Genomic DNA, 57,287 nt, shown 5'->3' with positions numbered 1-57,287 from the left:
ATATTCACACACATTCTTCCTACAAAGCGTTTGAGAGAGAGAGATTGAATGTCTGGAGCTTCTCCTACTCTTCTCTCACAGTTCTGGCAGCATCACATATTTGCCTGCCAGGACAGACTAGTGAGCTGGATTAAGTCAGTGAGGAGTGTGTGTGAAGAGAGAGAGTAGACATGAGTGAGGCTAGCAGTGGTCTGCTTTGTGTACTAATTAAATGTGGCTTTCACTCTTTCCAAACTAGTGGCGTGTGGTATATTACTGAAAAGAGGAAGCATAGACACTCCTTGGGTTTAAGAAATAGTGATGTTTACAGGTTAAAGGTAAATGGAACATTGACCATTTACTATTTTGTTTGTAATTGTATTTTTAATATACACATTTTATTACTTATTAAAAGTTTCAAGTTCACACATTTTTAACATAATAACGCAACATCTCTGTAACATATTGTTTACTGGCAGATATTAAAGATTTTGTTTTTACAATAAAATACTTATCTAATATTCCACATACTTATCTAAATCATTTTAAAAGTTTTTAAGTTCCTTGTTTTATTGTTGTGATTATTTTACTTCCTTTTATGCAAAGAACTTTGAATTACGATTGTGTATGAAATGTGCTATATAAATAAACTTGCCTTGCCTTGCTTAAAGTATATATTGAAAACACTTTAATAACACTGTAGATGTAATTTTGACCACATCTCAAAATGAAAATCCATTTTACATACTGTTTCATACTTGTTGGGATGCCTAAATAAAATTTTTAAATTACAGGTTTTATATATATATATATATATATATATATATATATATATTGTCACGAATCTGGTTCGTGGCCTTCCGTCCGACTGCCAAAAGAGGTCGCCTCACCATCATATTGACTCTCACACCACACTGGACTGCATTTCCCATCATCCGTTGCACTGACGACACACAGCTGATTCCACTAATCACGCTCACACCTGAAAATTATCACACACTATCTCACACTCTTTATAAGCCTTGGATTTCTCTCCCTGACTGCCGAGTATTGTTCTGCTTTCTACTGCCTAACTATTATTATAAGTAACATTTTATAATAATCAAAATATTTTCACCCTATTAATCAACAAATCCTCTGATAACAATGAGCTTAAAGGGAAACAAAAGAGACCGTGCCTTACTGTGAAACATTATCCGCTGATGTCGCTTTTGGACAGTATAACTTCAAAAAGATGAGTGGTTTACACACCCAATTTGATCTCCGATTTATTTTTGCTTTTTTGTACTAGCTATTAATTATATCATTTTCATTTTCCAATGTTGTGTGGTGTGCTTCCCTTGCCTCCTCTGAGAAAATGCATCCCTTAACCGCTTTGTGTAGTTTTAACCTCTTTTGTATTTGAATTAGAATGTATTTGACTTCTCTTACTGCAGCTCCCTCCCTTTGCCTTCCTCCACTTTTATGATTTTCTGATTCTCCACACACGTTTTGTCTCTTTCTCCATTGCTCCAATCCTTTAAACTGCTGGAATCCTCCCCAGGGGATTCAAACAGCTGGTAACATTTAGCCAATCACACAGATGCCTTAGATTCACTGTCCAATGACAGACATGAAAGTCTACATTGATGCCCACCTGTCCATTGGCAAAATCAGCCATGCTGTAAACAAATACCACAGCACAAAACAAGATTATCTGTTGACTCATCCTGCAACAAGACCGAATGCTCAGAATGGTATTTATTTTAGATCTCACGAAATTTCAACCAATCACAGCCTAAATGACGAGCAGAAAGCCAATTACATCAGACATACAGGGGAAATAAATCATAAGCAGCATGAAAACAATAGAACATTATATAAAAAAATAAATATACATCCTAAACATAATGCAAGTGATCTTGTTCTCCTCAGAACTATATGAAATTGATTATAGCATATAGGTACAACAAAACCTGAATGATGCAGTGATTGTAAGTACTCCAAAAACACTTTGAAACACGGACACATGCTCAAACACACCCATGCATTGTCTGGTCTGTATCTCACATCCAACTTTTTTTTTGAGTGTGATGTGCAAGTAAGTTTGCACAAGTATTTGTGTTGGAATGTGTGTCTGTTTACAGAAGTGCAAAAGATTGCTTGTGCGTGCGTGCGTGTGTGTGTGTGTGTGTGTTTACACAAGTGTGTCTGTGTGTCAGTGGGTGTGTTAGGGAAAAGCACTCACTCAGTTCAAATGAGAGTGCAGTTGTTGCTAAGATACAGGCAGCAGCCCCGACAGTGTGTGAGGGCGAGTGACAGAGAAAGAGAGAGAGAGAAACAGAGAAAGTTACAGCAACACAGGGTAAGAGAGAATGTAGGAGAAAGCTTAGAGTGGGGAGGGAGAGAAAGAAAGAGGGGGGTGGAAGGAAAAGGCAATGGAGAAGAGGGGAATGAGAGACAGAGGAGAGAGAGAGAGAGAGAGAGAGAGAGAGAGAGAGTAAGGGAGAGGTAGAAGTGGGTCATAAGATCCACAGAGACACTCCAGTGACACTCTGCAGAAACACAGCTGTCATCACACACACACACACACACACACACACACACACACAATAGCTCTGTTCCTAAACCTAGTAGTGCCTACATAGTCAGCATCCTAACTGGAACCTCATAAGTCAGGGGTTTACTAACTTTTTAGTGCCACGGACCACAAAACATGATGATTCCCTGTGTTATTTTATTATTCCCTAAAATACAGCTATATATTTTCATGTATGTACTCCTTTTTGTTGAGTTTGAGCAAAAACAATAATATTGATATATTATAAGAGAAAGAAGAGAAAGTATGTTTAGGTGTGAATGACATACAAAGTGTGTGTAAAATGAATGTGTTAGTTTCTTAAGTTAATGCAAACTTTGCCTAAAATATATATTTTGTCATCTCTCTGCCTTTCTTTAATTTTATAATTTAAAAACCCATGTCAGAAGTAATTGATTTAGAAAGCCCAACTAGGCAGGAACTCAATGTGTCATAAATAGTGTTCTGTATGTTAAGTACATAAAAGCGACTCTCAGTTTAATTCAATAAAAGTGACCTTAAAAAAATACTCTACTACTCATAAATATACAATGACATTCAAAAGTTTGTGGCTGGGAAGATATTTTAATGTTTTTGAAGTCTCTTATGCTCACCAAGGCTGCATTAGTTTAAGTAAATAAAAAGTAAAGTAAAAACAGTTATATTGTGAAATATTATTACAAATGAAAATAACTTATTTTTATTTTAATATATCTGAGAATGTAATTTATTACTGTGAAGGCATAGCTGAATTGTCAACATCATTACTCCAGTATTCAGTGTCACATGATCATTTAGAAACCATTCTAATATGCTGATTTTGGTGCTTAAGAAACATTTCTTTCTATTACAAATGTTGAAAACAGAAATAGTTTTTGGAAACCATAACACATTATTTTCAGGATTTTTGATAAATAGAAAGTTTAAAAGAACAACATTTATTTAAAACAGAAATCATTTGTAGTATTACAGATGTCCTTACTGTCACTTTTAATCAATTTAATGCATCCTTGCTAAATAGAAGTATTAATTTATTTTGAAAAATCTTTATTAGTATCCAATGAATTTTATGTAGATTTTTGAACAACATTTCTACGAGTTTTTGACATGTTTCACAGAACTCATCACAGTGCATTCTGGGATTTTCTTCTCAACTGGGGATGTGCGTGATGCTGCCTTAGAATTTGGCCGAACAGAGGTATAACAGGAGGAGCATAATTAAGTTGTGTGCATGAATAAAAAAACTCTAAAAAAAAAAACTCTTGCCTTACAATGCTTTCTACAGGCAGCTCACTGGTTTCTTCTGGTTTCCCTCATTTACTTTCAATACCTCAATCATTCCTCTACTCTCTTCTTCTTCCTTCTCATCTGTATTCTTAATATCTCCCGCATCTCTTCATCTTCCATCTCTGTAACCCCTCATTCCCTCCTCCCCTCCTCTCTCTACCTTTCTCACTCGCTCCCTCTTTCTCTTTCACTTTCTATTACTTGAACGCTCTCTCTTGTCCCCAGCTGCAGGAAATTCCTTATAATCTTCATCACCAGAGACTGCATTCACCACTCAGCCCAGCCAAAAACACACACGCCACATACACGCACCTACACTCTAAAAAATGCTGGGTTGTTTCAACCCAACTTTGGGTCAGATATGGACTAACCCAACTTTTGGGTTAAAAATGTAATGTAATGTAAAAATTTAACCCAACAGCTGGGTTAGTCCATCTTTGACCCAAAGTCGGGTTGAAAAAACCCAGCATTTTTTAGAGTGAATCTTACTTCTACTCATTATCTTTCCTTGTTACTTTTTGCTTTCCTTATTTTCTTGTGCTTGTCTACTAGGTTATTTTAAGAGGAGCAGAGACTACACCATGACCTCCCGCCCCTCTGCTTGGTCATATGACCACAGCACCAGCTGGGAACAGCCATCCAACAGCAGCAATAAGTGAGAGGCAGAAGGAATGAGTGAGACAGAGCGTTTGGTACACATCCTAGGGATGTGCAGTGCAGTCATTTAGTCTAGCTGAGTACTAAACAGCTAAATCAGGTACCAGAAATTATACAAGGGCATTCCAGTTCTAGGTACACCGTGTGCAGATGAAACCGCACATGGCGTACCTTAATTTTAGCACTAGTCACTCACACTTCACGTCTGAATGAAAGCTGTGTAAAGGTAGGAGAGTAAAAACAACACTACAAAACACTCACTATCCTCATGTTTAACAAAAGAGCAGGAATGGGCATTTTAACTTAAATGTGCAAGGCTTCCAGTGTCAGCCACATTCAGTTATTTTAGCTGTACAAACCCAGTCCATTAAACTGCTGGATATTGCAAATTAGTATTTTTTGTCAGTTAAGTGTTGAAAAATAAGGTGGACAGAGATGAATGAACATTACAATGTGAGTAGAGACAAAGAAAAAAAGGTGAGGATGCTCTGTTTTTTTATACGATCCAATGACTAAAAACTCCCAAATCTCTTTATCATTAGAGATTATCATGACAACGATCATGAGAAAATACAATGCATGTCAGATCCATGTCACGTTCAGCAGTGACAGCTCTTAAATAAATAGCAGTCAAATAACCTAATAACCCCGCTGCTGTGATGTCTGTTAAGTAAAGAAAAAAATAAAGGAAGAAAAGGAAATAACTTCTATAGCTTTAAGGATTCATCTATATTTAATTTAGAATTTAGTTTTTGATAACTATATTCAATTTCTGTATATTTCTGCTGAAGGGCACAGGTAGCAAAATATGGCATTTATTATAATGGGTTTATGTAAAGATTGTTTTAAATTCAGTTAAATTAGAACTTATTTTTTAAAGTCTAATAAATGTTAAAATTGATAGCTCTCTGTTATACTGTAATGTTGAATGGCTAGTCAATGATAAATATTAGGGGAAAAACTATTTTATCAGTTGCAATATTGCAATATTATCAGTATTGGTATCAGTGATACTCGCCTTTGGTCATTAAAAAAGATGCCATTAAACAAATATTTTTGTTAGTCTTTGTTGTTTGAACTTAAATTTGAAGATTGAAATGTGAAGTGGGATTATTTGAGAAAAGTAATCAATTTCAGAAAAAAAGGTGCGTTTAATTAGTTTCGATTGACAGCACACGCACACACACACACACACACACACACACACACACATATATATATATATATTAGTGCTGTCAAATGATTAATCACATTCAAAATAAATGTTTTTGTTTATGTGTGTGTGTTGTGTATAATTATTATGTACATATAAATACACACATGTATATATTTAAGAAAAATATGTTATGTTTATATATAAAATATATTGATATATTATATAATTTATAGGAATATAAATATATACATAAATATTTGCTAAATATTATACATATATGCTGTATGTGTGTGTCTTTATTTATATATATATATATATATATACACACACACAGTACACACATATGTTATATATATATACATATATATATATATATATATATATACATTATATTATTATACATTATGTTTGGGGGTGACTATAAAGAAACTCTCTCTGGTTTTGATATGAACTTGTCTTAGGAGCTATTTCGATTTACCGCAGTGTTTGACGCAGAAACCTGTGCAAGTTTGGATTTAGATCCAATCTAAAAATAACTACTTTTTAATATTGAAAATAATATGTGATATCATTGTTTTTAAAATTTCATGCAGTTTAAACTGATTTAAAAAAAACATTCATTCATTCAGTTTTTTAAAAAATGTTTTAAAACATTTAATGTAAGAATGCATCCTTTTTAAATCAAATAGGTCCATATTACCTGGAGAAAGCTTTTAACATCTTCATCTCATTGTCAATTGCTCACCTATTCACAAGCATGCTTAGGCTGTGACATGGGGGAAAAAAAGAAGCTTTTTAGAGCCCTTCAGTAAGAATTGGGCTCTAGTAAAACATCTAATGTAATCTAATCAAATATTAATGATTTACATGTTGTTTGACAAAATGTATTTTGTCAGAATACATGGCTAATTCTGTATGGCAGCCAGTAGAGAAATAAGCATTTATAACCAGATGGTGTAGTTACAACATCTACCAGCAGGGAGTAAGCAGCAAAACCTTGACCTCTTCTCATCCCAGGTACCCGTGTCTCTGTCCACTCACTCCATCCATACCGCTCTCTCTCTCTCATAATCCAACCCATATTTATCTGCTTCTCACGTTGTGTTTATCCATGCCCTAATCTCTCCTTTCCGCCTGATATTCAGAAAACAGCTCATCAACCAATCAGCTCGTCATTTTTGCCGGTGTGTGTTTCTCTGCACACGAACCTGGCCGCTTCGGCGTACCTCTCTAACCCACCTCCTCCTATCCCTCCATGCATTGTGTCTAAAGCACAGCTGCTCTCTCACCCACCGGCTCTTACGAACACACATATACCCTACACATACAGACATATGGGCGCACGGCACACACACAAACATATTGAGTTAGACCTCGAGGCCAGTGTTTTGTACAGGGGCCTCTCCACTGCGGCCTTGACTTCCTGACTCCCCCCCCAGCACCCCTGTTCCACTGTTGCCGTGGGAGACGCTGCTGCAGAGCTCGTTGCCAAGGAGAAGGGCTGCTGGCTGGCTGTTTAAACAACAATGGCCACCTTGTGCACATTCCAACTCTAGACACTGACAGCATGTTAAGACCTGCTTCAAAAATACACATACGCACTCTCTCGCACACTAGCATGCACATATGCAGATATTCCCTTGACTTTTTCATGTGTTCTCTCACTCACAGACTCTCTCACAGGGGCTTTATTCAAAAGCATCTGTTTCTTTTTAGCCTGTACAGCTCATTCTCTTGCTCGCTATCCCTGTTTCCATGGTCTAAATCTCTCCTTCTCATTCAGGATGGGAGTGTGTAGTGCACTCATCCATCTTTCTGCTGTGCACTCCCTCTATCATCATATCCAGAAAATTCCACTCCCTCCTACTCTCTCTCTTTTTCTCTCTCTCCTCCCTTATCGGCCTTCAGTACCTCTGCTCTTCCCCCACTCTCTCACTTTCTTCTGTTTCTTTATCTCTTTCTCCCTCTCTCTTGCTCGCTCTTTCTCCTTCCTCCCTTATCTCCCCATAGTACCCCTCCTCTTCCCCACCATCTCTCACTTTCTGCTATGTCTCTCTCTCCCTCATTCTCTCTGCACTGTGTAATCTCTCTTGCTCTCTCCTCTGTCTCTAGCAGAGGAAGTGTGTGTTCCCCAGGGGGAGCTGGGCTCATTAACTTCCAGCAGACAGAGAGAGAGAGAGAGTGCAAGAGAGAGATAGAACAGGAAAAGGAGAAACAGGGGGAGGGTGAGAGTCTGCAACAGAGTCTGAAGGTGAGGAAAAGACAGGAGATGGAGAGACAGGAAAAAAGAAAGAAAGATTAGACAGAAAGAGACAGGATGGATAGAGAGATAGACATCTGATCAATCACCTGGGACTGCATACATATCCTGTTTTAATGATTTTTAAATCACACAGTTTCATACATTGTATTAATATTAATAATTATTTTGTAAATTATTATTTAGTCTCAGCCATCTATCTATCTATCTATCTATCTATCTATCTATCTATCTATCTATCTATCTATCTATCTATCTATCTATCTATCTATCTATCTATCTATCTATCTTCTGTATGATTAATTCAATTAGGGTCAACAAATTGAGTCTCTAGCGTAACAAGAGTATCCTGGAGGGCAAACAGGTGTTCGAAGCTTGCTGCTTGACACAACACACCCACAGTCGTGTGTGGGAAAGTTGAGGTCACTGATGTAAATTTAGCACTGGGACAAATTTTAATTATGATTTCATTAAAAGAACACCATGCCTTAAAATCACGAGAATGATACAGAGCTGCAGAGTGCTGTAAATGGGGAACTGAGTAGATGGGATTGATGATCTGTGGACCCCTGAGCAGGTGGAGGACAGTTTTATGCATGATATTGAAGCCTGAACAGATTAATTTGATTCTCAAGAATATTCTGTCCTCCTCAAGATTTAGTCTACTGCACATTTATAACTTTGCGGCTGTTTTTCTTTGTACCACTGAGGTGAATTTATTATATTTATATTAATAGAATCTATAATAAATTATAATGCACTGATGGCAGGGCCGGTTCTAGACATTAGGAGGCCCTAGGGAAAATTCATGTTGGAGGCTCCCCTGCCCCCAAGCACTTGAAACGAATATGAACCTTTTTATTTACACAACATTTAATTTTAAATTGTGTATATTTTTATTTATACAGAACAAAAATTTGGAAACATTACTATTTTAAATGTTTTTGAAAGAAGTCTCTTATACTCATCAAGCCTGGATTTAGTTTATTTGATCAAAAATACAGAAAGAAAACAACAACAAAATTGTGAAATATTATTACAATTTAAAATACCCTAATGGTTTTCTATTTTACTATACTATAAAATATATTTCTGTGATGCAAAACTGAATTTTCATCAGCCATTACTCCAGTCTTCAGTGTCACATGATCCTACAGAAATCATTCTAATATGCTGATTTATTATCAGTGTTAGAAACAGTGCTTAATGTTTATTTTATAAACTGTGATACTTTTTTTTTCAGGATGTTTTTTTTAAATAATATATATAAATCTTTTATAACAATATAAGTATTTACTCTCATTTTTTATCTATATAACATATCCTGAATATCACTGTTTATTTTTATTTATTGATTTTTTGATCAAATAAATGCAGGCTTGATGAGCTAATACATTTCCTGCTGTTTTGAAACTTTAATAAATAAATCATACAAAAACAAAAAAACAAGCAAGTTTATATCTAACTTGATGATATTGTGAAATACTTCAAAACCTGCAAATAGCAGTCTATAAATTTATATACTGCACTATAGTGGAGACATATTTACAAAACAGACCCTGTTTACATATGCACATGAACAAGTGTGTACTCTTTATTAATAATAATTTGAAATCATTTAAATTTTGAAAAAATATATTTTATACTCCAGTTGGAATATGCTCTGTTCTCCTAAAATCTTAGTTTGAATGACAACTGAAAGATTTTGCTTCTGTGACGCAAGACTTATCACCATATTTCAGATAGCACTGAACTGAAGTAACCGGTATTGTTAATAAAGCCTTTTTCTGCTTTCATCCTTATTATACTTTTTACGATATATTGAGTTTCACTAAAATGTAGCTGAATAGAGTAAGAATTCACAAACTACTGTAAAAATTGAATGTGATTGGCAAAATTTAAAATGAGAAGTCTATCCTTATGTCTTAAAATCATGTCAAAAGGAACACAAAGGATAAAAAGACAAAGTTTGGAAAAAAAAAAACCTGAAGAAAAAGCATGATTGGCTCAGGTCTCAAGCATGCCTCGTTCACTTTTCTTAATGAAAGCACATGAACATATACAAAAAGCCATGTTAAATGAGAGCCTTCATTAATGTAGTTATATAAATGGGAAGCGCTTCAGCTACATAATTGAAAACAATGAGCATATTTGAACAGGCTGTCCTATGTGACCTAAATGTTGTATGGAATGAAAACCCACACTTACCTCAGAAACTCATTCTCTCAATCATTTCTCATCTCATTCTCAAACTGCATGTTTCCATGGCAATCTTTAGCCAGGCAGTTTGTTACCTGAAAGAGAGAAAGGAAGAGCGAGAGAGAGAGAGGGGGGGGGGGGGGGGGGGGTAGAAAAGCGAGAGAGAGAACGACATATGTCAGGAAAGAATGCATACAAATGCATATATGTGCAATACTTTGCCAATACTGTATCAGTCTATGTCAACAATATCATGAATTAAAAAATGCATGAGTTGCTTTATTTTTCTCACAATAACAATTCAGTTAGTGATATATCATTCATTCAAAACCTTAGGCTTCCTTGAAAGCTCCAAATGGATGAGTTTTAAAACTGGTTAATGTAAAGATGCGGCTGGTATGAGCTTTAGTCATGTATGCGATGTGCTATCTGTGTATCTCACAGCATGCATAGGCTGTCGTTTATGTGATGTATATGTGTTTCTCAGTCTGCTGTAGCTTCTCTTCTCTCCCTTGTTTTTCTCCCCTCCCTTTCTTTCTCACTCTTTAATAATTGAGCTGGTTCTGTCTCTTGTTAGAGTTGGCTCGTTACTGAGAGACACAGAAACCAGCCAGGTATACAGAACCCCTAGATACTCACTCTCACCTTCTCTTGCACCAACTCCACCATCAACCTCGCTCACAAGTTCTCAGTGTCTTGTCTCTCTCTCTCTCTCTCTCTCTCACACACACACACACACACACACACATACTGATGCGGATAAACTTAGCAGCCTGCAACCGAATGCCTCCCCCTTCCTCCCTAGACTGAGGAACCGAGGTCAGAGGTGAAAATCTCTCCAAAAAAACAGCAGTCAGCCAGCAGGGAATGAAAAAGTAGATGGAAGAGAGCGAAGCTGTGTTTTCGTGCTAAGTATGTGCAGTGTGCGATACACTAGCTGTGGCCAAGGTCAGCTTGAGCCAATGCTATGTCTCTCAGCTCTGCCAATCAGAGGTTTCCAGCTGTTGTGGGAAACCAAGCTTCCTTTACAGAATAAAGGTTGCCATGGAGACCAGAGCTATAAGACTAGCCAACACTCTCTGACAGGTGGACACAGTAACACATGCACAAACAGCCCCCACTCCCTATTCAACCTAGTGTTTTCCTTTAGACACAATATTAACACATTTGCTAATTAATACAGTCTATGTTACCTATATAAACATACACTTTCATATAATTTAAATGAGAACTTCGCGTCCTCACGCGTGAGTTTACCTCATTACCTGTCAGTCTCCACGACGACGCACCATATAGCTAAGGAAACTATATGTAGTAATGTATCTTTAGGAATGCCCGCGTTTCCGTAATGTCACCATGTGCGTGTTTGGGACAGAGCAACGCACTTGTTTTGTTACGTTCCGAGCGTGCGGCGTGAATAATCGCGCCCGTCACAACATAAACATCTTCGCGTCACCGTCGCGCTCACAGCGAGAGCCGAAAGACTAGCGCCAACGCGCCACTGCATTGCTCATCATTGCCCACTATCAAACAGCAGAGGACATTAGTTTAAAAAAAAATAAAAATACTTCATTGGCATGTCATGACAATGCTGCATCCTTTTTTTATTTCTTTTTTTTTATTAGTTTATATTGTATATTAAAATAAAAAATGTATTAACATGACTGGCTTTTTTTACGACAATTAATTTATATAAATATTCTGTAATTTTTTTCTTTTGTGTATTGATGCTTTGGCACTAAACAACCATGCCAATAAATTACTTTGAAATAAAAAATGACAGACAGTGACTGAATAATTAGCCAGACTAATCAAAAGTGCTGTCACTGGCGAGCGCGATCTGCTGTCGTCTCCCCATAATAATCACCCAGCGCATCAGACGCTCATACATGCCGTCAGTCAACAGCCACTTATGATCACTCATCAGTATCCCATAGTCAATGGCCACTACATTTATGTTCCAGTGTTACAGCGACACATTCACGTTTCACAAAATATGCATGTCAAGCGGGCAATTTCCTTTCATATTCATATTTATTTCATATTCAATGACCGTCTACAGCTAGTAATACATGTTGGAATATAGGTGAGCGTAATCTATGTACCTATGGAGTGTGTGTGTGCGCGCTCGTGTGTGTGAATGCGAGTGACCTATTGCGAGCTCAATGAATGGCAGCGATGAGGTTAATAAAAATTCCTTCAATAGAAAACACAAACCCTCGTGAAATGCGGCGCGGCGCAGGGGAAGACTATGCAAATTTTGGCTGTGAAGCCAGACGCGCGCACTCACCGGGAGGCGCCGAGCTCCGCTGCTGCAGCTGTTGGTGCTGCGCTCATCAGGCTTCTCGCGACTGGATCACAGAACGGTCGGTGACATGCAACATCCTAAGAGCAGAGGTGTCTGTGTGGAAAAAATAAATAACTATGTATGAATGTCGGAGGTTTTGGTCATCTTGGTCCTCTTCTGTCTTGTGACGCCAAACAGGCTGTTCAGCATCTGGTTTAAAAAAAAAAGAAAAAGAAAAAAAAAAAACAGAAAAAACGCACAAAAAATATTTGCAGGGAGAACAAGGGAAAACTCGCGTGTTGTTGTCACCACGTCGGATAAAAAACTGAAATTGTAGTTACAGAGTACCGCAGTTTGTCACAGGAGCGCCCCGGGAGTGCAGCGAGCGCGAGAAATTGGAATGAGCGCCGTTCTGCGCCGTTTCTCGCCCTCTGCAAACCAACTCGGAGGAATCTAGTCAGAGAGGGCTGTAGACGTGCCTTGTCGACGGGGGCATCCGGGCCTCCGTAGATTCTTGTGTCTAGATTTTTTTCCTCCTCTGGAGGACTCTGGGTACTGAAGTTCTGCTCATCGTGACTTCATTCATTTTCTGCCTCTCTCTCACGGTGTGCGTATGTGTTGCATCAAATATATAATAACCAGACAGTGCGACGGGGCTCTGAAGAAATGCAATTAGATCTGCGTGCGTGACACAAATGTTTTTTTTATTTGTATATCGCACATTACATTAAGGGCAGGCTGCACATAAGAAAAAAAGGGTAATGAGATAAAAATGAGATAATTAGAAAAAAAGGGTGAGTAATGATGATGACAGAATTTTCGTTTATGGATGAGCTATCCCTTTAAGAAAGTGCATATAAACTCATCCATCCCAGAAAGCCTAAAACTGCATAGAGGTGCTTTCCCATGACTGTGAACATGTAGTCATAGAGCCTTGAAAACCGAGAAAGTTTTTGAAGCAATAATGCACCCAAAACGTCACATCAGCCTCATATTGTTTCAAACCTGTATGACTTTCATTCTTCCATGGAACACAAAAGGAGAAGGCAAAATGACAGACTCAGTCATTCATTCACTTTTATTGTTAAGGTACAATGAAAGTGAGCAGTGACTGAGGCTGTCAGTCACTAACATTATGCCCAACATATTCTATTGTATCCCATGGAATAAAGAAAGTCATACAGGTTTGGAACAACATGAGGTTATTCATTTCTGGGTGGACTATCTCTTTAAAAACTGAATGATGTCCTATAATGATGGAACACAATATATAATGTCCTTGATATGAACTATGGGCCGTGAATAATATAATAGCTGAATCTATTAGAGATAGACATTGTCAAAAATCACAATCCTATAGTGTCTCTCCTCTGCTCTCCAATAATCAAATTTGCTTTCATGGTCCAAGCTCTTTCAGCATTCCCTTTACCCTTTAAAAAATTGGACTTCTTCTTTGGCTGTCCTGATAACATTGCACTGTGACTAATTGCAGTTTTATTTTATTGCATTGATGTGATGTATTCAGTTGTGCTGCGCCTATAGCACCCGGTGGGCCCTCAGAGAACTCATTTGTTGTTTTGATTATATTATTATATAAGCACATATGCTAGTATCTAACTTGATGATATTGTGAAATACTTAAAAACTGAGAATTTTTGTCTATTCAAAGTGTCATTGATGTAACTAAATGATGAACATATTAGTTTACCTGAGAATTTTTTTTTTACTGTACAATACACTGCAGTTCAAAAGTTTGGATCAATAAAGTTTTTTAAAGAAGTTTCTTATGCTCATCAAGGATGTATCTATTTGATAAAAAATACTGAATATTATTTCACAAAATAATATTGCAATTTAAAATAAATGTTTTCTATTTTAATATACTTTAAAATGTAATTAATTCCTGTGAATCAAAGCAGTATTTTCAGTGTCACATGATCCTTTAGAAGTCATTCTAATGTGCTGATTTTTAATCAATGTTGGAAACAGTTGTACTTATATATATATATATATATATATATATATATATGTATGTATATATATATATATATATGCACGGTATATTTTGGGACCTGTGATATATTTTAAAAATAAAAAGTTAAAAAGAACAGTGTTTAGTCAAAATAGAGATTTTGTGTTACAATATAAACTATTCATAATTTTGGGGTCAGAATTTTTTTTTTCTTTTTTAAAGATACTTTAAAAAAAGTTTAAAGAAAGTTAAATAAACTTTATTCAGCAAGGATGTGTTAAATGGATAAAATTGATAGTAAAGACTTCTATTGGTAGAAAATATTTATATTTTGAATAAATGCTGTTCTTTTAAACTTTTTATTAATCAAAGAAAAAAGTAACACAGGTTCCAAATAAATATTAAGCAGCACAACAGTTTCAACACTGATAATAAATCAGCATATTAGAATGATTTCTGAAGGATCATGTGACACTGAAGACTGAAGTAATGATGCTGAAAATTCAGCTTTGATCACAGGAATAAATACTATTTTAAAGTATAGGTATTAAAATAGGAAACCAATCTTAGAAATTGCAATAATATTTCACTATATTACTGTTTTTTTTTTTTTTTAAATAAATTCAGCCTTGATGAGCTAGATAATCAAAGTCAAAAAACTTAAAAATAATTGACCTTGTTTTTGAGTCTATAATATAGGCCTAACATAATATATTATCAAAACAAATTATTTAAACTGATAGAATAGAATACAAACTGAAGCTGAGATCTGTAAGAACATATTAATTCTTCTATAGCTGTCTAAACATCGATATGAAGTAGTTTGTACAATACTCTTGTGTGTGACTGTATGTCTCAGTTTTGTTACCGTTCTTTGCCCATAACAAAACTCTGAGACATACAATCACACACAAGAGTATTGTACAAACTGTACTTCATATCGATGTTTAATTATTAATTATCCTGCTGGTGTCATGATGGTAGCCTGCATTCCGTACCTGCAGTCCTGCACTGAGCTGGCACTTTGTTCTTGCTGCAGATTTGAGTTTTACATTTATAAATTAAACAGCTTGTTGTATCCGCTATTTCCAGCACTTAATCAAGCCACTCTGCTTTAATACACGAGGACGTTTTATTTCACGTCATTGCGTTTGCGTTGTCTCTCGTGTTGAGCGCACCGCAACTATTGAAGTATTGAGTTTCTACAGCGACTCATTTGGTGCATATGGTTCTCTTTCTATGAAACCGGCTCTAACTCTGTCGTGACATCAGCTCAATAGCGGTTTGCCCGAGCATTGCTATTATTTCCCTTTTACTGGCGGCATTCAATCAAATGGCTTCCCAACTCATTTTTGTGTGCAGATTATTTCTTCTGCGCGCTCGCGCGCGCGCTCAGCTTGAGGGAACATTGCGTGGGAACCCTGTATTTAAGGTAGCCCGTCGGGCAGGGCAGTGATACATTTTGATAGCCCGACTGGAAAACACAATAGCCCCGGGACATCGGGCTAGCGATTTTGCGAGCCCTGTACCTACTCCACCACCTATGTTCCTTTTTTTTGGTAACGTCTGATTTTTATAAACAGGGACAAATGCTGAAATGTGCTAGAAATTAATCAACACACACATCCCCAGGGCTGCAGAGGAACACTCTACCCTGTTGCAACAAAATGCAGATGCAACAAGCTGTTTAATTTATAAATGTAAAACTCAAATCTGCAGCAAGAACAAAGTGCCAGCTCAGTGCAGGTACGGAATGTACCATCATGACTACAAACACCAGCAGGATAATTAATAAACCAAAACGGCATACTAAAAACCCTGCACATCTCCAAGTCTCCACATTATGGTTCTTCTGCCATCTTGTGGACAGCAAAGTGGAGAGCATACGAATGCAGCCTCAAACAATTGGGCATTTGTCTCGGTCTATGAGACTCTTTATAGCAGAATTTGGTTTTGCCTGTTGAATCAATGATTCTGTTATTTTCCTGTTCATTACTTAAGCTGCTTTATTGTATAAAGCGCTATATGAATAAAGGTGAGAGCATCCTGCAAAAGTGTGATGTGCATGCAGAGTAAAAGAAACATGTTAGACGCATGGGTTCAGTTCAGTAAGCTCAGTATAATAAAATTGCACAAACATTACATAACTGTAATACACATTCTTCAGTTCAGGGTTACAGTCTATCCCTGTAGAATATCATTGACCCTGAATAAGGGTACATGTCTGATATCCAATTAAATTATAAACCAAATCATTGAGATATGATGTAAAATGTAAAATAGTGTAAAATGAAGGAAACAATACAAAACAGTAGTTTTTCTTCTCATTTTAAAAGAGCTCTGAAGGAAGTATTTTCTGAATGTCAATAGTGTGTCTTTAAAGCCACAATAAAGCCCACTATTATACAACAGAACTGCTCTTTAATAAGAAAACAGAAGATTGTTAGATTCAAAGTTAAACAAAAAAGGATTATTAAAAGGAATAACATGACTAGCTAAGTGAACATGGCCCAGAGAAACAAATGTAAGACTATAAAGACATTTCAAGGAACATCCTGATTAGCTGTGCATTGAGACGTATAAACTAAGATTTCATTTTTGGCTCCTTTGCATTGAATTTACTGTTTGCCAGACAAAAAAAGAAAGACTAAATTGTTACATTCAAAAATGCACATTCAGAAGCTGAATCGTATGTAAAAAGGTTCATGTGGAAGAGCTTTCTCTGTTATTAGATTTATACCTGTATATCACATTAATCACAAAACATACCAGTGATTAGATAAGTCTGTAAAAAGAATCTCAGTTATCCAGGTCACTGTTGAATTCCTGGTAGAGATTCTTTTGCTCCACCTGTATATCAGAGCAAAATGTCCTGTTGACTAGAATAACACCCATTAGAAATGATCTGAATAGTCAATAAGAGACAGAACATTCAAATACATTGAATAGATAACTAATTGCTATTGTTTAAATGGAGAGATGAAGCATTAATATGTGCTGTTGTATTTTAAGTTAAAAAAAATAAAAAATTAACATTGATCACTGTATAACTTCAGACTTAAGAAAGTGACCCAATCTTGCTGTTTAAGAGCAACACATTTGCTAATTAATACAGCCCATGTTATCTAATATAAACATACACTTTCATATCATTTCAATGAGCACAGAATGAGGAATTGCACTAAAGCATGTTCATTTGGAGATTGTGATTGCAGGGCCATTGATTCAAATCAGTTTATGGAGGTATTGTGATAAAAGTAAAGGTAAATTGACCGTTCGCAAAACCCACCCACCCTTAGTTACTGTTGCTATGACCGACAAACAATGCCGCTCTCACACTATGTTCTCACGCAGTGAAAAATACACCGCAGAGCAAAGAGGGAACTGACCACACACCGACAGAGAAGACAGAGCAGGTTACTTCTGATATGAAACAAGGTCTCAGGACCTTGGAGTCATTTTAAAATAAATTCAGACAATAAATACTGTTTTGTGGCTCTTCAATGTCGTGACAGATCACTGTATTGAACCGATCGTCTTTTCATATTTACTTAAAGCAGGAAATGAACATGAAAAAACATCAGAAAGTGTTTTATTTAAACCGCGGAACACACCATTTTTCAAGTTTAAGTCCACTGAAGTTAATCTACTATCCTGTTTGATTTTCGGTTAAGGCTGGAAGGGATACAGCTGCGGCCATGCATATTTACATATTTTCCGAGCCAACAATATAATGTGAAACCTATAAAAATGGTTTTAAAAAGTACATAGCGCCATAGTTTCGTCACTTTAGAGCAGGGGTGCCCAATCCTGCTCCTGGCGATCGACTGTCCTGCAACTCAAACATTTTCTGGTAAGCAAAACAAGTACTTAAAAGGAATACCTTAGCTTATTGCCGTTACCTTGGCAGCCAACAACAGCACAACTTAACTCTCCGCACATTTTTATATTTAGTTATATTGAAAAAGTTTCAAAAGTTATTGAAAACTTTTTTACCCCGTTTTAACATATATTTCTGGGGAGACAGGCCGTGGCTGTCGGGCAAGATGACGGATATCAGCGGCGGCACATAATCTCTGCGTTCTGATTGGTCAGATTGCCTGTCAATCAATCTCTTTGCGAACGGTCAATTGCATCTTTCCTGAAGGATATATTGAACTAATGCACTTAAGTGTATATGCATCTATCACAGGTTTTCCCCAGGCTGGTACTGGGGTTCAGTAGCAGTAAAGTAGTCCTCCAGGAAGCTCTGCAGGTACTCAAAGGTGTGCCTCTCGTCAGGATCCTTCCGCCAGCACTGCAGCATCAACTCATACAGAGATGCAGGGCAGCCCTGCGGACAGGGCATTCGATATCCACGCTCCACCTGATCCAGAACCTCTCTGTTGTTCATCCCTACACAAATTCATACATACAGACACAAAAATAAACGTACTTGTGCAGCAACAGGTGATCCACATGAATAGGGGGAAAAAAATAAAATAAAAAAAATTATATTATTCAACAAATTAAACAATGTGCTTAACCTTCAGAAAATGTTGACTATTAATCTCTAGAGGTCGAAGTAAATATTAATATATATATATATATATATATATATATATATATATATATATATATATATATATATATATATATATATATATATATATATAATATATATATTTTTTTTTAAAATGTCAGTCAAACATAAAAATATACATGTTTTTTTAACAAAACAGAACATCAAAACAGTTTGAAATTAGTTCATTTTATTAATATTAAAATAAAGTAATTATTATTCAAAAACATTTACAATGACAGTTTTTACTTAAAAAATAAAATACAATTTTAAAATAAAATTTTTATATTTGTATAACAGACAGTGTGTACAAAAGTGTAGCCATAGTGGTTCAGAGAAGACACACCTGGGTAAGGCACTCTGCCCTTGGTGATCAGCTCAGTCAATAGGATACCAAAAGACCACACATCTGATTTGATGGTAAATTTACCATAAAGAGCAGCCTCTGGGGCAGTCCACTTTATCGGAAACTTTGCTCCTATAATACAAGAATCAAGACAATTGGTTCAGCACATTTAATCATGATTTATGAAAATTACAGATCAAATAGAAAGTGCTGAGATATAGCAGCCCAAAATAATAAGAGTAATGAAAGATGAAAATTGTAATGCTGTAAAATGAATATTAGAACAAAATGAGCTGGAATGAAATTGAGTAGAGGCCAAGGAAGAGATAAATAACATTTCATAGTATCAAATAAAGGAGGAAACTCTGGCAGATTGTAGAAATATGCTGAGTAGATTAAGATCAAGTTTGGGTCACAGATTGTGAATGACCTTGTCTAGCTGTGTACTCATTGTCCTCGATGAGTCTAGCCAGCCCAAAGTCTGCAATCTTACAGACCAGACCGTCTCCAACCAGGATATTGGCAGCTCGCAGGTCTCTGTGGATGTAGTTCATCCGCTCAATATAGGCCATGCCTGCAGCAATCTAGAAGAAATAAAAGCACTTTCATCACCATACTTAAGAAGGGAGATTGATATTAGTTTTAACAAGCTCTCAAGATGCTTCTTAGAGTATATCTGAAGGACTGGCACATTTGTTTGAGGCATCTTATGTGTCCAGGTTTGAAGGTTTTAGGGTGATTGACCCTGTGCAGAATGGCTGTGGTACATGGTTCTCTTTGGTACCAGTTGTGTACATTTCATGCTAATATAAATCCTGAAGGCTGTATCCTTAATCGATCCGGGATCTGAATATCTACTATTGATTATGGCATATTACAAGATTAATTTGTTCAGGAATTGTTCTAGACAAGAAATGGTTCTTGGTTCCAACCTTAACCATTTGACAACACTTCTGAAGGATTGTCCCAGTAATGGATAATAAATGTTTACTAGATATTTGTTGACTAAAGGAGCCTTACCTGGGCTGCCATATCCACAAGTTGAGGCAATTTTAGATTTCTGCCATCTCCATCTTTCAAGAAGTCCAACAAGCTTCCTAAATCACAAAAGCATCCAGGAAATTAATTTATTTAAATTGTTTTTGTAATATTTATACAATACAGAAACATACATTATCATTAAAAAATAGGGGTCAGTACATTTTTTAAATAAAATAATACTTATTCTGCAAGGAAGCATTAAATTGATCAAAAGTGACAGTATAGGCAACTCCGTTTTGAATAAATGCTGTTCTTCTGAACTTTCTATTAATCAAAGAACCCTGAAAAAATGTATCACAGTTTCCACAAAAATATTAAGCATCCAAAACTGGAACAGGAAAGTGGGTCCAGCTGAATTGAAATGTGATTTGTTGGATTGGTATAAAAAAGGTTATTATACCGCGGCAGTCGTCGTGTGAAGCCCTCCTAGTGTGAAGACCGAAGAGTGTAAAGACCATCAACTCTACCGTGCGACTCCACCAAGGGATAGAAGTATCGCTTTTTATTTTAGTTTTTTTCATTTATATGTTTAGTATTGAAATGTTGTTATATGCATGTGTCAATTTTATTTAATTTCTTTATTTTCTTAAATATGTGGGTATATAGTATTTATAGAGTTGTAACTTTTAGTTTTAGTTACTTTTTCTTATTTGTAAGTCGCTTTGGACAAAAGCGTCTGCTGAATGACAAAAGTAAAGTAAAGTAAAACTGTTTTCAACATGGATAACAATAAGAAATGGATATTTAACCGCAAATCAGCATGTTAGAATGATTTCTGAAGGATCACGTGGCACTGAAGACTGGAGTAATAACTTAAAAATTCAGCTTTTCTATCACAGAAATACATTACATTTTAAGTTACATTCAAAAAGACGATAGTTATTTTAAATTGATATAATATTTTACAAAATTACTGTTTTTGCTGTATTTTTGATCAAGTAAATGCCTTGATGAGCATAAGAGACTTCTTTCAAAAACATTAAAATCTTTTGAAACCTTTGGATGCTAATGCATATAAACATTTTGGCTTTGTATTCACTCAGATGACATTTATATAATGGTCCATACCTTGACTTATGAACTCAGTGATGATGTAGATGGGCTCCTCAGACACCACAGCATACAGCTGAACCAGTTTATCATGACGGAGCCTCTTCATGATCTGGGCCTCATCCAGGAAGGCCTCTGGAGACATGGTGCCTGGCTTCAGGGTCTTCACTGCAACTTTAGTTGTGCCACCCCACATGCCTACACATTGAAACGGTGTCAGACACATTTGGGAGAGCCATTTGACCATGGAAAAGTTTAAGGGACAAAAGAAGGGGATAAAGAGAAACAGATGGAAAATGGCCACACACCAAAGCAACAGGAAGCTGGGATTGCTGCAGACAACACAACACTCAGCTCCTGGGAAAGAGCTGAATTTATTTTTTAAAAATTTATGTGAATGTGCTGTTGTATTTTTAATGTCACAATGAACACTGACATAGTGCTAAAATACTATTGAGGTTTAGCTGATGTAGCGCTATATTGGGGATTAGCAGACAGTTCAGAACCATAGACTGATGCTTGGCAAAGCAGGGTCAATCACAGCATTTTGAATGTTCAGCATTGTGAACGGCCCACAAACCTTTTCAAATTCTCTTGTCATTAAGACTGCATTGACCAAATTTTAGAAAACATACTGATTGAAACAGACATAGGAAAACATGCTGAAGTGGCGAAGAAAGCCTGTGCTTCCTTTGGAAACACTGGCTGTAGCATTAGCAAATGCTGAAATGGAGATCGACACTGGGTATCGTCGTATCCCTCTCACCCATCCAGACGTCGCCAAAACAACCCTGACCCAACTTCCTGTTGAGCTGCAATGTTTCCCGGGCGATCTCCCAGGCGTCCCGCCCTAAGCCCATAGTTTGGGGTGTGGCATTTGGACAGGCTTTAGTCAAGTAGCAACATAAACCATCATTACTTCCTGTTGAGGGTGTTGAAAGAGAGAAAGAGGGAGGGGGGATGGAAAAGGAGGGAAACAGGGTGGCATGCAATGTTAGAAGAACCAGAGGGAGAGAACAAAAACAGCACAGCCTTTACGTTACATCCCTGACCTCCATTCTTTCATCTTCAGTGCCTTGCAAAATAGTTTGGACCTCTTTTTGCCACTTTTCTACAATGGAAGTTTTCTAAAACATTTTATTGTAAAATTTTAAAGATTTTTTTAAACAGAAATAAACACAGGATAATTGCCTTATATATATATTTTTTTTATTTATTTATTTTTTTAACCCTCATGTCATTCCAAACTTATGTGACTTACTTTCTGCTGTGGAACATAAAGAGATTAAGCTTTTAAGAAAATTAGATGAAGAAAAATCCATACAATATAAGTCAAGGGTAACCAAAACATTCTAGGGGTGGACAATATACCGGTAGACACAATTAACCAGTACAAATTTGTCAACCTGAACAGATTTTGGACTATCAGCTCTACTGGTTTACACACTCACGTGATGTTGCTGTGCTATGTGGTCATGAAAACTCATCATTTGCATGGAATTGATGTTTAAAAAAAAAGCGATTTTAAGCAGTTGAAAAAAACTGAAGCGAAAGATAACTCATTTTGCTATATGCACATGCTCTCTGAAAGACAAAAAAAAGAAACACACATGTAACAGTATATTGCATCTAGGCAGCTCTTAAAGTGACAGCAGTCTAATATTCCTATCTGTCATTCATGTTAATCAAACAACAAAAGGGAGAAAATCTCTCACTACTCTTGACTAAATCACTTTTGTAACTTTAATAATAAGAAATATATTTGATTTATACAGTGAAGAATAGTGTTTTTATGCATTTGATTACTTTATACAATGTGCTTTATAATTAAAAGCATTTATTTATTCTACTGTAGTTTTTTTGTCCTACTGCTTGTAATTAGTTTCCTATACTTATTTAATTGCCGACTGTTTACTTGTCTTCAGTGAGCTTGAGTTCTTGTTTTTTTAAGTTAGAATAGTATTAGTTCTTTTGTGATGTTGACACTGGTGACAAGAATTATGAAATTTATATGGTATCAAAAATTTTAATATGATAAATACCTTATCTGAAGCAGAAATAACTATATCTTGATATATATCGTTACCATGAAATAAAATGACTTGTATCATATTCATTTGTGTCACACAGATTTTGGTCATATCGCCAACCCCTACAACATTCTTTAAAATATCTTTTGTGTTTTGCAGGAGAAATAAAGTCAATCATCTTACGACATGAGAGCAACGATGTAAATGATGACAGAATTTTTGGATGAACTAGCTCTTTAAATAATGTAATATAATTGCAAGGCTCTGTACCACAGGTAGGATAGGCAAGGCGTGCGAGTTTTGTTCCTTCCTTCCTGCAACATGTTCCCATGCTTTTAGTGGTTCCTACCCATCCACACTTCACCAAACTGGCCATTGCCCAGTTTCTTAATGAGCTGAAGTGACTCCCTGGGAATCTCCCAAACATCCTTAGTCTTCACTGACAGGTCAGCCAGTTTAGGCATGCCCCGCCTACAGCTGCCAATCAAACGGCAGCACAGCCCTGCTGCACGCTCTAAAGAACAGAGTACGGAGAAAAGAAGACACAGATAGAAACGAGAGGAGACAGATGCAAAGAAGACAAACAGCAGGCTATAAAAAACAAACATTTACAAATACACAAAATGCTGTCCAAATCAAATTAAAGAAGCACTCACAAGCACACATATGCATGAAAAACCTGAATGATACACGTTCACTCAGCAGAGGGCGATAGAGACCACTGACAGACAGTGGTTGTAGCAGCATGTCAGACTGTGTGGCTGGGCTGAGTTATGCTAAAGGACTTGTTAAATCATGTAAAGTATTATTTTATAGTATAGTAATTATAATTCTAGAAAATATAATAATAATAATAATAATATTTATTATTGTAGTATAAAGACCAGATGGATTAATCAGCTCATATCAACACTCATTGTGTTAACATCAATTTGTGAAAGTGTTTTTACTGTCTACACTACTGTTTGAAAGTTTGGGTCAGTAAGATTTTCTAATGTCTTTGAAAGAAGTCTGTCATGCTGCATTTTTTTGGTCACAAATACAGTAAAATTGTGAAATATTATTAGAATTGAATGTGTTTTTATTTGAATATATTTTAAAATAAAATGTATTCTTGTCATGGCAAAGCTCAATTTTCAGCATCATTACTCCAGTCTTCAGTGCCACATGATCCTTCAGAAATTCTAATATGATGATTTGGTGCTCAAGCAACAGTTGTGCTGCCTAATATCACACTACATTTTTCAGTACTATTAGATGAACAGAAAGTTCAAAACAACAGCAATATTTTGAAACGGAAATATTTTGAAACATCATGTCTTAACTGTCACTTTTGTTTGACTCAGTGTGTCTTACTGATCACAAACTTCTGAACGGTAGTGAGGTACATCAGTGTATGCTAGTGTTTAGTCTAACTTATTAGTTAGGGATCAGCACCACTCCAGTTCATTTCAATTAAAGCAGCAGATTGGTAAAATTTATATAAGTAAATACAATATGTAGAGTAGAAACTAAGAGGAAATTGTTTAGCACTTAAAACTGAAAGTAACTGTTCTGTGGTAACGGTTTGCCCCATATATGGGGTGGTAGGTGGCCCAATTTTTGTTTTACTGTTGAAGTGGTCTATCTGAGAAGAACCTTTATATATTCAAGAGAGTATATGAGCATGTGGGTGTGTGTGTGAGTGACTAGATTCAACAATAACAGTGAAACAGGAAGGCTGATAGCACCAGACTGACAGGTTGAATAGGAGGAGCACTAATAGAACTGATAAAAATAATGCACTCAGCCGAAGCAGAGAAGTCATTTGGGCAACAAAAGAGGAAATGAAGATGGGCAAAGATTAACTGACCTGCTGATAACTTTATTCGCAGTAAATATCAACATGCCACATACAGAGCCATTAAACAATGCTTCCTTCTGAGGAAAATTTTTAGACAATCTATATAAAAAAAACTTTGAAATGTACTGTCATGCATTTTGAAATCACAGTATGTTAAGGGTGAGGTGTACATGTATTGCACTGACCTGTGTAATGCTCCACCAGCTCCTGGACAGTATCAAACTGTGTCCTTGTTGTGATGTAATAACCGCCATTGTCCAGCTTCCTAATTTTATAGTGCTTGACATGATCGCCCTTCGCATCATCAAAGTCTCTGATTGACAAAGAGTATGCTCCTAAAGAGGGGATAAAAAGATGCTCACAAATTTGTTGGTGAGATGAAGTCAATGGATTTAAAATAATTTTTATTAACTAAAAAAAAAATTAGAAAATAATTAAAATTATTTTCAGTCAGCACAAAACAACTGCACTGGCATTTAGGTATTGTTGAGCCATCTTGTTTCTATTTCTCGTTCAGGGCTTCTATGGTAATAAACTGCATTACAGAACCTCCATTATTCTACAGTATCGAGCATCATTATTGTGCAGGACTTTCCTTGCATGTTTCCTATTGTTGTACTTTCTGACTGGCACTGTAAGAGAAATTATGTAAACTAGATGTTTTTCTGTGCACTAATAGTAGGCTATAAATGTTAATTCAAGAGCTTAATTAAATGTATTTAACAGTTCATTTTAAAACACTGTTGACACTTTCATTTACTGTTCAAAAGTTGGGGTCGGCAAGTCCTTTTTAAAGATTTATTTTGAAATAATTATCTTATGCTCACCAAGTCTGCATTTGTTTGATGAAAAATACAGTAAAAACAGCAATATTGTGAAATATCATAATTTAATATAGCCGTTTTCTTTTTCATTTGTTTTATTATTAATTATAAATATATTAATAAATTATTTTCTGAATATTAAGTTCAAAAGAACAGCATTTATTTGAAACAGAAACCTTTTGTAACAATGTAAAAAGTCTGTACAGTTACTTTTGATCAATTTAATATATCCTTATTGAATTTACGGTACCATTTATGCACATATATTTCCCATTTACACAAGCTGCTGAAACGACGGTGACCGAGAGAGCTCAGCGCGCTGCAACTTCAGAAAACACATGCAAATAGAAAAAGCACCAGCAAATCAAGAAAACATCTTCATCAATTTGACAGCAGGTGCTGCAAATGCTCACAACACAACCAAATAAAGAATTTTATTTGCAGCGCGTTTCTTTGTTTGTGTTGTGAGCATTTGCAGCGCGTGTGTTGTCAAATCGATGAAGTTGTTTTCTTGATTTGCTGGTGCTTTTTCTATTTGCAGCGTGTTGAGCTCTCTCGGCCACCATGTGAAATCAATAATTGCACAAATATTTTTTTCTTTCCTTAAAAAAAAATGAATGTGTTAACATGTTAGCTACAAAAAATTTGATTAAATCACAATACTACATAACATCACATAATATGATACGATTTCACAGTCTCTACTGCATGCAAAATGTAAATATATATACTGATAAATTAAAATAATTTACCTTTTGTTGTCTCGCTCTCTCGTATTAAGAATGTCCCTCTAGGATTGATCTGTGCTAACAACTGTCGTTCTGCATCCTTCCTGCCCATCTTCCCAAAATACCACCTGCATGGACAAACACCAATAATGTACTTTAAAGCTTGCATATAATGTCATTATAAATTCCTGAAATAGCATGTTCACATGTAACTCACTCCTCAGCTTGAATGGAGTCCACAGGGGCCACATAGTTACTAGGAATGTACCCAGTCTTCCCTGTGTCCAGAGAACGAGCCTCCCACCAGTCACCCTCGCTGTGGAGGAACGGGACAGAGAAAGAAATATCAAAAAGTGGTACAAACAGATGAGAAGAAAGGAAATGAGACAGAAAGAGGGACAAGGGGAACAACAGAGAGAGAAGCAAGGCAAAAAAAGGAAGAAATGACTGTTTTTTGTGGTTTTAAGAGACCGTGTGAATCTTATTGTAACTGTCCTGCTTTGAACTCACGTATTGTTGATAATATGGAACTTTTCTCCTTTCTGGAAGCTCAGGTCATCCTCTGTACGTGCATCATAGTCATAAAGCGCTATAAAGAGTGTTACACCGCCTCCTGAACAAACACACAAACATAATGGGTTTAAGGGAAGTAATGCTGTTATCTACTCTGTCATGATAAACAAAACTGAAAATCACATCTCAACACACACTTTTACACACCTGTGATGGGGGCTGGGCGGGACGTGCTGAAATTGGATGAGGGAGCAATGTTGGAAAAATCATTAAAGTTGGGGATCATCCCAGAGTTAAAAGTGGGATCGGCGATGTAACGGGAGGGTTCTAATGCCTGGGCCCAATTGTCTGTGTCACACGAGTTGGGACTCGACACAGCTTTACTGGCCTTCCTCTGCTTACAGCAAGCACAGCCCATAATATTCAATATTTTTAAAGCACACAGCTCATCACCCTGGAAACAGCTTTTTTCCAAAGGAACAAGAAAAAGAGGAATTAATTAGATACAGTATTATCTAGTAGGTTACTTGATATTTAATGCAATGACATCGGTGTTAAGGTGTGACTTAAGTTAGGACTGCACGATTTGGGAAAAAAACAAAACAAATTGTGATTAAAAATGTGGTTTAAAAAAAGCTTGTGATTATATATCTATATCTATATATTAGGGATGTGCATCTCTATAACTGAGGCCGATGCGATTCGCATACATTGAAGATACATATGAAGCAGCTAACGATGCGATACGATTCACCCCTATTACGATGCAGTGCGATTCGATTTCGATTCGATTCAACACAATGTGATTTGATTTTATTTTGCTTTTATTTCTTTGGTTCAGACAGACAGCAAATCATAAATTAACTTGTGTCTTCTGACTTCTAACGCCTCGAGGCCTGTTTCATAAAACAAGTTTACCAAATAGGCCAGCCTTATTTCAGTTAGTCTGACTCACTGTCAAATGATTTGGTTCCATAAAGCAAATTTAACAAAGATGAACCTGTGGCTACTTATGCTGTAAAGCTAACCTGGTTCAGGGCATGCAAACTGTCAGACTAAGCTGAGCTCACTGACCAATAGGAATGCAATGATATTCCCACTGACTCTCTCACATACTAGCCTTTCTCTCTGGTTTTATAACAGCTGTACCTTTTATAGTTAGAACAGATAGCATTAGAACATTACAATCTAGCATTGCTCTTTAAAGCATTAACAATCACTAAACTAAAAAAGTTAAAATCACTCAATTAAAACTACATTTTAACTGCTATAATAAACACACATTAACTCATCTGAGTTTAGTAATTAGGACTGTATTAGCTTATATTTTATTTACCCAATACAATAGTCCCTTTACAGTTACTGCTATCACAAAACTGAATTATTGCGCTCCGTCTGTTTAAGGCGCATGCGCGCAGCAGCGCTCGTCCACTCGCGTAACGCCGGTTTCAAGACCACTCCTGACAGCAAAATGGATATATTTGCATGACTTTGAAACATTTACAGATTAAAAAATATACTCGTCACATGTCAGTTATGCACTAATGAAAACAAAACGTCTCAAATGCATTAAACAGCACAAATATATTCGCTGTTTGCCATGGTGGATCGATTTGATCCAATATCGACATTAAGGGCTGCTTACGAATAAGCGTGCACAAATTAATGAGATTGTGTGAATTTACATTGTCGTTTATAACCGCTTTAGCCCCGATTGATTTGTTATCTTATTTCAAGTCAGGTTTTGGACTTTAATCCCAGTTTTTCCTCGGATCTCCGCAGTGTTGTTTTGATTCGTCATATTCACGCGCAGCGGTGATGAGAGCACGCGCTTGAGAAACAGTTTCGAGAGGAGAAATCAATCTACATATAAAATACTGGCCACAGATTATTGGTCACTTTCTAAACAATAAAAGTGTAGCGCATCCACTGGTTATTAAATAAATCGGTTTTTACCGATGCAAATATGTTAGAAACAATGCATCGCGATACAAATGCCAACTTGTATCCGATGCACACTTTTTAAACCGATGCATCGCATCATTAACTTTTTTTGCGAAGCACCGAGCAAATCGGGGAATCTTCCCATCCCTACTAATATATACGCCTCTTGTTTTCGTGCGAGCTCTCGGCCTGAATGAATGAAGAAATTAATGGCATTATTGACTAATTATAAAGTAAGTTAACAGCTCTCCCGCTTAGATAACACTGCTTTATGCAAAATGAAATGGCTTGAAAACATGACTGTGTCAGTTTTTAGTGAGCATTCAGCTTGATGAAATGATAGATGTATCTTCGTGACTGAGTCGTGACAATGTTTGTGACAGGGCTCTTATGACGACGAGCCGAAAATAAATTGACTATTAAAAAAACCACAGCTGAGCATCAGTTCACAAATAAAAAACGGAGTATCTATTTACAAGTGCATGTATCGCGCCTTGTTGGCCGTGGCTATATATACTAACTCCGCCCACCAACGTGTGATTACAAAGCATTACTAAAGATAGTCTTCAAGTAGTGGCACTACTGGTGAAGTACGGGTTCAAGTCCTTTTTGACCCTACCTACAATCCCTGCCGGCCCGAGACTCGAACTCGCAACCTTTGGATTACGAGACTCTCTAACCATTAGGCCACGACTTCCCCATTATTTTTAAGTGTTAAAAGTTAAATAAGCGTTAAACATTTATTACTATTGTAATAGTGTAATACTTTACTGTAAAATAAAACACTGAATATTTTATAATAATAATTTCTGTAATAATTGTAAAATTGAAATACTAATATTTTAGTCTTAATTTCTTTGCTTTCAAACATTCTTTTAAACCATCAAGCTTTTATTTCAGTGGAAAACCACAGGGAGGCCTTAAAGCTTCTCTTTTGCTGACAATAGCTGGTTTATAAGCACTTCTCACACAACGTTTAGGAAGATGGTTGGTGCATGTTGTGTTGTGCTAAATGCATGCTATCAACCTTATTTTTCAAAGCAGAAGTAAGCTGTTTTCTGTGAATGTGCGAGACTTCCGGGTCATTAGCTGCTGAAGAGAAATAACGAGAAGAATAATAAAGTACAGTAAAAAGGTAAGGGGGAAAAAAGGTGAGAACCGGGGGCATGCTCCACATGGATTTTTTTTAAAGATATTTGTTTTACGTGCTCTTTTGTAGAAAGAGTTCCCACATCTCGGACCTCAAATACATAAAATATTACCCTTTTTAGACATTGTTTGTTAAAGAGTAAAGAAAATACTATACAAAACTTACTAGCAGTTGCCAAGTGGTTATCAGTCTTACTTTTCCAATACAAATAAGACCAGTCTACATTTTCATAACTGAATATAGAAAGTTATGACCAGTCTGCAACCGGCCCCAGTTCTTTATTTACCCTTGTAACCCCCCCCCCCCCATAAAACACTTTCTCATTGGATCTAAGCAAATCTCATAGGTGACCTATTTTGATCTAAAAAAAAAAAAAAAAAAAAAGAGTCGTCACCTAAAATTGAGTCGTTTGCATCAATGAGTAAAACTGTTTCCACTAAAAATCTGTGAGTTCACAGTTAAGACAATACATTAAATTAATATGGTAAGACACCAATTTGCAGCAATATCAAGCAGCAAAACAAGCTGTTTTGTACATCTGAAAATAGCTGGAAGCAGATGACAACGGAAGCCAGACACATTAGATTTACAAATGTCGTGTAAAACAACACAGTGCTGTGCTACACTTTAAAACACACAGCACATATATTAATTTAATTTGCGATTAGATAACCATAACCAAGTCATATCGCAATTTAATTTTTATTTTGAATCGTGAACCCCTAGCTTGAGTGTTCAAATTGATTTTGGGGTCTCTTTATGGTGATGTTATGTTATGACATGACATGAGTTTGTCAATGTTGAGAAGGTTTTCTACCATGTTTCTCGCAGTGGTCGGTATGTAAATGTAATGAATGAACTGTGGGAGTGCAAGGTTGATGTAAATCAGATTGGGCTCTCACCAGATCCACACATCAGCTTTCAATATACACCATCTTCCTGGGGAGAAAGAGAAAGACGGAGAGAGCAAGAAAAAGAAAAACAAAATGCATTTATATAAGTAACAGACAATAAGAAAGTGAAATGACTTTACATTTTGTAACTTAACACTTTTAAGTTACTTCGTTTTTCTTTCCTGTCTACAGAAAGAGAAGTTCTCGGTTAAAATTCCCCTTGAAAATGTACGCGTGTGCACAATGTCCACTCTTTCGCTGTATAAAGCTATGTCCTGTATTTCTATCAGACTGACCATCAGTGGATCAACAGGATGCCAGTTTTGCGAGCGTTTCCTGTCCGGCCCACTAAAGCCTCCCCCTCATTTCCTGCTGAGGGGGGAGAGGGTACAGCTGCAAAGGGGCAACACATTAACAACACACACTGCTCCACCCCTCGGACAATCTGTCCAATCTATGCTTTACTCTCTGCCTCATGAAAATATTCCAAACTTACTCTAAGATACACATAAACATCCCATCAGAAGATATCACAATGCAGACACACACACTTGCAAACGTGACGCTTACCAAATCAACAAACATCACAAGCTTTTTTTTTTTAATAGGTGTGTATCATTTTTGCTGGAGAAAACAATACAGAACTATTCACCACCCATGCTTATTGTTTCCATTTTTATCATGTCTCTTCAAGAATTTCCCATGATTCCACAAGCCTGTTGTCCCATTCATATCTTCAGCCTATCTATGTGCAGAATTACAATAAATATAAGTGATGATAAAGAACATATCAAAAAAACTACCGCTTGTGCTCTTATCTTATTTTCTGTTCAGATAATCATGTAATTCAACCTGCACTGATGCAATAGCCTAGAAACAGAAAAAGTAAGCACTGAAAAAGTCCTGACCACGTTTTAAATTCAATGTTTGTTAGAAAGGACTGAACAAATAATGGTTTGATTAAACAGCTGACCACAAAAGAGAATAGTTGTTGACAAGTGAATAAAAGCAAATTAGTACATGTGTAAGTAATGAAAAGCAGCTCCTGTTTATAGAGTTTTCTTTAGGTTTTGAGAACTGGAAATACAGGGAGAGCAGGCTCGGTGAGAGAAACGAGGAAAGTTACAGAGACTGCATCGAGTGAAGAAAAAAAAAAACATGCTAAACTTATAAATTTTGAATCAAGTGAAGCTTAAATCCACTTTTTCATTGGTTTCTATACTTAGAAGCCAAATAAACTATAGAGATGCACTTCATGGTGAACACTTCCATCTTTTGCTCTTTTTTTAGATTGGTCTACTATGGTCTCTTTCATATGACAAAAGGTCTCAGAGGAAAAACTGCTCAAAGTTTTCTCTTTCAGAGATCAGGAGACTTAATGAAGTTCTAATCCATCTTTTATTTAAGTGTCAACGTGGTCTCTGCTAAAATTCACAAATAAAAATAGACAAGATGTTGACCTTCAGTATGAGTATAGAGCTATGAAATCAATGTGGGTAGCAATTTAGTTCATTTTAAGGAATTAAAGAATTGTTTGAATTCATATTAAAATCTCCAACATTTAGCCTTATATTCGGGTGATCAATTGCTTCAGTCTGTTGTGCTGCTGAGAAGTTTGCGTTTGTAGCTCCGCTTTTTTATTGAATCTTTACCTTACTTTCACTCTCTGTTGTTTAAAGTGATAATATATAACTTAATTCCCGCCATATTTCTGGTATTATCTATCAAACTAATCTAACTAATTTGATCGTTCTCTTTTTAAAACCGTGAGTGCAGTGCATCAGCTGGTTAGCTTACTCGCTTTTCTATTCGCGTCTATTCTATTCGCGAGTTCATCAAACAACAGTGGTAAGTGTTAAGTTGGTATCATTCATCAGTCACGGTGAGTAATGGCTTCTTCTCCTGCTATTGTTGTTTGCACTTCATGTCACATGTATAGTTTATCTCTCTCTGTCGGCGATGAGGGATTCACATGTGATAAATGCAGGGAAATGGTTAGGTTGACAGAAGGTTTCAGAATTAGAGACACGCATTCAAACTTTAGTTGAGGACAGTAAGAATGTGAGGGCTGTAGATACTGCTTTGGATGCGATTAGCTCAGGGAGTCCTGTACATTGTTCGGTTCCAGTTGAGCCAGTGCAGCAGGGCAGCTGGGTGACTGTGAGGCGGCTTAGTCGCGGGTCAAAACACCGCTCTTCAGAACATCAAACAGGTTCTCCCCACTCAATGAGGCACTTACTGAGAAACCTGAGGAAAGTGCTCTGGTTATTGGTGATTCTATTGTACGGAACGTGAACAGCCACCATAGTCCATTGTTTACCGGGAGCCAGAGCGCCTGACATCTTGGCAAATTTAAAAGTGCTGGCTAATGCTAAATGTAAATTCAGTAAGATTGTTATCCACGTCGGCGCTAATGATGTTCGACTTCGCCAGATGGAGATCACTAAAAATAATGTTAAAGAGGTGTGTGAACTTGCAAATATGATGTCAGACACTGTAATATGCTCTGGTCCGCTCCCTGCTTACCGTGGCGATGAGATTCATAGCAGACTCTCGTCACTCAATGGCTGGATGTCTAAGTGGTGCCTGCAGAATAACATAGGCTTTATAGACAATTGGACGAGTTTTTGGGGCATACCTGACCTGTTGAAAAGAGATGGTGTTCATATAGTCTTAGAGTTTGTACTTGACTAACTGGGGCCCAGGTCAGGAAGCAGACAGACTGGCTAAACCGACCGTCTGCTAGCCGCCTCACGTCACAGAAATCAGTTAATTCTCAGCACATAGAGACTCCTTCACCTAGATATCGCACTATAGAGACTGTGTCTGCTCCCCGAACTAGAAAATACAGAAAACGTCCAAACCAAATTAAGAGTAACAATTTAATTCATGTTCAACAAATAAAAAATGTTTACAATACAGAGGAACAATTGATAAAGCTTGGCTTACTCAATATCGGGTCCCTTTCTACAAAAGCACTTTTTGTAAATGATTTGATCAATGATAATAATCTAGATTTGCTCTGTTTGACAGAAACATGGCTAAAACCAGATGAATACATTACTTTAAATGAGTCCACCCCCCAAGATTACTGCTATAAAAATGAGCCACGTCCGAAAGGTAAAGGGGAGGTGTTGCTACAATTTATAGCAATATTCTCAGTATTTCTCGGAGGGCAGGCTTTAAGTATAACTCGTTTGAAGTTATGGTGCTGCGTATAACATTATCTAGAGAAACACGTGTTAGTGAGAAATCCCCTGTGATGTTTGTACTGGCTACTGTATACAGGCCACCAGGGCACCACACAGACTTTATTAAAGAATTTGCTGATTTTCTATCTGAGTTAGTACTGGCTGCAGATAAAGTCTTAATTGTTGGCGATTTTAATATCCATGTCGATAATGAAAAAATGCATTAGGATCAGCAGTCATAGACATTCTAAACTCTGTTGGGGTTAGACAACACGTTTCCGAACCTACTCATTGTCGAAATCATACTCTAGATTTAATACTGTCATATGGAATTGATGTTAGTGGTGTTGAAATTATGCAGCAAAGCAATGATATCTCAGATCGTTATCTAGTTTTGTGTAAACTCCATATAGCTAAAACTGTAAATTCTACTCCTTGCTACAAGTATGGCAGAACCATTTACATTTATTCATTTAGCTGACGCTTTTATCCAAAGCGACTTACAATTGCTATATATGTCAGAGGTCGCACGCCTCTGGAGCAACTAGGGGTTAAGTGTCTTGCTCAGGGACACATTGGTGTCTCACAGTGGATTCGAACCCGGGTCTCTCACACCAAAGGCATGTGTCTTATCCACTGCGCCATCACCACCCACAAAAGACTGCTTTATAAGTAATCTTCCTGATTTATCTCAATTCCTCAGCATATCCAACAGCGCAGAAAAACTTGATGTAACAGAAACTATGGACTCTCTTTTCTAGCACTTTAGATAGAGTTGCTCCTTTACGCTTAAGGAAGATCAAGGAAAACAGTCTGACTCCTTGGTATAATGATCACACTCTCACCTTAAAGAGAGCAGCCCGGAAAATGGAGCGCAGATGGAGGAAAACAAAACTAGAGGTATTTCGTATAGCCTGGCAGGAAAATACCCTATCCTACAGAAAAGCATTAAAAACTGCTAGATCTGATTACTTTTTCTCTCTTCTAGAAGAAAACAAACATAACCCCCGGTATTCATTCAATACAGTCACTAAATTAACGAAAAATAAAGCATCAACAGGTGTTGGCATTTCCCAAAAGCACAGCAGTAATGACTTTATGAACTACTTTACTTCCAAGATCGATTCTATCAGAGATAAAATTGTAACCATGCAGCCGTCAGCTACAATAATCGCATCAAATAGTGCACTATACATTTTCACTCTTTCTCTACTATAGGAGAGGAAGACTTGTATAAATTTGTTAAATCATCTAAACCAACAACATGTATGCTATTCCATCTAAACTACTAAAAGAGCAAAACTGCTCTCATTAGAGTTACAAATGACCTGCTTCTATCATCTGATCGTGCTTGTATCTCTTTATTAGTTCTATTGGATCTTAGCGCTGCGTTCGACACTATCAACCACAACATTCTTTTAAATAGACTAGAACACTTTGTTGGCATTAGTGGAAGTGCGTTAGCATGGTTCAAACCGTACTTATCTGAACGCCATCAGTTCGTAGCAGTGAATGAAGAGGTATCATATCGATCACAAGTGCAGTACGGAGTACCTCAAGGGTCAGTACTAGGGTCGTTACTTTTCACGCTTTACATGTTACCCTTGGGAGATATTATCAGGAGACATGGTGTTAGTTTTCACTGTTATGCTGATGATACTCAGCTCTATATTTCTTTGCACCCCAGTGAAACACACCAAATTGAGAAACTAACGGAATGCATAGTCGATATAAAAAACTGGATGACGAGTAACTTCTTACTGCTAAATTCTGAAAAAACAGAGGTGTTAATTATCAGACCTAAAAACCCCACATGTAATAACCTAGAAAACTATCCAACACTTGATGGTTGCTCTGTCGATTCTTCGTCATAAGTTAGGAACCTAGGTGTGCTGTTTGATAGCAATCTTTCATTTGAAAGCCATGTTTCTAGCATCTGTAAAACTGCGTTTTTCCATCTCAAAAACATATCTAAATTGCGACCTATGCTCTCAACGTCAAATGCAGAAATACTAATTCATGCGTTTATGACCTCAAGGTTAGACTATTGTAATGCTGTATTGGGTGGTTGTTCTGCACGCTTCATGAACAAATTACAGTTGGTCCAAAATGCAGCAGCTAGAGTCCTTACTAGAACCAGGAAGTATGACCATATTGGCCCGGTTCTGTCAACACTGCATTGGCTCCCTATCAACCATCGTATAGATTTTAAAATCTTGTTAATTACTTATAAAGCCCTGAATGGCTTAGCTCCTCAGTACTTGAGCGAGCTCTTATCACATTATAGTCCTCCACGTCTGCTGCGTTCTCAAAACTCTGGCCATTTGATAATTACCTAGAACAGGGGTGGGTAAACTTTTTGACTCGAGGGCCACATCAAATTTTCCACATTAAGTGAGGGGCCGCATAATATGTTTATGACAAATGAAGCTTTGATTTTTTTTTTTATTATTATTCTAAATTGACACTCACTTACTACTGTACTATGTATACTTGTACATACATGGCAGCTCTTTTCTTGTACCATCTCTACCTATTTTTATGAGCACTTTATGACACACAGATAAGTTGCATTGGTGTACAAGTCTATGTATAAGACACATTTTATCATTTCATTCAGAAATAATGTAAAATAAACAAAACGTTTACAAACATTAGAAACATGTTTTTATATTCTCTACACTCCACAAACAATCCTGTAAATTTAGCAGTGTTCAGAATAGAAAAAAGAACGAAAACATAAGTAAAAAACAAACACAAATTATAGTGGCATTCACTATAAACACATATTATAAACGCCCAGCCTTAAATATTTAAAGCGAAACTGAAACTAGCGGCGTGGTTGCTGGAATATGCACAATTTAAACTCGCTTGCCTTTTCTCATTCATCACCAATCCTGGTGTGCGTGCTTTGCTCTTGACCTTGATTGCTTTATATAAGTCACCTTGGAAATTACAGCACGTTTCAGATAAAAAAAAAAAAACGCGATTTGTAATCCAGAAAAAAAACTGAACTATATCCATTTTCATAAAAATGTGTGTGGGAAACAGAAGAAATCATATCTTTGCAAGATAAAATGACAAATTATTTCCATGTTTTCCCCAAATGACAGCACCCGTGAGCAGGAGGATAACACTGCCATTTGTTCTGATACTGGAAAGTCTTTTAAGCATTTTTAAAACAGTTCCTATACAAGGCATTTTTCAAAACAAATGAACACTACGGCGGGATGGTGTGGATGAAAACGCCCGTAGTTTGCCCACCTCTGCAGATTCGTATCATTTTTTTTTTTAAATCCCTCGCGGGCCGCAACAGGAGTGATAGTGGGCCGCAGATGGCCCGCGGGCCCTAGTTTGGACACCCCTGGGAATATCAAAATCGACTGTGGGCGGCAGATCCTTTTCCTGTTTAGCACCCAAACTCTGGAACAATCTACCTAATACTGTTCGGGAGGCAGACACACTCTGTCAGTTTAAATCTAGATTAAAGACACATTTCTTTAACTTGGCTTACACATAACACTAATATTATTCAAATCCGTTAAAGGATTGTTAGGCTGCATTAATTAGATCAACCGGAACCGGGAACATTCCCCATAACACATTATGTACTTGTTACATCATATGAAGAATGGCATCTATGCTAATATTTGTCTGTTTCTATTCTGTTTCTCAATCAGTGTCCGGATCAGATGGTGGATCGGCGCCGGGAGACGATGTATGTGGCCCTGATCGTCGGCGGAGGCCGGACACCTGGATGAGTGCCAGAGACAGATCCCCAGTGAGGACCCCGCCACTTAGACAGCCACCGGGAAAGACCACTGGAACCAGTTGAGCCCTTACAATCTCACTTTGCTGCAGTTTGGAATTGAACTGCTGGTTCGTTTGGCCAGAGGAGAACTGGCCCCCCGACTGAGCCTGGTTTCTCCCAAGTTTTTTCTCCATTCTGTCACCAATGGAGTTTTGGTTCCTTGGATGATGACATCACTGAATTCAATAAATGCCTTTAACTGAAAATCTTTTTTTTTTAATCTTTTCATTTACATTATTGACACTATTTTCCTTTTTTGATATTGTGCAGTTGCTTTGACACAATTTACATTGTAAAAAGCGCTATATAAATAAAGGTGACTTGACTTATATTTGGTTCAGATGCTTTCTTTGAACCTGAGTTCAATTACACCCCTCTCGTCGGTCTCTACATTTTACTTTTTTGACTGAATTATGGTATGTTTGCACCATCCACCTGACTACATTCTCAGAAAAATTGTACAAATGTACCTTTAGGGGTACAACTAGGGCAGTACCCTGCAAGGGATATCTTTGAATCTTATGTACCCATAAAAGGTTCAAAGAAGTACTTAAAGTTATATTACCACTCTAAGGTACTAAGGTAATATACAAATTGTAGGGTCAGATAAAGTACAGAGTTGTACAGACAAGTTGTTGTACCCCTAAATGTATTCATCACATTTTTTTCTGACAGTGTACCACTATGAGTACTAGCGGTAACTGTTTACCACAGTAGCTAGGTAAAGGTTTAAGAGAAACAATTATTGAAACATTTCTCCATTTACCACCACACCACAGGCAGAATGGCTCGAGCTTATCTGCCACAGGTGCATAACAACAGATGCGAAGAATGCGATATGCTTTCCTAGGGCCGAGACAAGCAGCCATGAAAAATGCACAATAATAAATTGCAAATTATGTGTCTGTCATCAATAGGTTCCGCAAGTCAAATTGGTTTAATTCCAATTGGAAACTGCAATTTAGATCACATGAACCATTTCTAGATTTGATAAACACTTTTTTCAAAAACTGAACTCTGAAATCAAATAGACATGGGTCCGCACCAAAAGCTCTTGTGTGAAGCTGGCCTTCATTGCAAACTTTGGTATCTTCTGAGCCCAGATGCTGTTAAGGTCTGCATTAGATTACTTTTTCTCAGGAGAAATATCTCACTTTAGCAAAAGTCTCAATCTACTCTCTGTTTGATCTCAGTGCTGTTTAGGGGAAACAATCGAGATTAAAATAAGAGGTAGCCAAATTACACATCTCTTTTCTTGTTGTAATATTCACTCTTTTCGATGGAAACCATTTTAACAGAAGAGAAGAGACGAGTCTACTTCCAGCGTCTAAATATACAGTATTGTAGACCAGTGAACACAGACACCACACTAAAAAGAGGTTTGAAACCTACATATGCGTTAGCACAATCAGTCACACGTCAACTAAAAAAATTTAATGTAGTGAGAAAGTCTTGTTACCAACAACAAAAAAACGCATTGGTACAGTTTAAAATGAGGACCTTTAAAACCTTTTAAAAGTCTTTTAAACACACTACAGTCCAAAGTCCATAATCATCAAAAGTTATGTAGATAATTAAGTAGATGAAAAAATATATAACTACAGAATAAACTACACAAAGAAATGAAGACAACTGATCACACAATAAGGGTCTAAGTTGTTTTAGACTTGGTAGGTTATGAAAACTTCAATAATGTAAAAGCACCCAAGGCTGCACGCTGGCAAACTCAATGTGTGTCAAAATGTCAGAGCCCTCTCACATTCTCACCAGCAGTAGTGTCGATAAGAGGAAGTTGCATTTGAGGGTTTGAGGGCTTACCAACAGCAAATGCAGAAGACCGTCTAGTTTATCACCAGAGCAAAGCCCGTAATCAGATCACAACTGAAACAAACCTCATGAGCATGTATTCAGGTCGTGTGATGAGTGTTGCATCACCTTTCTGAATTCTAGATGGAGCGAGATGCTTCACCTACAGGCCGATAGATTACTATGAATATATAGCTGGGGAGAATGGAAGGAAGATGATGAGAAACTGCGGCTGGACAAAGATGTTAAGCAATGTTCATCGGTTTTCAGCCCCTCGCACTGACACCTTTCCAAAACAAACTTCAGTCATAAACACTTGGACCCACTTTCCTGTGAAGTTTTCAGCGGATAAGATAACTCGATTAGTTTCTCATCAAAGAAAAACAAAAATGCTGAAGTGTATGTGTTACTGCTGGACCAATGCATAATATATCAGTTAACAGCTAATATTACAAATTATTATTAATTTATTCATATCAGTCGATGCTCATTTCCTCTATTTTTAAATTTAGATAACTTTTGCCACTAAACAGACTCTTGAAGTTAATCATTACTCTTATAATTAATAAATAACAGTGTTAAACAATCTTTTGCAGATTTCAAAATGAATATCCAGTTTTCATACTGTACATTATAAACATTTCAATGTCTGAATTCACTTGTAGCATTTTAAATGATTTTCAGAGTGCACTCAATTAAAAAGCATTTTATTCTCATTAAGCATTTTAAATCAATTTAAAAAGCATTTTATTATAAAACATTCTTATATCTGTAACATAAAAAAGAATTACTGGCATACTGGAAAAACTTGTTTAAAATTAAATTCTTTGCTGTAAAACATGCTGTAACAAAATACACAAACACATGCATAAACTATACATATACAATTCAGTAGTTTTATTCTGAAAAGAATGACCACTAAAATTCATGGGCCTGAGACAACATCTTAATTGTTGGGCCCATTCTTTTTTAGACCTAATAAGTACACTACATATGACAGGGCCCAGGACAACACTACAGGCTGCCCCACACAAAAGGCTTTTTTTCCCTTTATTTATTTTCTTGCATCTCCTTTATTCTTTGCTTTCACTTTTCCCACTTCTCCTACTACTTCTCCTACTCTTATGGAGAGGAAGTTCCCTCCCCCTCCAACAGGAAGTCTTGTGTGAGTGGAACTGGAATGATAGGACACCGGGAAACAAGCTGTCACACTGCAATCCTCTCTCTCTCTCCCACACACACACATACACATTCATATACACAAAAACGTTCATGGAAACACTCTCTGAACAAATAAACAACAGACATACACACAGTGCATGCAAGTAGACAAACATGAGCCTCTAGACAAACCTAAACAGTAGAGACACACATACAGTACAAGACCAAAATTAGAGAGAAACAGTGATCAGTAAAGAGGGCGAGAGAGGGAAGACAATAGCAAAGTGTATCCTGGGAACAGTAAGTCAGGTGTCACAAACACAGCTACTTCCTTTTTCCACATGATGTCAATTTCCTCCAGATTGAGATTCCACGAACAGGCCTTTCATGAGCAGCTGGTATTTTAGCCTTGAATGCTTTGAAAAACTTTTTTTCTCTGAAAACTCAATCGATTCTTTCTAATCAAACCAATTGTGGATTCTCCATTTTTCCACTAAACGTAAGGTTGTGAAATTCTTCTGATTGAACTGAAATAATGTCAGACAAACATTAACAGACACGGAACCTTTGCAAACAGCATAATTGAGCACATTTTATTATCTTATTCTAACAATCATCCTGCACGAAAACATCAGGTGATGGCGTCAGTACTGAGCTATTCACAAAAGAGCTAAAATTTGTAACCGAGTTTAACTTGGCCAGTTTTACCATGTTGCATTTTGGACAATTTTACCGGCCAGCCGCACCCACTTCCTCCCATAGCCACAGGGGAGAGCAGCCAGGAAGTGACCTTGCACAGAACAGGAAGTGACGAAGCCTATGGCCTAATCTAGTCCTAGAGACATTCCATTCTGTTTTTTGCTCTAGGACAAACTTACTGCTATTTGATACAATTTGATTTAAACTACATAAAAATTTGAAATGACAGTTTCACTTATTACGAAAAGAGTCAAATAACAAAAGAATTCCCATGATCACTCTAGTCTTTCCTTTGCTATTTCACTTTAGATAGCCAAACTGGAGAAGAAGATGCCTGATATAGTCCTCGACATACAACAAAATTAACAAATGAACCAAAGAATCAAAATGATAGAAACAGTTTAACACTCACAGTGAGGAATAAAAAACTAAACCGGAAAACACTAGGCAGAAAAGCAGCCAATATTAATAGATAAACGGCACATACATCTAGATATAGCATCAGACTGAAGCTCTGAAACCACAGCAGCAAACTGTTCTCATTATCATCATCTAATTTGGTTCATTCACACAAGCTTAGCAGATACAAATTGGTTGCATAATGAAAACAGCAAAAGCTGAATAAAGAATTCAAAGCACTGCAAAGAAACTTCAATGCACCTCCTTTGCTCATCCAAATCATTTAAATGTTTCAGATCACCTCAGCTCTCACTTTCACCCCTCAGTGTGTCTCGACCTTTGCCTCTCACGTGTGTAGACAGAGCAGTCAACAGACTCCCTAGAGGAACTAACAGCTTCCACCATCTAACCCAATTTAACCATTCTCTGCACTCTTGAAAATGATTTACAGTTAATTCTTGCTAATTAATATAATGTATACACACACACGCGCGCACACGAGCACAAATTAAACAACTCAAACCCTCAATGCATCACTAAACAAAGCGTTTATTCCCGTTAACACCCGCTGGATGTCACTAAACAAGTTCATTTCTCAAAGACCCTCGTATATGAACCTGCCACTGACATGTAGCACTTAAGTAAAAATACTTCTTATTTCATATTAATTTCTCTTTAACAAAAGTAACTGTTAGTAGGTAAAATGCGTAAGCATGAGTAAATCATTCCTACCTTTATGAATGTCTAACACGCTGGCAGTGACGGGTGGATCAGGCACAGACACAGGAGTCGGTGCGGCGTTCAGCCGGCCGCGGATGCGCTCGCTCGAGTCTCGCGGTGTCTGGAAACACTGAATTCTGCGCGCACTCTGCGCCAGGCGAAGCGCGAGCGACTCCTCCTCCTAAGCACTGAGCTGTAAACTTCTACTTATTCAAGTTATTTCCGGGAAATTATATTTGTTTGCTGAATGCTTCACTCAGTGCTGAGGTTTTATCACCTAAATGAGTCTTGTCTCATATCGACAACCGCGGGTGACAAACATTTAGTGTGTTTAAGGAAGTTAATAATAGTTGACATTTTCATAGAAAAAAGCGTGGGTAATTGACTGTAGCAAAAATATTAATGCGATAAAATATTCAAACATCATGGCTGTTAAACACTACTATCAGGTCCCCGCGCTGATTCTTTAAAGCTTACAATTTACATTTATCTATAAAGTCTTTAGAAAATCGTAAAGCCCAAAGAACTCTGTCTCTGCTAAATAAATTTAACATATGCTTGCGATGCCCTTTTATTTATTTTTTATTTTATTTTATTAAAATTTTAAATTTGTATTTACAAAATGTGTAAATGTGAGAAATCGGTCAAGAACTTGCCGTTGAATTTTTGTAATTTTAAAGTCGTGACGTATTGTCAAGTATGGTGACCCATACTCGAAATTGGTGCTCTGCCTTTAACCCATCCAAGTGCGCGCACACACACACACACACACACACACACACACACACACACACGCACACACGCACACACACAAGTGGCGCCCGGGGAGCAGTTGGGGGTTCGGTGCCTTGCTCAAGGGCACCTCAGTCGTGGTATTGAGGGTGGAGAGAGCGCTGGACGTTCCCTCCCCCCACCTACAATTCCTGCCGGCCGGGGGCTCGAACTCGCAACCTTTCGATTACGAGTCCGACTCTCTAACCATTAGGCCACGACTTCCCCAAAGGTTTAATTATTTATTTTCATTAAAAAAATAAAATTCACCCAAAGAAATGAATCAAAACAGTAATATCATAGTAAAATATTTTATTATACATAAAAATGCACAAATAACCAACAAGAAAATGTGCTTTTTCATCCATTTTACCCCACATTAAATCAGCTCTCAATCTGAGAGAGAAACAGGCAAGGTAGAATTTTAGTGTCAAACTCATATAAACATTCATCAAAACACACAAACATACAGAACACAATACTGCAGCAGGGCAAAGACACATTCACAGTATGATAAGAGAAAGACCACAATGGCAGTTTACTCATAGGACACACGTGCAAAATTTGCTGCCTCCCCAATCCAATGATGATCCAGTAGCAGCTGATCAACCAGCCCAAATAAACCACAAATATTACAAAGAAATGAAAATGAAACTAAATTGCTCTTGAGCCTTCGTGCTTTTAAAGTGAGATTATGTGCAATTTGTGTGTTAACACACGCTACAATCAGAGCATAGTAGTGCATACAGGTCATCCCTTGTTTTAATGCTCTTGTGCACATATTAGGTCATGTAGCGTGTAATTGCTCTGAGAGCATAAAGTAAAGCAGCCTGCAGTCGAGCCTCCATCAGTAACAGGTTCACATGGACCTGGATAAAAAGAAAAAAACATTTTAAACAAGAAATAAACAGGCAATTTTTACTACCCCTAAGTGATGAATCCACTTGTGAGGTTCAGCAAAAAAAAAAGAGATCATTATAGTGATTAGTGCTATGAAGCCTCAACTTAAACATATTTCACCGTAACATTATCAAACAAAGCAACCACAATTAAAACTTGGTCATATGTTACAACATTTAAAAGGAGTTTGTAATCTGGCATTATGGTCCTTTTTTTTTTTTATTCTAAAGAGAACCACTAGAGGCCACTAAAGTATTACTCCAAAATGCAAATTAATTGAACAATTCAGAAAACAGAGAGTGCAAGCATAATTCAATACCATTGCTGAAGCAAATGCAAGTTATTAAAATATAATAATAATAATTGAATTTTCTATCGCACCTTTAAAAGAGCTTCTCAAAGTGCTTTACAATAAACAAAATACACTGATAAAAATGATTTTGTGGTGAAGTAAATACTACAGAAAAACATATGTAATTTCAACATTAAATAATTTAGTTCAGGCAAGAATAAAAAAAAAAAAAGTAAATTCAATATTAGTACTCAATTTAAGCTTGTAGAATTTAAAGTTTGAACTTATAAGTATATTTTACTTGGAATTGTTTTTTATTTTTTACAAAGATTAAGTAAAAATATGAACACACTTCAATCATAAACAAAAAAAAAAAAATCACATATCTTGCACCTTTTCTGAGTGGCGGAACTGCCTCCAAAAAGAGAAGTACATTCTTGGTGTGGTTTTCTCCGGGTGACAAGCCACTGTCTTAACGTACACTTTTAAACTGCGTTCCAACAGCTGGTTGACTTCCCCATAATTGTAATCATCATACCTGTGTAGACAAACAATGACATGGCCAGTGCACATTAGATTCACATTAGAGCAATTTCAGAATTTTAACCACCAAAAGTAATGCATTTTATATCTACCTTTTCCCTCATAATGTGCAGTCTTTAAATATGATCAGGGGCTTAAATTTCGTCTAAAAGTTGGGGGGGCAATAAACAAAAAATTTCTCAAGAGCAATTTTTGAAGGGGACACAAATAATACAGCTAACATGTGGACATCACAACCCTTAAACCCTTAAACATACACCCGGGCTGCCCACTGCTCCGGGTGTATGTTCATTACTGTGTGTACACTTGGATGGGTTAAATGCAGAGCACAAATTCTGAGTATGGGTCACCGTACTTGGCCACACACCACTTCCCTTAAACAAATTAACTATGGTTTTATCGTAGTAAAACTGCTTAATTTTCTTTTGCGTGATTTCTGAATGCTTGAGACCATAAAATCAATCAGACAACTGTAAATCATAGCCGTAAGTAACTGTCTAGAGCTACAATTGTAATTTGTAAATAATGTAATTTAATTACAATTTATTTATTTACTTTTATATTTTTATTAAAGTTCTATTTTGATCCCTATATGCTTTTTTTTTTACTTCCATAATATTTGACAGAGGGGGGACAACAATACAATTCTGCTTAGGGTACCCATTTGGCCAGCAGCGACCCTGGGAATAATTGAGATGGGCAGTTGAATTCCGCTTCGCGTCGTGGCCGCATTACCACCTCGGGTGTGCATTATTTTCTAAGAATTCAACGGACCGAAGTCAATTATTCCGCTTATACTATAGTTACCACACCTCAAAGCATCGATCAAATTATATGTTTCAAGGCATTTGTCCGGTTTTTCTACTCTCTTTCCTTATCTCATCCATTGCTAATTCCAAAACGTCATTTTAAACCTAACGTTAGTAACGGAGGTTTGAGACGTTGATAGCAGACATATAGTCATTAATTAAGTTATTAGAGAGAAAGAGAGCGATTACCTCTGTGAGTCTGTGTCTCAAAAGTGTTCGGCAGCAATGTCTCTAGTTATAGTGAAACTAGTTATAACTAGTATAGTATAGCTATAGTTTCTCCACGCCGTTGTTGTTACCTTGCTTGTGAGAAGTCATGTAGTTTTTAAGTTGATCTTACTGATAAAATCGTCAGAGTAGTGCTAACAACATTAGCGTGTATGTTGTGTGTGCAAACTGTATGTGTGTGCATCTGTGAGGGAGAGAGAGCAGGGTGAGGGAGAAATAAATCATGTGCTTTCCATACATAATAAAACGTAATTTTGTGGCAAAAACATGGAAAGGTTCTGTCGTTTTTATCCTATTGTTTACTATATTTATTTGTTTGGCCAGTGTCGTTTTGGTTCTTTTGCTGTTTTAGGCTGTAAGGACCTTTGAAATAACTCAAATCATTTGGCGAAGTGATATGGACATACGTTCGCCGTGCATTTCCCTGAAAATAATTGCACACTTTAGAACGTTCGTCAGCCAATCAGATTCAAGCATTCAACGGCCCCATAGTGTAAAGAGAAAATAATCACTTCATCAGATGTTTAAGTGAATAAAATAGCCTTGACAGCCATGGAGTTCCACAACTATTGGCTTTGTTCTCTCTCACCGGACGTGCGGCAAGAGAGGGGGACACTCAAAATGTTTCTAAACTTAACACATTTTTGTCCCGTTTGTGTTGTTTTACTACTTACACAATTATAAAACATTGTTATTTACAATACACAGCACAGTTTTTAAATCATATTTTTAGGGGGGCACAACCCTCAGATAGGGATTTCCGCCTATGAATATGATTATAACAAGGACTGCTTTTCCTTCTTATATAAACATAACCCTAACCCGCTCTTTGTCCCATATGGCTGAACGTTCTAAGGTTGTTTCATGACTATGATGCATGAATGACTGACCTGATGCCATAGATGCAGTGAATGTAGTTCCAGATGGCTTTGCGGAGCGTGGAGGTGTCCACGTCCGAGTGCATGGCCATGGTGTTATACGTGAGCGCACACACCACCTGAAATTTCTCATCCAGAAGCTGTGCCATCTCTCCATACAGCCTGTTCATAAGAGAGAAACCGTGATCTTCCCACGAATAGTCCTGAAAGCACAAAATCATATGTTGAGATCGTGATATAACCAGTGCTGTTAGTGTTAGCTAAGACTATTAAAAATAGTTTTTGGTAATTGAAATAAAGCTGAAAATATAAATATCACAATGAAAACCTAAACAAAAATTTGAAATGTTACCTTGAGGATTAAGTTGAAGCATTAAAGTGCCCCTATTATGGGTTATGAAAGGTTCATATTTTGGTTTTGGGAGTCCCCAACAGTAGGTTGACATGTATGCAAGGTCAACTTTCATTGTCTTATCATATGCATTTACTTTTACCTTACTTGCTCAACAATTAATTTTTCCAAACCCCTCCTTTGCGTGACGCTAATCTGCGGTGATTGGTCTCATTTTCATTTCATCATGCCTGTAATGCCTGATAAAGCAGCTTTTGCTGCTTTGTGTACAGTGTTACCGGGGAAACCGCTATTTTATAGCTCCAAAAGCGGCATCTAGTGGCCAAGAATGAATTTGCATTTTCATTCAGACCAAAGTGAAAAGACCAACAGGTGAGCAGGCAATATGCTAATATTTCATGTTGACATCAACATGAAACGGCTTGGGATTTGTTTTAAAAACGACTCATTTCAATGATTCAGAGTCGATTCTTTCTTTTCAGAGACAATAGGCTTGTACGAGATGAACTATACTAGCCTGTCACAGAGCCGTTGGGTTCACAGACCATCAGCTGTGCAGGATTGTGGCATCTTTCAAATATTCAGTGATTACTATAGTGAATGACTTCAAGTTGACCACTACAATATGGCGGACGGCTTACGTATAGCGACCCAAAGAAACAGTCAATAATGAGGCATCTACGTATATATCATAGACTGTAAAAAAAGATGGATGGACAGTCTCCACTTCCTCCACTATAGAAAATTGAAGCCAAAGCATCTCACTATGGCCACTGCCATTGTGAGTAAATGACATCATTTGGAGCCCGAGTCTGCGCAGTAGAGATTCGTTTGGAGCCAGAGTCTGCGCAGTAGTGTCCTGAGGTGGAGCAGCGGAATCAAACTCTCGCAGACCCAATCAACCATAACGACACGCCCCATTTTTATAGCATCAAATTTCTAGCTAAAATAAAACTTATCACAAAAACGAACAATTGAACATACATCAGCATTATCTTTACAGAAAACATACTCCGTTTCAAAGTCAGTCTTCTGATTATACTGTGCATAGTAAATTTGTGTTTATGAATTACACAGACGGGGAGCAAGGCGGGATAAAAATAACAACATAGCTGGTGTCATGCTATCACAAACTTTATAAGCCCCACTTCTGATTATGAGCTTGACAACTTCAAGCGATCGACTCGCATTGCTTTCATATGCAACTTTTAACTACCACATTCCTATTCATGATCATTCTGGTAGCACATGAAGGCAGCATCAGTGAAAACTGGCAGAGACAAAGGTAGCTTTAGCAATTAGCCTTACAGAGTGCCAAGAAGCTCTTTCAGAAAGGCAATTTGGAAAACAAATGCGTGTCCTCAGCTCAGATGGGGGAGATTATGGCGACCCCTATGTTCATTAGTGCATCCCAAAACACAACACTTATAAAGCCTCTTTTGCGCTGACATTGTATATATCTCCAGTAATGGAGGACCGCAGCTTCTCACTCAGGGCTTTATTTATGCTAATAGGGCAGAGAGCTTCACAAATGGGCAGGACTTTTTCCCCTCGGTGACGTGAACAGAGGGAGAATCTGAAACAGCTCATTTGACTGTTCATGATTTATTGGTTTTATAAAAAAAAAATGAGTTGGTGGATTTTTAACATTATAGGCTGGCTGTTTTCACACACTGTAGCCATACAACTGTTCAAACATCTTATAAAAGTTATTTTTGCATAATAGGTCCCCTTTAAAGCATAATTGTTGAGAATGTATAGTATTACTAGTTTACTAGCTATTAAAAAAAATAAATTGAATCATTAAAAAATATGTAAGTGTTCAATAATTCAATGTATTAAAAATACAGTTATTTATATTTTAATATTATATTATGCATATTTTACAAACAGATCTAAATGAACATAGAAAATATATTTTTTGCTGAGATTTGATGCTGTGTCCCAATTTTGTGTCATGATTACACAATGACATGATCACGCAATGGCATGACAACGTCATTTAGCAACAAATCAACTTTCTCTGAAAATTAGTTGGCAACACTGCCCAAGCCAACTTGCGGACACGTCAAGAAAGGTGGCTGCAGCGCCGATCAAAGTCGGACAAATGTTCTAACCAGAATGCATTGCTTTTGTCAGGCGGCAGCCGATCTTTGCGGTGCCGCATGAGGTCGAACAAGCCTAATGACTTTATACATGGTGCACTTTCAGATTTAAAACTTTGCAGGATGTTTTCATTCCCTTAGAGCTGTTACACACTGCATGAAAGGTAATTTTAAAAAATCCATAATAGGGGAACATTAAAAGGCGTAAGACTTTTGCACTACAAACATATCTACACAGTGTTGTTTCTATTTAACTGGTTTTGCACTCTATCTGCCATGCGCCTTATGCCACTTATCGATCTAATTCTTATTTTTTTTCTACAATATCCTCATTTGTATATTTGTATAGTTGTATGTACATATGTTTAAACTGTATTTATCTGTATCTGAACGTGTTTAATGTTAACTGTATGCACCAAGGGTCTGAGAGTAATGCAATTTCAATTCTCTGTATGTATGTGCTGTACATGTGGAAGAATTGACAATAAAGCTGACTTGACTACAACAACAAAAAAAATAGAAATATTTAGCTAAATCAAAATAATTTAAAACAAGCAAAAACTAAAAAAAAAAAAAAAGACAAAAACACATAAAAATTACTAAAAGCTAAACCAACATTAAAGTGAATATATAAAATTAGAAGATAATTCAGAATATAAATATGAAAACAGTGTGTGTATAATACTAAAATAACACCGGATAAAACAACATATAGTGCATATTATATACTTAAACAAAAATAATGCCTTCTATGCATAAATGTTATGTTGTTGAGAATATACAAGAGTATTCAACCTGAGCTCTCATGGTTGGGGGTGCCTGCACTCCTCTAGGACTAAAATCCTGGTAAGTAAAATCTGCATCCACAACAAACCGTGAGAAACAATCAGGAAGGACAGAACGCTGTACTGTAAGGGATAATAAAATATGACACAGGTCAGGCAGTGAAAAAAGATGTGAAACAGCCATTAAAAGTTATTTAAATAGTTCAACTTAGGGCAAAAAATGCATGCAATGTCATAAAATTAGGTTAGGAAAGCCTAAAATTTCACTTAGTGGCAGCCAAACACAAATGTAATAATATTTAATGTGATTTATGAGATGTACTGTAACTAATCAACTGAATGACCATGTGCAGAAACTACAACAGAAGACTATTTTGACCCAGGAGAAGCCCTGCCACTGGGTGTATTGAATTATGCATTTGTGTGCTCATACCATCAGCAGGTTCCAGCAAACACTCAGTCCTTTCTCTTTCAAAGCGTGTAACCATGTCTTCTTGTGTAAACTCTTCACCTTGCTGCTGAACAATCATCATCTTCTCCATCAAGAGCTTAACCTCGTTCACAGCCTCAGTCCACTGCGCACAGACACATTAAAGAGATTTACCTGAGCAAAACAAACTAAATATTCTCTTTTAATTATGATCAATACATCAGACACAATTCACTACCTCTTGCTGATTTCTGGCCTTGTCTCGGGCACAACAGGACTCTGTGGGTGAACACATTTGGAGAGACGCATCTCCTGACTGCTCAGGTTCTGGGAGAACACCACAACCCCAAACAAATGAGGCCAGAGAGTGGGCATGGCTCATCAAAACAATAGCCTGAATCAGTTCTGCCAGGGACCACCGAGCCTCAGCACCAGGACAAACTAACTCCTATGAATATAGAAGATTTTTCAAAGAACAAGTTTCTTTATAAATAAGTAGCAGTACAAAAAAAAAAAAAAAAAAGTGTCGACTGCACAATACATGTATTTTGTTTTAAATAATGAGCTGTATTTATCTTTTTGTTATAAATGTAAATGAATCTTTAGTCATTAAGTTTCATCTTCGTGTTTTATCATAATATTCAGAGTTTTAGAAACATGGTATGAAAACCCAACATTAAAAAAAATCTAAACAGATTTATGGAAATCTGTAAAATGCAATGCAGAACAATCACTCAGAGCATTAACTTATAAAGCTTAAAACTGTGATGAACTCACAACAAGAAAGACAGCACAAGCAAACAAAGGACAACACACACACACAAAAATAAAAATAAAATAACAGCAATAACAGTAGACATAAACATATTGTACAAAGCAGTCAACTCTTTTTTTGGGCACAAACAGAACACCATAGTTTTTGGAAACAGCCTTGAACTGACAAGAATAAGATGACAAATGCATATCAAAATATAATAATAATAGTAGCAATTCTACTAGCTATTATAACTACATTTTGAGTAGTATAGCTCTAGTTCAAAATAGTGTGGCATTTCCAGTAACAAAATAATATTTTTATAATTTTCTTTTTTTTTTTAAATGCTAAATCACTGAACTTCGTTTTTTGTACATGCAGCTTTACTTAATTCACTTTAGTGAATCCATTCACAGATCAAATTAATTATTAAAATCAATAATTCACAGATTTAGTCTAACTCAAATCTTATTTTTTTTTTAAACAAAACCATTAAAAAGTATGATAAATGTTAAAAAGTAAAATAAAAATTAAAATATTTAATTTGGTTTAAGGCTGTCACCCTAATACAGATGTTTATGTTGCAGACAAATGCCTAATTGCAGAATTAATTTTCTGAAATTAAATTTATAAAGATATTGTTTGTCTAATGGAGCTAACTTTTTGTTAGCAACTTGTAGCAGACCTATATCCACTTTATTTTTCTATGCTGAAGTAAGCCATTTTCTCTGAATGTGCGAGAATTCAGTTCATTAGCCGCTGTAGGGATGTTTGCACTACAAACCACTGTGTTTATAATTACGATAATACATTAAAAAAATATGTTAAAACACACCAGTTTGCAATATCAAGTAGCAAAACAAGCTGTTTTTTACAAATGGCCGTGCCCACTCTTATGGGAAAAATAAGGTGGATACCTTTTAAAATGTGTTGCTTGACTGTACTTCAAATTTCCAATAGTCACTTAGAAATGACAGTTTCAGAGTAGCTTCCCCAACACTGATGATCTGTGCTTTTTACCTGTATGTGTTCCTGGGTGATGATCCAGGGTCTGTGTGCAAGCAGTTTGTTGAGCGTCTGCAGGTGCTGTATTTTGGGTGGTGCACAGTGAAGTCCTCTAAGCCAGGACTCATCTCCACCAGCCAGCAGAAAAGCAGAGCTGTGATGCTGCACCAGGTACGAGCACTGGTGACGTGCAGACGCCTGCACAGACACAGAAAATTACTGTTGTGTAGATTATAAACATATACTCAATTGTGTTTAAAACTTGTAATCTAAAGGTACCAAGTCTCTTCCCTTACCAATATGATTATAAAATGTCTCCATGACAGAGGCAGAGGGCCATCCAGCTGGAGCAAAGCATTGTGGGTGCGCAGAAAACATGTCAGGTAGGTGGGATGTAGCCCCATCATCATGTTGATATGGTCTGCACGTCCCTCTGACAACAGAGCCTCTGACATCACTTCCTGTGCTGACCCTTCCACAATCTGAAACAAACAGATATTTAGAGAACTCAGTTTTGTTCTGTAAACACTGACAACAATACTATATTTATCATCTAAAGATACAGTCACATTTACTGTTGCTAAGTGAAATTTTGCAGGCAAAAGCCAGGCATGTCAATAGAAATTAGGACTGTGCAATTAATCACATGCGATTGTCATTCGCATCTCAGCACTAAAGCCGGTTCTGTGATTAGTAGTAAATCTTCATAACGTGCTTTCAGATGGAGCGGCATTTAATACACAGATCCGTAGTTCATTGACAAGCTACGCAATGTCTGTGATTATGAACACGATATAGCGTAGCTTGTCGGTGATCTACGGCTCTGTGTATTAAACGCCACTCCATCTAAAAGCACGTGAAGGAAATTTACAACAAACCACAGAACCGGCTTTAGTGACGAGATGCGAATGACAATCGCATGTGATTAATTGCACAGCCCTAATAGAAATCTGCACGTTCTCCACACAGATTTTGCTCATGTTTAAGATGCTCATGTAAATTTCCCGCACTAACAAAAAGCTAATTTGAAAGTGACTTCTGTGTAAACAGTGTTTCAGACAGTGTGCTAATGCGCCTTGATCTCCCAAACCTTTCTGTCAGCCAAACCTCTTTTACCTAAAATATTTACCTGAAATAGCCCCTGGGTTTTAAGTTAATATTTCCATAATTTAAAAAAGCATTTGCAAGTTCCCAGTCCTCTTATGTCAGTTTATGGTCACATGACATGCAGGAAAAATAAAGCATTTCATTTCTATTCCAAACTTATTTATTTCTCACGTTTTTAAAATGTAATTAGTAGCTTTTCACATAGACACAAACCTACTGCATTCATTGGATGTAAAGACAAATTCCACAAACGGGTATGTAATAAAACAACACACACACACCTCTTCAATTGGGATAAAGGCACTGGGCCCAGTGGGCAACGCCTGGGGTAGGTCAACTCCTGCTTCCTCCTGAGAAAAAGAAAGGGTGACAATAGAGACTAATAAAGATACTGAAAATATAAAGCCCTCTGTTGTCCACTTGAATAGTTTTGGAAAAATATGAACCTTACCAGAGTGATATTATTGTGCAATGCATTATCATATAACTGGCACCAAGCTATCAGTCCAGTATAACATGTTTAAAAACCATTCAGCAGTTCTTAACGTCATTATACGGTTTGTTAAAATCAAGAGGTTTTTTATACATTGATTAAAAAAAAAAAGTCATGCAATCAAGTAATGTACATATTTAATATATTTTATTTTAATAATAATATTTTTTTATTAAAAATTATTCATTTTAAGTAAAACTGTTCACCCCAAATTCTGTTATCAACTCATTTATCGGTTGTCCAAAGGAAATGACTCTTGGTTCAATGAATCAGTGAGTTGTTAACGCGAAACGTTTGACATGAACAGATACACTCACTTGAACAACTGGACAGCTACTTAAATGAACATCGCTGGCTCAAATGGACCTTTACCGGCAATATGAAGACTTTAACGATCACATCAAATGATAGCTCAGGTAGAGCATCGACTGTAAACTTTATCCGTGAGCCGTATACAAACAGACTAGACTCGGCTCGGCTCACCGACACGGACATAAGAATGACTCGGTCACATAAATGAACTCACCTTCATATGAAGAATGTAAATGTTCAGAAGTCACAGGTTTAACCCAGTAATGCTGATGGAAAGTCTCGGAGGGTTTGTGCTTTATGACTTCATTGCGCCTGTAGAGTCTGAAAGCAGGAAACGGCGCCGGGGGGCGTGGTGTACGTGAACACACAGCGCCGGACTCTTGCATCACCTCTCCGGCGCAGCATGATGCAACCCGCCGGTAACGGAGGTCAGAGCTCCCGGCCCAAGATGTAACCGGGTATACTGCGCTGACATCATACATGACCTGCTGGTTTGGACAAAATTGTGAGCGAGTCATCCTGACATAGCTGAGGGCCTGATTAGGTAAAAAAAAATATGACAAAGTCCTGACATTTTCATAGTTGATGAAATGAAAGTGAATGTTTAATCATTTCGGAAATAGCTTTTTTCCTAAATCCATTTGAGACAGAGCAGTGTTTTTGTTTTTTCCTGATTAACAGCTTAGCTCTGCTCTACAAAAGCATTTATCTGACAGGTAGCTTTAAAGTGCCCCTATTATGCCATTTTTAAGGTTGCTAATATTGTTTTATGAGTCTCTTAAAACATGCATCCAAGGTCAAAAAACACTTTAGTTTTCTCAAAAATAGCTTTAATTTGACCTCATTTCTAAATGATTCCTAAACGACTCGTGCGAAGCAGTTCAAAGAATCAGTCTCTCTAAACCCCTCCTTTCCGTGAGCCCTCGCTGCTGTGATTGGTCAGATGGTGTAGTCCTTTGTGATTAGTCTACCGCGTGCAGCCCATGGGCGGACATTATGCAAATGTATTACTTCGTGACGTACGGCCTAAGGGACCATTCACATATCGCGCCTAAAAACGCGTGGAAAACGCTAGGCGCGCCGCTTTCTCTTTTTTTCCAAAGCGCTCGAGCGGTTGCGCTCCGGAGGCGTCTGTCGTTGCTAAGCAACCAGCTGCGCTCTCCGTTACAACAAGGAAATTTCAGGAATGGATTTCCAACACCGAAAAACACTTGCTGTAACTCTGTTACAAGATGTATTTACTAAGAACAGTAAAAAACGCCGCAGTGTTTGGGTGCACCCCATACTTAAAAAACGCTGCTGAGATTTCAAAGTAACGGAAAAGGTGAGGAAGCTGATTGGTTGGTTCTTGTCACATGACCTGCGGTGCGCTTGCGGCATTCTGAAAAGTTGAGATGTTTTTATCTCGATGCGGCGCAGACGCGCCTGGAAAAAACAAGCGCGTCGCATCGCGACCGCGTCGCTTCCATTATGAGCGCGCATACCGCGCGTCTCCATTTGAAATAACGAACTTGAGCGCGCAAAAGACGCCATATGTGAGCGGCCCCTTTCAGATTCGTTTAGGCGATTGCCAGCTGACTCTTCTATTTTTATTTTATTTTGATAGACAATAACTTTATATATCGTGCACTTTCGGCTTCACAACTTCATAGAAAGTTTATGTTCACATACTGCTACATGACACTGCATGAAAGGTAAAATTCGAAAAGGCATAATAGGGGCACTTTAACCCTTAACTGTCACCGTCCCGTATACGGGTCGCCTAACTTTACTTCAATATATTACAATTAAATTCTAATCTAATCATGACAAACTGTATGTCGTTGGAAAGGTCCAAGACTCCTAAATAGATATTTTACCACTGGTTGTTGTTAAAAATTATGTAGGAGCAGTAATATATTCATTTATGACAAGAGTGCACCTCAAAACATATACACCATAACAGGAGTTCTGACCTTTGACACAAAAATTCTATTTGTTTCCTTTTTTTCCTATTACATGTTTTAGTAATCATCATATATTATATATCATTTGAAAGCTAAAAACCTCACAATTCATCCTGTGAAAACCATTTTGAAATCGGATATTGTGTTACCATAGAAATTGTCATTTAAAATCTTTTAGCGGGCTCCTCCCCCTTAGTGGGAGGTGTCATATTCCAAATGTATTACGGTCATTACTTTTTATAATCTTGACAAAATACATATCATCGGAAAGATCTGAGTCTCAAGATTCCATATTTGGTGGTATTCTGTGATAGGAGTAAAACTGAGAGAGATATTTATACATTTGTGACAGAAAAATGCATTAAAAAAATTCAATGGGGTTTGGATGGCACCCGGTGGCTGTTTGTGGTATAACGCCTAAACAAAATAGCATAGTAACTTCAATTTTTTTCATATCAATTTCAAATTTGGAACACAACTTATTTAGACATATGGCTTTAATTTTCTGCCAAA

General features: G+C 37.0%; 2 protein-coding genes across 10 annotated transcripts; both read right to left on the bottom strand.

Moving 5' to 3' along the window:
* Positions 1 to 16,453: 16,453 nt before the first annotated feature.
* On the bottom strand, positions 16,454 to 43,214 carry LOC306846852 (proto-oncogene tyrosine-protein kinase Yrk-like). Of its 7 annotated transcripts, XM_079380514.1 has the most exons (14): positions 43,077 to 43,208; positions 31,287 to 31,323; positions 27,498 to 27,754; positions 27,288 to 27,390; positions 26,995 to 27,093; positions 26,802 to 26,905; positions 25,411 to 25,560; positions 23,732 to 23,896; positions 22,119 to 22,274; positions 21,371 to 21,550; positions 20,282 to 20,358; positions 19,692 to 19,845; positions 19,262 to 19,393; positions 16,454 to 18,749 (listed from the first exon to the last, which is right to left on the bottom strand). In XM_079380514.1, exons 3-14 carry the CDS (start codon positions 27,706 to 27,708, stop codon positions 18,541 to 18,543), a joined length of 1,740 nt encoding a protein of 579 aa, XP_079236640.1. In that variant the 5' UTR covers positions 27,709 to 27,754; positions 31,287 to 31,323; positions 43,077 to 43,208; the 3' UTR covers positions 16,454 to 18,540. The 7 variants fall into 7 exon arrangements, with proteins under 7 accessions (XP_079236640.1, XP_079236635.1, XP_079236634.1 ...); XM_079380509.1 differs by lacking the exon at positions 22,119 to 22,274 and having other exon boundaries at positions 31,287 to 31,319; positions 43,077 to 43,214; XM_079380508.1 differs by lacking the exon at positions 22,119 to 22,274.
* Positions 43,215 to 44,131: 917 nt separating this feature from the next.
* Positions 44,132 to 55,167, bottom strand: LOC306846945 (sestrin-2-like). Of its 3 annotated transcripts, XR_013782124.1 has the most exons (11): positions 55,043 to 55,167; positions 54,305 to 54,373; positions 53,213 to 53,398; positions 52,932 to 53,114; positions 51,396 to 51,605; positions 51,161 to 51,302; positions 50,738 to 50,850; positions 47,498 to 47,688; positions 45,663 to 45,715; positions 45,421 to 45,565; positions 44,132 to 44,704 (listed from the first exon to the last, which is right to left on the bottom strand). XR_013782124.1 is itself a non-coding variant. In XM_079380658.1 (10 exons), exons 1-10 carry the CDS (start codon positions 55,046 to 55,048, stop codon positions 44,618 to 44,620), a joined length of 1,332 nt encoding a protein of 443 aa, XP_079236784.1. In that variant the 5' UTR covers positions 55,049 to 55,167; the 3' UTR covers positions 44,132 to 44,617. The 3 variants fall into 3 exon arrangements, 2 of the variants coding, with proteins under 2 accessions (XP_079236784.1, XP_079236785.1); XM_079380658.1 differs by lacking the exon at positions 45,663 to 45,715; XM_079380659.1 differs by lacking the exon at positions 45,663 to 45,715 and having other exon boundaries at positions 44,133 to 44,704; positions 51,239 to 51,302; positions 55,043 to 55,163.
* Between the last annotated feature and the right edge of the window lie 2,120 nt (positions 55,168 to 57,287).

This window comes from Barbus barbus (assembly GCF_936440315.1).
Source record: "Barbus barbus genome assembly, chromosome: 27".
NCBI classification, from domain to species: domain Eukaryota; kingdom Metazoa; phylum Chordata; class Actinopteri; order Cypriniformes; family Cyprinidae; genus Barbus; species Barbus barbus.
This window is presented reverse-complemented; position numbering and strand designations above follow the sequence as displayed.

Coding starts and splice junctions, on each gene's coding strand:
- LOC306846945 (XM_079380658.1), bottom strand. Junction 53,399..54,304: donor CCTTTATCCCAATTGAAGAG/GTGTGTGTGTGT, acceptor TGTTTGTTTCAG/ATTGTGGAAGGGTCAGCACA. Junction 51,303..51,395: donor AGGCCAGAAATCAGCAAGAG/GTAGTGAATTGT, acceptor GTCTGTGCGCAG/TGGACTGAGGCTGTGAACGA.
- LOC306846852 (XM_079380514.1), bottom strand. CDS start 27,708: ATGGGCTGTGCTTGCTGTAAGCAGAGGAAGGCCAGTAAAGCTGTGTCG. Junction 25,561..26,801: donor AGAGAGCGAGACAACAAAAG/GTAAATTATTTT, acceptor TCCCCTCTTTAG/GAGCATACTCTTTGTCAATC. Junction 18,750..19,261: donor GGGCAGAGTGCCTTACCCAG/GTGTGTCTTCTC, acceptor GAATTTGTGTAG/GGATGAACAACAGAGAGGTT.